General features: G+C 37.6%; 4 protein-coding genes, 1 long non-coding RNA gene and 1 pseudogene across 5 annotated transcripts; 2 read left to right on the forward strand and 4 right to left on the reverse strand.

Annotated features, from left to right (window-relative positions):
- Positions 1-3,327: 3,327 nt before the first annotated feature.
- Positions 3,328-5,197, reverse strand: LOC132152312 (E3 ubiquitin/ISG15 ligase TRIM25). Its single transcript, XM_059561104.1, has 5 exons — positions 4,772-5,197; positions 4,545-4,640; positions 4,311-4,447; positions 4,061-4,254; positions 3,328-3,959 (listed from the first exon to the last, which is right to left on the reverse strand). Exons 1-5 carry the CDS (start codon positions 5,093-5,095, stop codon positions 3,430-3,432), a joined length of 1,281 nt encoding a protein of 426 aa, XP_059417087.1. The 5' UTR covers positions 5,096-5,197; the 3' UTR covers positions 3,328-3,429.
- Positions 5,198-16,792: 11,595 nt separating this feature from the next.
- tefm (transcription elongation factor, mitochondrial) lies at positions 16,793-19,761 on the forward strand. Its single transcript, XM_059560514.1, has 4 exons — positions 16,793-16,920; positions 17,392-17,861; positions 17,951-18,100; positions 18,813-19,761. The coding sequence occupies exons 1-4, from the start codon at positions 16,878-16,880 to the stop codon at positions 19,236-19,238; spliced, it is 1,089 nt and encodes a 362-aa protein (XP_059416497.1). The 5' UTR covers positions 16,793-16,877; the 3' UTR covers positions 19,239-19,761.
- Positions 19,762-20,606: 845 nt separating this feature from the next.
- LOC132152313 (uncharacterized) lies at positions 20,607-26,004 on the reverse strand (annotated as a pseudogene).
- An 11,156-nt stretch (positions 26,005-37,160) lies between these two features.
- Positions 37,161-48,268, reverse strand: LOC132151947 (polycomb protein suz12-B-like). The gene is made up of 16 exons (XM_059560516.1): positions 47,630-48,268; positions 47,221-47,267; positions 47,053-47,117; positions 46,890-46,958; positions 46,174-46,223; positions 45,980-46,065; positions 45,617-45,848; positions 44,643-44,751; positions 44,426-44,531; positions 44,048-44,213; positions 40,142-40,230; positions 39,819-39,962; positions 39,341-39,498; positions 38,554-38,752; positions 38,345-38,424; positions 37,161-37,975 (listed from the first exon to the last, which is right to left on the reverse strand). Exons 1-16 carry the CDS (start codon positions 47,772-47,774, stop codon positions 37,675-37,677), a joined length of 2,046 nt encoding a protein of 681 aa, XP_059416499.1. The 5' UTR covers positions 47,775-48,268; the 3' UTR covers positions 37,161-37,674.
- A 148-nt stretch (positions 48,269-48,416) lies between these two features.
- utp6 (UTP6 small subunit processome component) lies at positions 48,417-54,344 on the forward strand. The gene is made up of 19 exons (XM_059560517.1): positions 48,417-48,960; positions 49,053-49,137; positions 49,263-49,304; positions 49,422-49,514; positions 49,620-49,667; positions 49,768-49,831; positions 49,991-50,109; positions 50,199-50,276; positions 50,367-50,448; positions 50,532-50,613; positions 51,343-51,518; positions 51,621-51,700; positions 51,910-51,987; positions 52,116-52,295; positions 52,986-53,066; positions 53,275-53,384; positions 53,651-53,717; positions 53,821-53,893; positions 53,997-54,344. The coding sequence occupies exons 1-19, from the start codon at positions 48,869-48,871 to the stop codon at positions 54,149-54,151; spliced, it is 1,785 nt and encodes a 594-aa protein (XP_059416500.1). The 5' UTR covers positions 48,417-48,868; the 3' UTR covers positions 54,152-54,344.
- Positions 54,345-54,551: 207 nt separating this feature from the next.
- Positions 54,552-57,230, reverse strand: LOC132151946 (uncharacterized). Its single transcript, XR_009436457.1, has 2 exons — positions 57,091-57,230; positions 54,552-55,646 (listed from the first exon to the last, which is right to left on the reverse strand). It is a non-coding gene; the product is annotated as an uncharacterized LOC132151946 (long non-coding RNA).
- Positions 57,231-72,089: the final 14,859 nt, after the last annotated feature.

Below are 72,089 nucleotides of genomic sequence, written 5' to 3' on the forward strand. Positions count from 1 at the left end.
GTCGGTGTTCTCCAGCTGGTGTACAGCTCGGGGATGTTCACCCCTTAGTTGTGAGGTGACGGAGGTTCCCTCCTTCCTGCAAGAGCTGTTGGATAAGGGCAGAGCCCCATCCACGCTCAAAGTCTATGTGGCGGCCATCGCAGCGTTTTCTGAAATGGCGCTGGGTCAGTCAATAGGAAGGAACGATTTGGTCATCCGCTTCCTTAAAGGAGCTAGGAGGCTGAATCCTCCCAGACCTCCGTCAGTCCCTGTTTGGGACCTCGCGACTTTGGAGGATTTGGAGGCCATGAAGGGTTCCCCCTTTGAGCCTATCCAATCGATTAGCCTCCAGCATCTGTCGTTCAAGACGGTATTCTTGTTGGCTCTCGCTTCAGTGAAGCGTGTGGGTGACCTGCACGCGCTCTTGGTGAGCCAGTCGTGCTTGGAGATTGGGCCTAATGACTCTAGGGTCATACTCAAACCTAGGCACGGTTATGTGCCAAAGTCCCTCAACACGCCGTTTCGGGCCCAGGTTATTGCCCTGTCTGCCCTGTCGGTGTCAGGAGAGGATGGAGACTCGAGTCTTCTTTGCCCTGTTAGGGTTTTAAGAGCTTATGTGTCTCGCTCCGCTGTTTTTCGACAGACTGAGCAGCTGTTTGTCTCGTTCAGTGGACGTTCCAAGGGAATGGCTGTTTCGAGACAGACTCTATCCAGATAGAAAGTTGACGCCATAGCGTTAGCTTACGCTTCCAAGGGCCTTCAGTGCCCACTGGGCGTCAGAGCACACTCCACAAGAGGTGTCGCCTCGTCGTGGGCTTGGTCTACTGGGATCTCCTTGCAGGATATTTGTATGGCGGCAGGTTGGGCCTCGCCGTCTACATTTATCAGGTTTTATAACCTGGAGGTTCCCGCCTTGCAAGCAAGGCTGCTGTCGGTATAGCCGAATCAGGGCCCTGATGGGAATTCTGAGTTCGTGAGCGTTATGCGCTACCGACTGTTATATGGGCAGTATTACGTAAGACCCGCATTGCCACATTGGTCAGGCCTTGCCTCGACTGTGTGATGATTGTATTGCCGCAACTACGGGTGCTGCTAGATATGGGATGGAAGGCTTTCCCCCCCTCTCCTGTCCTGGGCTCTCTGTGAGTCTCTCGGGTGACTGTGCACTGTAAATCCTGGGCGTTGCTTCAGGTTTTGTTGGTGTGTGATCCCTGCGCGCACGGCGTTTTACATGGGGTTCCCGTAGCGTCTTAGCTAAGACGCAGTACGAGAGGACTCTCGTAAGAGAACGTACTCGGTTACTTACGTAACCTCGGTTCTCTCTAGAAGAGAGGACGAGTACTGCGTTCTCTGCCGTGCGTACGATTCACTCTGGTTCGCTTCGGCGATGAAATAAATCAGGTGAGTCAGCCTTTTCGAGCTCCTTTTATAGGGTTGGGCCACACCCGTTTCGGCGGGAAGTGGCGTGATGGGCGCGAAGCGTCCTAATTGGTCTGATATTGCATCAGCCTGCGCTCGATAGGCTGTGCACTTGCTGCAGAGCAGCCAATGAGCGAGCGAGCCATCTCGCCTATGGCTGTGTACTGCTGCAAATGCGCTTTACAAAAATTCAAATTAAGGATAATTTTTTGCTTCAGTATTTCGTGAAAAGAGACTTTTCCCGTAGCGTCTTAGCTAAGACGCAGTACTCGTTCCCTCTACTAGAGAGAACCGAGGTTACGTAAGTAACCGAGTACGTTTTATCTGGCCATAAGAGAACTCACCCCCTGACTAAGCCTGCTTTCTCCCAAGTTTTTTTTTTATCCATTTCTGTCACCAATGGAATTTTGGATTCCCTGCCACTGTTGCCTTTGGCTTGGTTAATTGGGGACACTTAATTTCTGGCAATATTGTCGGCTTGGTTGCACAGAGACTATTAAAAGAGATGAACTGAACTGGAAGATGACGACTGAATCAAAGATAAACTGACGTTAACTGAAAAATTTACTTTGTTATTGTCCTTTTGTATTATTGACTACTTTCCTGTTTGACACTGTAAAGCTGTTTAAAGCGTTATACAAATAAAGGTGACTTGACTTTCATTCAGTTACACAGTGTGACTAAAGCTAAACAGATTCAACCTATGCGAATATAGCTCTTAACAGGCTGTGTGACTATGAGGAATGATTACCTCAAAATGTATGCTGGTATGCAGTTTTCCCTATTGCTCGCCATAGGTTGCCGACCCCTGATGTAAAGATTCAAATTATGTCATTATTTACTAAATTTCATGACATTTCAACACCCTTATTTTTCCTAATGTGGAACACAGAAGAAATAGACAAAAGAAAAGAAAATCATACAGTCTGAAGTGTATGTGGTAAGTTAACCAGTCTAAAAATTAAGTCTTAAATATGTCCACGATGAATTGTGACACTTTTGTTACTGACTAAAAACTGATATTTAAGCTAAACAAACGACAAAGGATCGGTGCATAAAACTGCAAAAAACTTAAATGAACAAAAGACAACAACCACAATATGTGTTCACACAGTTAACTTTAAAATGATTCACTGATATAAAATGACACCGACTTGTTAGAAGAAATAAGTGTGTACTGACAACTGCGAGATGACTTAAGGAGCCTATGAATCGGTTCATTGAACTGAATTGTCCAAATGATTCGTTTTTCAGAAGTGAATCCGAGTTTGCATCACTAAAACAGATCACAAAAAAGGGGTTTAGATGACACAGCCTTTATAATTTATTCAACAAAGAACATGCATATCACAACCCTTACAAAAATAAACCATGGTTTTATCATAGTAAAACTGCTTAATTTTCTTTTGCATGATTTCTGAATGCTTGAGACTATAAAATAAATTAGTCATAATAAAGTTAATGCCATAGGTAAATGTCGAGAGCTACAATTGACATTTGTAAATAATACAATTTATTCATTTAATTTTTTATTTGATTAAAGTTCTATTTTAAATTTATTTTAAAAATATTTTAAAAAAGGAAGGGGGCACAACCATACAATACTGCTTAGGGCACCCATTTGGCCAGCAGTGGCCCTGATTAAGATTACAGTATGTTACAGCAGTCAGCAGATCAATTTACATTAATTTATACATGTAAATTTGAACTTTTATCTAAAGTGCCCAAAATACAATGAAGAAGAAGAAAGCATCATAAAGGAGCCAAAAATATTAGCAGTATCGCAATCTTAAATTGTAGAATTAACCAGGATAGTAAAAAAGGGACATTCTTTAGTCCTAGAATAATATGGATGTGTGGCTAAATGGTTAAATGCCAGAAAGCCAAATTAGACTACACATGTATGTAATTTAAAAAAAGAAAATACAAGATTCCATTATATAGTAATAGTAATAGAATACATATTCTGTAAACAAAATGGAGTGTAAAAAATAGAAAGTGTAAATGCTACAGATCTATGTTATGCTGAACTCAATGTCTAGGAAAGGTTAAGGCATTGTGTGACAGTCCATAAAGCCAGAAGACAGGTATGAAAGGGCCAGAAGAATCCACCTGGAAACTGTGTAATTCAAGCTGACTATTGCACAGACTCTGAAAGGACAACTGTCTTTTTGGCATGTCCAGAATGACTCTGATCCCATTATGGATACTATGCTTAACAGAGGTTTTTAAATTATTGTGCCAAGCATTCAGTTGCCCACTGCTCCACTCCAAACACCAAGATGAAGGTGTTCTTCCCAACCTCTCATTACGCTTCAGACTGGGATATGCCACACCAACAGCCCATCCAGTGCTGAATGTGGTGTCCACGTCCCAGTAAACCCACTGTCCACTGAATTCCTGCTCCGCCATCCACTGACAGGCATCAAAACGCCCGGGTGAGGTTCTTGCTTGGTGCCCCGGGTGTGTTTCTACTCTGCGGCTCTCCGTGTGAAAAACCAGCCGCCTGTTTCCCAGCTGGGGAGAAAAAGTAAGCTCAACGAACTCTGCATGAAGACCAGCTGGGAGAGAAAGAAAGATATTAAAGTTAACATGCATAGCACCAAAGACACATTTTTAGTTCAAGCATGCATAAAAATCAATGTTAACATAAAAACATAACCCTCAGCACTGTCTCTGTTGCGCTGCTGTGCTCCAGCACTGGGAGTGAGGTGAGCATCCTCAAACAGAGATTCTGAATTCTCTGAAGCCTCCTCTACAAACTCCTGTGAACTCTCCTGAGAAAGATCATGTTTTTTAATAATCAGCTCCTTTCCATGAGTAATGAATATATTTGTAAATATATTTCTCAGAATTCTTCATTACTTAAATCCTTGTATCACTAGTGAAAACATGTTGGGGTGATTTGACACTTTGGTTCCCAAACCTGAGAAGGTAAATCCCATGATGTCTGACTCAAACTTCTGCCAGCATAGCAACTTGAAGCATCACTGTCTAAAGACGAACTGGAAACATCCATCGGAACAATTGAGGAATTATAAATGCCATCCTGAGTGTGGTTCAAAATTATCATTATTTCTTATGATACTTTTTTTCCACATAGTGCATGTGCAAATTTAAAAGTATTACCAATTTAAACTTATTACCTCACAAGGCTGATTTGAATTTAGTTCAGCTGAAAGTGTTGCTTCCGTCTTTTTGATCTCAGCTTTTAACCAATCCAGACGTTTCGTTAAACTATCCTAAAGAGAGCAAGCAATCGCAGTAAAAGTTAGAAAGTTAGCAAAAGCTCAAAGCTGGCTTTTCAGCCAACTACCCCCTTGTTCATTATTATACTGTATTATTAAGCTGTTTGATAAGACCATAAACGTGCCACTTTTGTAACAGTTCTCGTTGCGTGTTGCGTTTGATCTGCTTCTGCCAGAATTTGCTCCCATTTCTCGCGACCACCAAGGTCCGGTAATTCCAGTATGTCACACAGAGTGAAATTCATCTCTAGTTTACTACTGCTCACATCTGCACGGCAATGTGGGCAATCTCTTCTTGCGCTGCTCTTTGCCCAACATGCATTAATGCACTTCTGACAATAGTTATGCCCACATACTAGTGTAACCGGCTTTGTGAAAATCTCCATACATATAGAGCATTTAAGGTTATTCGCGACGAACTTCACAATATCCTCATATAGCGACATCATGTCAAGACGGTTTTATCGGAATCGAAACTGAAAGTCCCACAGATCACTTTATTTTCTTGAGCAAAGCGTCCATTCGTAGTCGGAACCAAAGTCACCTACGCTGTGTTTCCTCACGAGTGGGACCTGTTTCTCCGGCAACCAATGGGCGATTACCTACTTCCGCTTTCCGGTATTGTGTTTCCTGTTCAGCGGCTAACCTCTACGTGCTAAGTTGCTAGCGTTCGAACTTGATAACAAACTAAGTTGTTATTGTCATAATATCAGAATAAGTTGTGTTTAAATGTTGTTAACATGGGTTCAGGTTCAACTTGTGCCGTTGTTGGCTGCCATAACAATTCAAGAAAATTGAATATTTTGTCGGAAACGTCTTGCTTCGTCCATCGCCCTATGCTTTGCACTCCATGCCATGGAATGAGGAACGCAAAACAGCGTGGCTTGCAGCTTTGAAACTAAAACACCCTCCAAAGAGAGTGTATGTTTGCTCTTTTCATTTCTTTAAAAAAAGCCAACCGAACTGCATCCTGATCCGGAACGTTTTCTGGGTTACGATCGACCACCTCCGAAGACGAGGAGAAAGCTAGTCCGGCTAAATGTGACGGAAACGGCTAGCAGCAGCAATGAAGACTTCGAAGGCAGTAAGTTAAACTGTAGCTTTACAGTTATTCCATGTTTTATGCAGCAAGTTATATAAATACTGGTTATGTAACGTTGGGCTGAAAACTGAAATGACGTAACGTTAAGCCAAACCTTACTTTTAACTTAACGTTACTAGTATTTCCTTTTCGTGATATGTGAGATCCGGGACGGCTGAAAAAATTCAGATAAACACCATTTTAAAAAGAAAACGTTACAGACGTTAGGGTTCTGCTTAAGTACTTCATACTGTATGCTGATGCAACGTTAGTTTGACATATCAGTGTTGTATGAGCTCAGAGAAATTTGCTGTTTCATTCGTCATGTGTTTTACTCATTATCAGATCATCCCTATACTTCTACTCCACTACATTTAAAAAGGCAAATATTATAGCCTACTTGTAAGCCACTACAATTATTTGAGAGCTTTATTTGCTAGTTACCTTTTCAGTTTTAGATAATTAATACAAAGCATACATTTACTGTTCAATTATGACATGTTGTACTTCTAGTGTTTACTTTACTACTGTGTAACTTTGGCAATACTTTTGTTTTGTTCAGACTGCTCAGCGGGCCAGTCCTCAGCTGCTTCAGACCAGATCAGCAACTCCCATTCACCAGCATTTGCACTCAGTCCATACACAGTGGGAGGACCCTGCCCGACAAGATCATGATTACTGCAAGGCAGCCAGCATAAAAGATGGGCAGGATAAGATGACTCAGTGTGATGACATTGCCTACTTTTTGCTTCAAAGGAATGCGGAAGCTTTGCTCTACACTGGTCTGAATCTAGAAACATTCGACATTCTTGTATCATCACTGGAAGGACATGCCAGCATGGGCGAGGCTAGCCCCTTTTTAGGGGTGCTGAAGCACCCCTAAAAAGGAGCTTAGCACCCCTAAAACTTGGAGTAAGAAATGTTGTTATTCTAAAAAAAAAATTCGTCTTTTACACGGTTAAATAATGTCCAAAACATACTCAGTAGTTTGTGGTTTAAAATGTATGTGTTAAGGAGGAAAATGAAAACATCCCCGCATAGCAAATGGTGTCATCCTCTTCTCTTCTTCTACTTCTCCTCTGTACCTGCACCGCTCAGCACGACCGTCATCCAGCGCGAAACACACACAGAGTGAGAACCCGTGATGTAGTGTTGTGATCGCTTGTGATGCAACTAAGTTGCGAATTCACCGATTCTGAAACCATATCGGTGAGTACCGGAGTCACCATGGTGGTACATCTATAATAAGTGTTTATTTTCGGACTATTTTAGCCTGGCAGGTCGCCGCCGCTGTGGAGTAGCACAGGACCTGGGTGACTCGTCCATAGTCATAAACGGAGAGAAATAACGCCGGTTAATGTTCTTCCGCTAGACGCATGCAGTTCTGTTTATTAACTGCTAGAGCGTGAAACAAAAACAGAAGCGCGACAAATAACATGAGTACCTGTGTAGTGCGTACGTGTGTCTCTGTTGTTAAAGTTTATCGTTAATTTAATACTCATTTTAACAATCGGGAGTCATGTAAACATGACGTCACGTGCGTCTTTTCTGGTCAGTCGTCATGGAAACATGAAGCATTTGGAGTGAAAACATATTTAAAACATACATAAAACGACGTATCACTGAAAACACTCACTGTGGCTTTTTAAATGAATTGTTATCAATTCCTAGATTTATATCTGTTATTTTTCAGTTGTGGCTGACTATCAAACTAGACAATAAAAGAAAGTTTCATGTTTTTCTTTTGCTGTATTTATTCATTCATCACACACAGGATTTAACCTGAACCAGGCTTAACTCCTGAACTCCTAGCATTACTCTCTCTCTCTCTCTCTCTCTCTCTCTCTCTCTCTCTCTCTCTCTCTCTCTCTCTCTCTGTGTGTGTGTGTGTGTCTGTGGCCTGGCAGTGAGCAATGGACATACGACAATTCTTTAAAAGAAAAAAGACAGATTCAGGTGAGAGACTAGGGACAGTCCATAATGACCTCTGTCTTGATTTTTGTTTTGTTTTTTGTTTTCTGCTGAAAAGAGTTAAGCTAAAGTAAAAGATAATGCAAACCCGCTGTTGTTGTATCAAATTACTTATCTAGGCAATGGTCCCCTGCTTTTATTTTGTATTTATTTATTTCAAACTCACAAGCTTCTCTTGTGAAAGGAATTTGTCATTTAAAAAAGTTTCTAAGCCCAATAATAATAATAATAAAGACATTTAAAATGACACGCCTCTGTGTGCCTTTTGATCATATCCTTAGAATCTGTAAATGGTCTCATTTTTGTGACATGACAAACTGACCTCAACTCTCCTGCCTACAATATATTTGTTTATGATTGTCAGTGCCAAGGGAAAGAGAGGGAGATGGTGAAGGAGAAAGGGAAAGGGAGAGCATGCAGGAACAACCAGGTGAAGAAACAACAGCAATACATTGACATATAGTGAATAGTGGCAAGCAAAACAGTAACTACTCGTACTCCTATACAAACTTATTGGCATTAAGTAGCCTATATTACTTTTTTTTTTGTAACATTATTTTACACCACATTTTTTCATAATAAAGGAGGAGGAAAACAACAGGGAGAGTCCATAAGGGATGAGAGGGAATTGACTAGTGAAAGAAATGAAGAGACAGAGGGAGTGCAACATAGAGACCACAAAGCCAAAGCAGCAGAGACAGAAGAGAGCTGTTCAGACTTAGGGGATAAGGACACTGGTCCTAAACAGTTAAAGCTGTCTGAATACCCTCATACTCAGTTTGGCACACAAAAAAGAGCCTTTCAAGAACAGTGGTTCAAAAGTTTCAGATGGCTGGAATACTCAGCTAGACAAAATGCTGCTTTCTGCTTTCCTTGTAGGGTATTTGGCAAAAATGTCAGAAAGGATGCACTTGTTAATGATGGAGTTAATAACTGGCAAAAGGCACTTAGCAAGTTTCAAAAACATGAAACAACACAGTCACATAAGGACAGTGTGGTTTGTTGGAACAGCTACAAAGCAAGCCTGTCAAAAGGGAATGTTGTAGAGCAGATAGAGGCAGCAAGTAACACTGAAATTAGTGAAAGAAGGCAGTACCTAGAGCGTATTATGGCAGTAACCTGCTTCTTGGGGAAGCAAGGCATAGCATTCAGAGGTCATGACGAAATGGATGAGAGTCACAACAAAGGCAATTTCCTAGAGTGCATGTCACTTTTGACCAAATTTGATCCCTTCTTGCAGAGATACACAGCCCCTTCAAACACCACGTACCTCTCATCTGATAGCCAAAATGAGATGATAGAGTGCTGTTCACAAGAACTAACAGAAAATATCATCAGTGAGATAAAGGGAGCAAATATGTATGCCATTATGGCTGATGAGGCCAGGGATGGAAAGACAGAACAGTTGGCACTCTGTGTTAGATACCTGTCTGTTGAGGATGCCGTCAAAGAAAGGTTCCTAGCCCTTACAGAGGTGTCACAGTTTGATGCTACTTCGATAACAGCTGCAATTGAAAATCAGTTGGTAAAGAAGGGAATTGATCAGTTGAAATGTGTGGCACAGACCTACAATGGGGCAGCTGTCATGAGTGGGGATGTTGGGGGTGTACAAGCCCATTTTAAAAAAATGCACCCTGAGGCAATTTATGTGCATTGCTATGCACATGAGTTAAATCTTGTTTTATGTCACACATGTAAAGCTGTCTCTGAAGCCACAGAGTTCTTCAACATGCTAGAAAGTCTCCATTCTTTCTTTAGTGTCTCCCTTGTAAACCACCATAAGTTTGTGGACACTCAAAAGAAGTTAGGGTTGCAGCCAAGAGAACTTGTGCAGTTGTCAACTACACGCTGGGCATGCCAGCTTCATTCAGTGACTGCAGTGATTGATAATTTCCCTGCTATCATTGAGTGCCTCTCCACAATCAAGACACCTACAGCAGTTGGATTGAGGGCAAAACTCAGTAAATTCACCTCAGTGTATTTGCTGATGGTTTTCCACACTCTCCTGTCTGTAACAGCAGGTTTACACAGATACCTACAGAAGGAGACCATTGACATTGCCCAAGCAGTGACATACAAAAATGCAGTGACTGACACCATGAAGCAGAAACGCAGTGATACCACTGCTGCAGATCTGTACTCCAGAACAATAGCTATGTGTGAGGCAAACCAAATAGCAGTAGAATCATCCTCAGGACAGAGGCGTAAGACAAAGAGAATGGATGGATATGTTGTTGAGTCAGCTTGTGGGGCAGGCAGTGAAACCTGTGGCTCTTCAGAGTCTGAAGATCTAAAGAGGAAACTTTTGTTTCCTTGTCTGGACAGAATGATCTGTGAACTTGAGAGGCGTTTTTCTGGTGTGAATGAGGATGTGCTCAATGGAATTCAGGCATGCAGTCCAACCTCACGCCATTTCTTGTCTGAGCCTCATCTGACAGCACTGGCTCTGCATTACCATATTGAACTTAAGTCAGAGGAAGTGATAGTTGCAAAAAACTTTCTGAAGCGCAAGAGTGAGGCTGGTACAGTTCAGGACATGTTAGCAGTGTACAAACTCCTAGATTCGGAAATGTTTCCTTCACTGAAAGCTGTTATGCAGGTTGACTTGACAATACCAGTTAGCAGCTGTACATGTGAACGGTCTTTTAGTGCCTTGCGTCGGCTCCATACATGGCTCAGGAGGACCACAGGCCAAAGCAGACTCCAGCACCTAGCTGTGATGTCTATTGAGAAGGAGTTGCTTGAAAAAATTGAACACCAAAGGGTCATTGACAGGTTTGCCACCCTCAAAGTGCGGCGACATAGATTAACTCTCCCAAAGTAGAGCCAAATGGGGATTCAGGGGAAGTACTTCAAAGATTTCCCTGTCTTTCTTTTTTTATATCTTTACTTTCTAAGTATTTTCAAGACCTCTGTAAATAATCTGGATATTTTGGACATTTTGGTTTTACCTTCTTTTTTTTTTTGCTCTTGATATGAAGCTTGTTTTATTATTATTTATTGATGACATATTGGTTTATGAAAGTTCAGACAGGCGTGCATCCAGATATGTTAGAGATGGCCATTTGTAAATAATTTACAGAAGATGAATTACATTTTGTTGTCCAAGTACCTGTTACTTTGTTCAATGACAATAAAGTTGAATCTAATGTAACCAATCTGATGACTGTTGATACAAAAGGAGGCACATGGAGTTAACGGTCAGGAAAACCAGCTGAGTGAAGAAGGTTTTGTGTTTGTTACAGGGGGCTGTCTGTGTGAACTCTCACAATTAAGCTGTTGTTCTGAAAAGGTCTCAAAAAAAAGAAAAAAAATATCTGGATTTTGAATTTAGTTGAATCAATGTTAAAATGATAAAGTTATTTTTCAATAGACATATTTTTTGTTTTTGTGTGAAAAGAGGGTGGGTGGTGGCAGTGGGGCTCATTGGGTGCTCAGCACCCCTAAAGCTCTGACCCTAGAATCGCCCCTGCATGCCAGTAATTCATTTACAATGCCTGTCCGAGATCAAGTTCTCATGACACTTATGAAATTAAAAACAAACCGTGTAATAGGTGATCTAAGCAGACAGTTTCATGTATCACTGAGTATGGGTAGCAAGATAATTTCATATTGGATCGACAAACTGGAGGAAGTTTTCCGACCTCTAATTCCATGGCTTCCAGGAGAAACTATTCAGGCAACCATGCCTGCAGCATTTTGCACCTGCAATGATGGCATCAACACTGTCTTGGTTATTTATCCACTTACTATTAACATTGCTATTAACAAAGACAGTAAGCATGTTAGCATGAAAAGCAATTTATTAAATTAAAAGTGTAAAAGTACATTTTGACAAGTGCTGTGCATATGTAGTTTTTTATTTTTACCTTCCACAGAATAGCTGCTGCATGGCTACATGACTTCCCTAACCCGGCAATGCAAGAGCACCCGACTGTCTCAATGACTCCACTTTCCCTCAGCATTACCCATGCTGTATGTTTAGCATTATTGACACTCTGACTGGGCACTACTGCTGCTTTCAAAAATATAAAGCCGCTGTGCTTCTTCAACAATACTGTACCTATTTTGTTACTGTGCAAGTAAGTATATGCTTCTGTGCTTTTGTAATTTCGCAATTCTTCGCCATCAACCCCTTCAGAAAACAAAAGGTAATTCACAACGTCGATGTAGCTAACATCGGGCCATTGCTTCATGTCATCTAGCCACTCCGTCATAAGGGATGGATGAGGGACTGTTACGGTACTGTCGTCGCAACTAGTTAAAACATCCGTGGTGTGTATCCATCTCCGTTTTTTGTCCATTTGTGCTTCATCCATGGAGAAACACCGGCTGTTACAGCCATGCGCGTAATTTGCACGGGGGTTACGGGGGTCATGACCCCCCCAAAAATCAGATCCAGCTAATATAACCCCCCCAATATCATCACATCATTCAGATTAAAATAGATATGAAATATTCAGAATGAATACTTTTGTTCATTTTCTTTATTAATTTCATTTGCCAGCAAGAAAGATAGTATCATATTTTAAATAATCTGTAATGTACTCCCCGCCCACCGCACCGATTTGGTATTACCAAGTCTCTGGTATTACCCAACCCGCTTTCTGTACCAAGTTTGTTCACTATTTTGCGCAGTCGATGGGATGAATGGTTGGAGAAAGCTGACGGAAAGATGAAAAGGACACTGAAAGGCAGCCAGACAACGATTTTTCATTGTTTGTCGACACCAGCCAAAAAAAAAGAAAAAAGAAAAAAACGGAGGTACCCTTAAAAAAATCCTGACCAAACGGAGGTACCCTTAAGTTAGCTCAGCGTTTCTCAAAGTGTGGGGAATAGAAACATGACAAACAGGTTTTGTGCCCATCTTTTTAATTCCGTTATTTATTGACCATACACTCAAAACAAAGACACATTTAAATGTAAGCCTTGACGTTACTTAACCTCTTCACACGTAAGTTTAAAAGTATTTCAAGGCTACCGTTATTGATCGTAGTATCGCTTTATGGTTCCCATGGAGACGCGCCATTCATTGTTTGTCACACCGTAGCCACAATAGTGCTGAATGACTGATGATCTGCTTTTATTTCCTTTTTTATTCAAAATTTCACAAATGTGTTAGCTATAGCAGGATATATCTGATATTCCGATTGTCAAATATGTGCAAGTGGATGTGTTTTGTTGTTCAAACACCTTTATAACGATCGCATTACTTGAGCTGTATGCGCAACGTATTTTAGGTATCTATCTTATTAAAATACCTAAAAAAATACGTACATTATTAGGAATTTACCACCTCTGGTTCAATTTGAGATTATTTTTATTTTTGTTTGTTTGTTTGTTTTTTTGTTGTTCTTTTTGCATGGATCTTGCAAAGTGTCAAAATGAATCAAAGCACAACTAGGTTAATGTTAGTCCACACTTGTATTGATGTTATCAGAGGCTAAATGCAAACACAATTATTATTATTTTTTAATCTAATTTTGAGTCTTATTTCATGCAAAGTGATAATATAATTTCACTTTCATTTTCTTTATTTGAAAATTTTTAATGCTGTTATTTGATGTTAAGTTTTTAAAATGTGATGTTAATAAAATACATTTTAACAGTTAAACTTAAAGCCTAGTTTATTAACATTTTGTTGGGGTGATTGGGGACAGGTGGGGCTCGAAACCCTTTCCTACCTCTGAAGTGGGGAATGGCAGAAAAGTTTGAGAAACACTGAGTTAGCTGATGATTTGTTTTGTTGACTGGAGTTGGCTGGCTAGATGTTCGTTTGCCAGTGTCCTATGAGGTAAAGCCAGAGGGTGCCAGGGACTGTGTAGAACCAATGTCACTGAATTGTAACTGCTGTTTGCTCCAATACAGTCACCCGTTTTGGGGGGATTGCATAATTAAATTATGCAAATTAGCATGTTACCTTTTACACAAGAAAATAATACAATAAATAAATAAATATGCCACGAGTTTAACCCCCCCAGTGGTAGACCCAAAGTTACGCCCTTGGTTACAGCAAACAAGCTAGTAAGCTACAAGCTATCGAACGTACACAAGCTTCGAGCCGGAAAAGGACAACCGGCTTCCGGTTCAAATCCGCTATGAATCATGGGTAAATTCGCTAACCAGGAAAAAGGTGTATATATATATATATGTATGTATATATATATATATATATATATATATATATATATATATATATATATATATATATATGTATATATATATATATATATATATATATATATATATATGTATGTATATATATATATATATATATATATATATATATATGTATGTATATATATATATATATATATATATATATATATACATCATCAGGAATGAGAGTTTTTAGACTCAGTGGCTCCATGCCTTGACAAGTGGTCCACATTGGTAGTTCATAAGCAAACATGCCACTGTGAACAGTTGGTTTATGCTACCAGAAATGGACAAGGGGATGACTGTGTCAAACAACTCATGCTCTTTAATGTGACGGATAAGACGTTCAACATGTACCCTGAGCCTAGCCACAGACTGAGTGTGTGTCACTTCATCAGCTGACATTTGTATTCCATTGGTCAGGAAAACAGGCCGGTGGATTTTACATGGCACTAGGCTATCAATTAAGAAGCCCTTATCCACCATGATGGCCATGTCAGGGGTAAGAAGGTTAATGATCCCTGACTGTTTGAACAGCTCCCGGTCACTAATAGACCCTGCATACAGTGCAGAAACAAATGTTATTGCACCATGAGGTGCCATTCCTACTAAAGCTTTGAAGGTGCAGTGAGACTTGTAATTTGAAAAGAACTCACTTTGTTGTAGCAAAGAGGAAGGTGTTTGGCAGCGGATCTCTGTACAACCCAGGATAACCTGTGTGTCTCGAAATTGATGGAATTCTTCTGGCAGATGGGCTCGTACTTTCTCTTTTGGCATCCAAATGCACACTGACCCCAGGACAAAGTACAGGAAGTTGGCCCAGGTAGTTATGATGTGGCTTACAGTGGTCTGATATACTTGAAACCGATGACCAAGGTCCTTTTGCTTGAGGCCCAAAGCAAGATGCATCAAGAACAGGAAGAACTCATCTATTGCAGGAAGTGCCCGAGTGTTTCCAAGCTCCTTGAAGACTTTGGAGTTGGTGACACGAATCATCCTGTGAGTTGCCGGTTCAATCAGTTCCCAGAAGGCCATCAGGTGGTTGTATGTTGCAAATCTGTCAAGAAAGAAACGTGCATTGGTTCTCACATGGCATAAAATACTTATACATAGCTTTGTAGTAAGTTTAAATTTAGGAAAAAGGAATGCTGAACTACAAGTAACTGATACAACAATCTTGCAATATTGAGTCATGACAATTATGGAATTTGGTATGTATGATTAAACTAAGACAACAGCTGGTGTTCATACTTATAATTATGTTAGTCTACGTTGCTGTTATTATTTTGGTCAGTGTAGCCTACTTTTAGGCTGCCTAGGCTAACTTACGTGTAGCTAGCGTATACAACTCCAATCATATTTATCAGAAACGTGGACTAGTGTTTTCAAGGACAATGGCAACGCTATTACAAATGCTTACCACAGGCAATATAATCTTACCTTGTATAAAAGCGTATGTCCTCATCGGAGCTAGCAAATCTCTTGAGACCAAAGCGGTGTATGATCTTTGTTTCCTCCAACTGCTTCCGTACATCTTCTATCTCCCTTTTTAACTCCTCGTTTTCATGTAGAACCATGTCCACAGCTGCAGCTTCGGGAACTGAACAATAATCATTGTCCAGTCCTCTCCACATCAAAGTCCATATCTTCTTGGTCTACGTCCGAGTCAGGATCAGGGGTCAGCGGTCTCCCTTGACGTTCCCAAACACTCAACCTCGGCAGCTGCTCCTGGTAATGGTTCCACTCAAAAAGTGTAGGGAAAACAAGTTTTTTTTCAGATGTTTCAGACAAGCCCCATCCATAAAGTCATCAGGTCTGAAATGAACGCTACACAGTTGGACGTGGTTGTGTACAAGAGGTTAAAACGATATAAATACTGTTAGTTTTCTTACACAAACCGCTCATTTCGTGTCTTAGGTCATCAATGTGTACTTACGATGGGGAATTGTTTAATTTGGACTTCTCTGTGCATGCTTTTTGAGGTGGTGACCATAGACCTCCATTATATGAGTCACAGGCAAGAACGGTTTGACCAAAAATTCAGTCAGTTATATGTACTGACTCTATGGCAGTATTACAAAGTTTTATAACAGATAATGCTATACGTGAAGATTTGGTATTAGAAGTAAAGCATCTTCTTTTAAATATTATAAGCCTTGGACTAGCGGTGCAGTTCTGTTGGATTCCAGGCCATTATGGAATAGATGGCAATGAAATTGCTGAGAAGTTAGCTAAAAAAGCTCTGGAATTAGATCAAGTAGAAATGCACATTCCATTGGGTAAAGGAGATGCTAAAGCTTTAATTGAATCACAGATTATAGATGGCAAGATGAATGGGATTCAGAGAGTAATGCCAGACACTATTATAGGAACCAGAACTGTGAGGGAAAAAAATCACCTCATTGGGTCTTAATAGGCGTGAAGAAGGTATTATAACCAGATTGAGGTTGGGCCACACAGGCCTGAATTCCACTTTATCATTAATAGGTAAAAGTAATGGAATATGCTCTGAATGTAAAGTATTGGAGGATGTAACCCATGTTTTATTTAGATGTAAGAAATTTGATCAACTAAGACAGAAGGGGAAAGACTCAGATGCAGAAAATGACATTCATAATATTTTACAGGAGCAAGGTATGCAGGGACAAAGAAGCAAGTATTTTATTATGTATCTTAATGATACTGGTTTAAGTAGAAGAATTTAGCTGGGTTTAATTATATATGTATTGTAATTTATTTATTTTTTGAGGGGGGTGGGGGGTTGGTTTTGCAATTATAATTTTTTTTGATTTTATGATTTAATGTTTCAGTTACCAACGTCCTTTTACACACTCCTGTGTAGTAGTCCAATAGGTGGCGGTATATATCGTAAATATATGACCCGCCAATAAGCAGAAGAAGAAGTTAGCCCAGTAGAGAGTGTAGTCACTAGTCGGAAACACGTCACAATCCCCGCTGCTAGAGCCGATGCATGGGGCTTAGTCATATGTAAGAAAAACACAGAACTGTGGAGATCAAACATGTGGATCGCAAAACGCCTCTTATCCTCCATATTCCTCAAAGGTAATAAATAACACTTGTAAAGATATTAGGTATGAAATTTAATTAGAACATGCTTTGTCAGTCACAAGGACTAGTATCTTCCAGCATCACAGATCTTTTTCGATCTTGGATTTTCAGGTGCCCTAATTTAAGTAAAATAATGTGCAAAAATATTTGAATATATGTATTTAATGTATGTTTTTTAGAGTTTTTTGTTGAATTAAGTTTTTTGTTGGGACTAAGATCTAATTACTGACACTATCGAATATGAACACACAATCTTGAACCGAATTGAGCTGAATAATGACAGTATTGTCTTTACTTCTGTGGAGTTGAAATTTAAAATTGATTGTCATTTTATGATTGATTAATTTTGCAATAATTAATTAAATAAAATGTGACCTTGTTTGAATATATATATATATATATGTGTGTGTGTGTGTATGCATGTGTGTATGATTATTTTCTGACTAAATCATTGATTGGTTACAGGACATTACAGTCTGTTCGGTCGCACCCCAAGCTCCTTGCCTCAATATGAGCTCAGATTCTTGCACTGCACCTGTTGCAGAAGCAGCAAAATAATGATCTCTGGGCTTGACATCCTGAATGCATCCGTTTCTTCTGAATTAAGCAAAGAAAATGACAAATCCCTGGACTCATGTTATACCACTGAGCAGCGTGCTGTCATCCTCCAGTGCCTCAATACAGCCACAGAGTCAGACCTGGAGCAGGTCAAACTGCTACGAGGACGGAAAGCTGTTAACATTGTCAAATACAGAACTGCACATGGACCATTCAACAGTCTGGAGAGTGTCATGAATGTGCCCTTACTGAAACACAAGAGTGCTGTCATAGTCTTTGACTCCATCCTTAAACCAACTGACAAGAAGGAGAGGAAAAAGGGAAAAGTCCATCTGGCTAAATTCATAAGGCCTGAGGTTGACCGAGCTCTGTTGGAGGTGAGGCAAATCTTTCTAAACCACTGTATCTAAAAGCTTCTGTGAATGAGGCGTTCTTGTGCTAAGTTTTATTTATGAATTTCTTGCAGGATGCAAGCTCTATTGTGTCCATTGTTTGTGGTACTAATAAAATCGCATGGACACACATGGATCGTGCAAGAACTGTATTAGACTGGCAGCAAGCAGAGTGCAAGAGTTTTATGAAAGGAATGTACATGGCATCCGATTATTTGGAAGATGTGAGTTACTTTTGACTTTCTTCATCTTCCTTTTTTTGAGATTCAGCAGTATCAAGGTTTATATTCATATTAAATTTTTTGCATATTCTTTTAAGAAAGCAAACCAGCAACACTTGTGATTTAAAGAACTTTAAGCAATGTAGCTAAAGGAAGTAGCTACAGTTCCCTTCGTTTAGTACTGATGTACATCTGAGGGAAAGAGATGTAGTGCAGTTCTGTGCATTGATTGTTGACTGGATGGAGGCAGACCTGGATGCAAGCTTGACGTCGATAGTAAGAATGGGGAAATTAAAACATAAAATGACTGAGAGAAGTCTGATCGAATATCCAGGTTTGACATTTTGATTAAAAAATTATTAGGTCAAAAAATGTTTAAAAAGGAAACCTGCATAGTCGAATCATTCACAGTAATATAAATAACATGCTTTTAGTAAATATATTTGTTAATTTACATTTAATGTTTGCTCTAAGCATCTTTCCTCCAAAAATTAATATTCTTTAAAATAAATATTTACGCCCACCTCGTGCTGTTCCAGATCTGTATACATTTCTTTATTCTGCAGAACATTTTGAAGAATGTTTTAGCTGTTTAAACTCTCCTGTCATGTGTCGCTGGTTTACCTTCTGTATAGAGAGGAATAACCTATTTGGATGTGAATTATAATTGATTATTATTAATAAATTAATTTATTAATATGTTTGTCAACCCCAGATCTCTACTGTTATTTCAAGCTTCCCTCCTGCTGACTTTTTTTTGGTGGAGAAACCAAGCATCTCTCCCCAGAATACTTCTCTTTATCCAGTCTTGGTCCATCTCCGGACAGTAGAGGCCATGCTATTTGCTTTACTCACTCCAGCAAGGGAAAGAGGAAGCCCCCCCAAAGTCCTTAACATGATGCGCACAGCTGTCGGCCGCCATTTCAACCTAATAGTGGGAGATTGTCGTACAAGTGGAGCTGAGACCGTGAGGAAGATGATGACGGAGTCGGTGATGAAGCAAGACCCACGTGTTCTTTTTCCTCATGACTTGGTATTAAAGCACAGAAACTCCTTTAAGATGAGCAGTAGGAACAGAGGGGAAGAGCTATGTGATGCTCTCCTGCAAGCTGTTGTGTTTTTTGAACTACTGCAGGAGTGAATCGCTACTGAATGACTCTCTCATTTGTTTGACTTTGGAGCTCCTTCTCCCTTCCACGGAGTAAAATTTTATGCAATGCTTTCTCTGAAACAAAGACTACATATTAAAGTTAATTTAAGTTGCTTGAACCTGACACAGGATTTTATTATAATTTTTTTTATTATTATTTAAGTGTTAAACTATAACCTAGTTAGTGTCGAGGAGAAACTTTATATATTTAAAGGTTAAATATTATTAAATTAAATCTACAGTAACACACATGATTATAGCAATGTTAAAAAGGGGGGTGTTTCCTCCCAAAATGAACATTTTGTAATCATTTACTCACCTTCAAATTGTTCTAAACCTGTATGAGTTTCATTCTTTTCTTTTTTTTTTCTACTGTTGAATACAAAGAAGAATGTGGGAAAGCAAACAGTTGCTGGTAGCCATTGACTTGTATATAATTGTAGTATATGTTTTGCTAGTATCATTACAAAATTATCAATTGGGTGAACTATCCCTTTAAGGAGGAAATCCAGTTGGTCAAAAATAATTAAATAACTGGTCCAAGACACTAAAGTAAATTCTGAGAAAGCTCTAGCATTATTTGTTCACAGATGATACTCTGATTGACATCTTGTGTCTAATACAGTGAAGTTCAGACATTTTTAAAAAGGAACTTAAGTGTCCTTTTGGAGCCACCGTATGTGCTGAAATGTATAGCGAGAATGAGAGGCACTGGTGAAAATTCCCACTGCTAATCAGAAAAATATAGATTTTCTTTATTCGCCAAGAATAAATGATCTAGCAGACAAATATATTTCTGTGACCATCTACAAACACAATTCACACTCATGTCACAATACAGTAAACAGTTTAGAAGTCATGGAGGACAGTCACACATCGGGAAATCCAAAGCCATAAATTACAGCAAGCTTCTGAGCAGGTGAAGGCTTGAGAAGTAGTGTGAATGTCTGAAAGTGAGACAAAAAAAAAAGAGCAAGTCTTAATCATAAAAAATAATACATGTTTAAATCACATGACTTAAATTGAACAAATTAAAGATTTACAGTATATAGATTTCTTTTATGAAGCATTAGAAATTTCCTTTCAAAAAACAAAATACCTTACGGAGTGCTGTTCTTTATCTTGCTCAGATCTACAGATTGAGCGCAGAGTAGGCAGGTAGTCCATGGAAAGATTATGTTTACTACTATGAAAATTGACATTTTTGCTGGTGATCAGATTGGATACAATCTCATTGCACGTCTGGACACTACTGTACAAGAAATTAGAATCGGATACCACAAAATAATTATTGTACATAATACGCACAGATGAAGTTAAAGCTTCACGTAAACTTTTAATATATATATACACCTAGGTTCACAGAATTGGCATTGACACATTCTGAGTTTTTTTTTTGTCAGATGGCAGAGACAGGGCACAAATCATTTTTTCCCATCTCTCCTAAGACAACTCCTTCCTTAGTTTTGCAGCTTCTGTCCAGATTCTAGAGATGGGAACAATGGCCAATATCTGTGATGAATTCTCAAAAGACCCTGATATGCTCCTCTCTTGGCAAGTTCAATAAGCCATCCTTTAGTGTGGCGCCCATTCAACCAAGAGGTTCTGAATTACAAAGTCCAGTTCCTCTGAGAGGTGGTCTTTGTAAATAAGCATCCAGAAAAGAGATGTTTTCAAAAAACTGCAATGCACACCATGTGCTGAAAGACCAGCATGAGTGATTCACCTTTTCCATGGACATCTGTTTCAGAAGCCAAATGTTTTGTTTGCTTTGAAGGCACTGAGGACTTACAAGATAGGTTTAAAGAGAAAAGCTTTAGATGTGGGTAAGAAAAAGTTTTTCATTTCTGCCAGTCTGGTCTAACTTTGTGTACATTTGTGGAAGTCTATTACATCAAGCCTTTGACTGGTTTTCTCTTTCTCTGACTCTCCTTTCTTTGGATTTATTGGCTGATTGCAGATGAGAAATGTGGAGAAAAGAGACTTCTGCTGTTTGAGTACAGCAGACTTGCTCCCATTTTCTCTTCCAGGATCTCCAGACACCTGCTGTTTTCCAGCTCCGTCCAGCATCTACACTATGTATTTTAAAACAGAATACAAACATTAACTTCTGCATATGAATCAGTGCAAGTGGCTTACTAGCTCTGGGAGACAATCATCATAAAGTAATTTCTCAATTTACTTGCCCTCATTTCCTATATATATATATATATATATATATATATATATATATATATATATATAATTAGCAAAATAATAATAATAATAATTTCCAGATTCTTTAAGGATACTTGGAATGGATACAGTTGTAATCAAATATTCTATATTGGTAATCTAGATTGGTAATAAAACAGCAGCAACACCTTTTGCATGATCATGCAAAATAAAAAAAAATGGGAAATTCTTGGGAATTTGTTGTTCTTTGCTCCCTTCACCACTACAGACCCGGAGCTGAAGCTGATAGCTGAAGCTTTGATATCCCCCTTATTCTGACACAGCAAAAAGCCCACTTCCTCTGGATCAGTCCTCATGTTTTCCACCACACACAAACACTGCAGATAGCTCCTGATGGTTTTCGAAGTTTAACATCATACATATTATTAATTCCAATAATTATGCAATTATCTGAAATAACAACAATGCCATAATAGCTATTTCAAACAACTGCACAACAACTTTGGTATAAAAAGGTAAACAAGTAGTTTCCAATATCTGCTTTCCAAAACATTGGTTTTTCTCACCAGTGAAGGAGTTTGGAAATGGAAGAAACTGTGAAGAAGCAATATAACAACAAACAAATAAATGCTTTAGTGGATTTTATTCAATAAAGTGTTGCTCACCACATTGGTTGTCAGAAATATGGTTCTTTTGGTTGTGCTCAAAGTCTTAATAGCTGCAAGGAATCCAACAACTTCAGGGAAAATGTAAATGGGGGTTATAAAGGGGTTAAATCAGCAAAATCTGTTATTTATAAAATCAACAATTTACTAATAAACAATTAAATCTGATGCGGTCATAATCATTTAACACAGCAGAGATACAAATCATGAAGTGTTATGTTATCTGTTTCGGCATCACCATAATCACTCTGTTCGGCTCGGTCCAACTGAATAAGGACCTTTAGAAGGACGACGTGTCCTTCTAAAGGGAGGACACTTCTATAACCCCCATTCACATTTTCCCTGAAGTTGTTGGATTCCTTGCAGCTATTAAGACTTTGAGCACAACCAAAAGAGCCATATTTCTGATCACAGACAATGTGATCAAGAGTCGACGTGACTCTTGATCACATTGTCTGTTGTCCTTAAAACCAGACACTGATCTCTGATTCAAACTGTATAAACTAAAGAAGTTCACTCACAAGGAGGATCAGATTTGAGGGTTTTAATCAGTGGCGGACTGGGACAGTAAATCAGGCCGGGAATTTGACTCCACCCCAGGCCACCTCTGTTGCTGCAGTCACCACCACCCAATTCATGTGTCCACCAGACTGCTAAACTCTTTGGCTCTTTCAGTTGTTTGAATTGGGTTATACTCAAAAAAATAAATCAAAATCCTTAGACTGTGGACTGCCAAAATAATCAAATGAAGTATCAAGGTATTCACTGTCTCTATCATCTTTTCCTTAATCCCCCTCTCTCTCACTCTGCACATTCAGTTTCTCTGCAATATGAAATAAGCACTTTCAATAATCTATATTAATTATGCAACCATCAATTGTATGTCCCAGGGATCACAGTCCTACTACTGATGATCTTATAAATCATAAAAGCACCCATTTTTTTTCTAGGAGTATAGCCAGCATGTTTAGTTTTGCTTATAGCTTAAACTTTACCTGAAGGTTCCTGTTCTGACGCAAAAGCTGAACTGTCCACCCCTCTTGTTCAACAGCAAGAGTACTAGCAGCACTATTGCTACTGTTGCTTCCTTCGTCACCTTCAAAATAACTGGCGAACATGGCTGGGATTTTTCAGCAACTTGCTGCGTCTGTGGCCTCCTTCTTCTTCTTCTTCTTCCTTGGGTTTTTAAGGCAGTTGGTATCCAATATGTTACATTACTGCCATCTGTTGTCTATTATCATGTCACTTTTTTATTATATTCTTTTTTCCAGTCCAGTCCTCTTTAAAAAATAAAACAAATATTTCTTTCCTTGCTCACTCTTTCCACATCCTAATATACTTTTTAAATTGTACTGTCCTATACCAATTTCTTGTAAGCTATATTTCAACTCTTGTCTTTCTTTTATAAATTTCCTGCATGACATAAAAATGTGACTAATTGTTTCTTCCTCTTGGCATTCATCGCATTGGCCTGTGGGATGTTTTCCTAACATATGAAGAGTTCCACTTAACTTACAATGCCCAATCCTAAGTCTTGTTATTACCACTTGTTCTGTCCTTCTACTTGACATCTCTCTTATACTGCCTACTTTATTTTGAATCATGTATAGTTGTCTTCCTTTACTTTCATGATCCCATTGATGTTGCCATATTTCCATTATCTTTTTCCACACTAGACTCTTCCCTTCTGATTTTGACAATTTAATTTCCATGTCAACATGTTCTTTTTTTGTTGCCTTTTTTGCCAATTTATCAACTTTCTCATTTCCCTGTATGCCCACATGTGCTGGTATCCACATATATGTTATATTTTTCCCTTGTCTACATACCCTTGAATTTAAACACAAGATTTCATATAATATTTCTTGATGACTACTAGCTTTTCCAGTCTTCATACTCATAAGAGCTGATACTGAGTCACTGCATACTAGAATGTTAATATCCCTGCATTGTTCAATCCATTCTAATGCAACAAGTATAGCACATAATTCAACTGCATAAACATTTATGCTGTCAGATGTTCTTTTGCTAATTCCTATCTCATATTTAGGGATGTATACCGCAGACCCTGTCGCATCTGTTTGTAGGTCCTTTGACCCATCTGTATAAATCTCCGTATTGTCCTTATACTTGTTCTTATATTTAAAATATTCATTGATTATATCTATATTTCTGTTACAACCTTTAATTACTAAAAGCTCTAGATCAACCTTCGGAATTTCCAATGTCCAAAATGGCTTAACAGGCCATAACACAGTATTAGCAAATCTTTTATTATACACTTCCATTTCTTTTGCAATTAAATCAGCTGTCCAGCCAAAACTTTCTTTCTTTCTTCTCTCCTTTTCCCAACACTTTTGTAATACCTTTTTTGTTGGATGACTATCCTCATGCCCTCGAAGATTTATCCAATAGTTTGCAGTCAGTTGTTTCCGTCGAAGCCACAATGGCATTTCACCTCCCTCCACCTGAAGTGCACATACTGGAGAAGTTTTAATTGCCCCTAAACATATTCTTAAGGCATACGCTTGCACAATATCCAATTCAGCTAATGTTGTCTTTGCTGCTGACCCATACGCAATACTCCCATAGTCTAATTTAGATCTTATTAAAGCAATGTATATATATTTTAAAGCTGAAACACTTGCACCCCACTCCAACCCAGCAAGACATCTCATCACATTTAGCACTTTCTTACATTTATTAACTGTATACTTTATATGTTCTCTCCATGTTAGTTTTGTGTCAAAGTATATTCCCAAGAAACGAAAACATTCTACTTTCTCTAACATACTTCCATACATTTCCAGTTTAATTTCCTTATTCTTCTTTTTATTTGTAAAAACCATTACTTTTGATTTTTCCACTGAAAACTTAAATCCCCATTTTAATCCCCAATTTTCAACTTGATCAATTCCTTCCTGCATCTTCTTTAAAATATACTCAACATTTCTACCTTTCTTCCATATAGCACCATCATCTGCGAATAAAGACCTCCCTATATCCCCTGGAAGATTTAAATAAATATCATTAATCATAATGGAGAATAAAGTTGGACTAACCACACTTCCCTGTGGTGTTCCATTTTCTACAACATATTGCTTTGATAAATCTACCCCAATTTTCACCTGTATATTCCTTCTATTTAAGAAATCCATAATCCAATTAAACATTTTCCCTCCAACTCCCATTAAATGTAATTTGATTAAAAGACCCTCTTTCCACAGCATATCGTATGCTTTCTCCACATCAAAGAATACTGCTACTACAGTTTCTTTATTCACTTGTGCCTTCCTTATTTCCTCCTCCAAAATGATCACAGGATCCATTGTATTTCTTCCTTTTCTAAAACCACTTTGACATCTAGCCATTTTATTTCTACTCTCTAAAAGATATATTAGTCTTTCATTTATCATACGTTCCATTATCTTACATATATGCGACGTTAATGCAATTGGTCTGTAACTACCAGGATTACTTGGATCCTTTCCAGGCTTCCTTATTGGAATAATTATTGCCTCTTTCCAGCTTTGTGGAAGTCTCCCTTCCTCCCACACCTTGTTGTATAAATTTAATAATTTCCCCAAACCCTCTATACTTAAATGTTTTAACATACTGTAGCACACTTCATCTTTCCCTGGAGCCGTTTTCCCTGACCTATCCAGCGCTCTCTGCAACTCTCCCATGCTAAAAGGAGCATCTTGCTCCTCATCCCCATTATCTTTCCTGCATATCACATCCTTATACTGCGCTTTTGTTCTTTCTATTGCTACTCTTCCTTCCTCTGACAAGTTATTAGAACTGTTTATACTAACAAAACGTTTTGCCATCATCTCTACCTTTTCTTTATTTGTTATCGCCTTCTCATTTCCTTCAGTCAGAACTGGATAATTCCATTCTCTTTTATCCCCCCCCATCTTTTTAATCATTCCCCATATTTCACCTATTTGAGTTGTATTTCCTATTGTGTCACAATAAGATTTCCAGAATGTTCTTTTTGTCTGTCTGATTATCCTCCTAACTATTGCCTGTGCTTGTTTATACTGAATCAAATGATCATAATTATGTGTTCTTTTAACTAATCTAAATGCTTTGTTTCTATTTTTCACTGCTTCTTTACATTTTCCATCCCACCATGGCACTACTTTCTTTTTACATCTTCCTTTACTCTTGGGAATGGATTCTGCTGCTGCTGATATTATACCTTGCTTAATTTGATTATCTAATATTTCAACACTAACTTCATCTTTAGTTTGCCTAAACAACCTATCACTTTCCTCCTGGAATTTTCCCCAATCAGCTTTCTCAAAAATCCATTTTCCACTTGCTTCCCCAATACTACATACTACCTCTATATTTATTTTACACCACACCGGATAATGATCACTGCCTATTGTGCCATCCTTATGCACTGTCCAATCACATCTTGCTGCAATTTTATTTGAAACTAATGTGAGATCTAATACTGATTCTTTTCCAGTGTTAACATCAATTCTTGTACCTACACCATTATTTAAGCACACTAAATTCTTCTCATCTATCATTTCTTCTATTATTTGACCATTGTAATCACTTTTTTTACTCCCCCACAAAGTATTATGTCCATTAAAATCCCCACACCATATAATATTATTACAATTTTGTCCCTCTATCTTTTCTAGCTTAGTTTTCTCTAGTCTTTTACAAGGATTATAATAATTACAAATCACCAACTCTCTCTTTCCTGCCCATACTTTCACTACTACATATTCTTGTTCATTTCCCACTCCTAAGATTTTATACGGTATTCCTTGCTTTATAAATGTAACACACCCTCCTCCTCCCCCCTCCCTTCTATCATACCTTACCGCCACATAATCATATAAAACAAAATCCAATTGAGGTCTTAACCAAGTTTCTTGAATGCACACTATCTCTGGTTTTTCTACCCTACTACCAACAAATTGCTTAAAATCCTGCCCATTAGCTAAGAGACTTCTCGCATTCCATTGTAAAATCAGCATTATTAGGATTAAAAACCTAATCATGATGCCTCCTGACTTGCTTGCATCCTGAGTTCCTCATTTATTTCCTCCCACTTCAGCCCTATCATGTCCAAATGGTGTTCTGCCGCTTTCACAATTACTTGAATTCTTTCTGTTTTTGACTTAATCTCATGTGTTGCATTAATTACTCCTGCAATGAATGTGACCAGTTTCTTTTTTTCTATCCATGCTTTCCTCATCCCTTGCTGATCATCCATTTCCTCTTGTCCTTTATTCACTCTTCCCTCTATATTCTGATTCCTCTGTCCATTCATCTTAACTGCTTCAGCATATGACACCTTCTCTTTTAGTCTTATCTTCTGTACCTCCACCTCTTTTTTAAGTGCTTCACATCCCCAGTATGCTACACTATGATTTCCTCCGCAGTTACAACACTTAGGTTTTGTTCCCTCACCACACATCCCATATTCATGTTCACCTCCACATCTAGCACACCTTCTTTTCCCCTTACACATTTTAGCAGTGTGCCCAAACTCCTGACAGTTGTAGCATCTCATTGGTTTCTGTACATACTCTCTCACACTATATCTTACATATCCAAAGTATACCTCTTTAGGCAACTCTTTCTCCTCAAATTCAATCAGTATTGACTCAGTGTCCTTTTTCTCTATTCCTTTGGTCAATCTTTTGACACTTTTCACTGTGAATTTATTCACTCTCATGTTTTCCAGTATTTCTTTATTATTGATATTAATGGGAATCCCATAAATCACTCCTTTACCTCCGTTATCTCTCTTTTCTCCAACTTTTACAACCCTCTGAACCTTAACTTTACCAATATATGTCATCCTTTTAGCTTTGTCTAACTGGGTCCCATTTTCACATCCAATTAGCAAATTCCCATCTCCTAAAATCCTTGCATATTTCACTTCCCCAATCTGATTCTTGATGATTTTTGTTAATTTAATCGGGTCAATTTTCTTAACTCCGCCTTCTTCTTCAAATCTGACAACAACATTCAATATTCCTTCCTTTACTGTTTTTTCCCCTTTTCCACTTTCATCACTTTCTGATTCTCCAATGCTAGATGCATGATTTTTCTTTCTTTTCCGACTCTCTCCCTTCTTTCCCTTACCAGCACTTTCCCATTCATTTAGCTTCCTCTCATCTTCCTCACTACAAGCCATGTTATTACTCTCACTGTCAGAGTCATTTCCTACCATCTCCTACGGATTGCAAGAAACTCCGTGAGACCACCGTTCCGGACCTATACAGGCCGTCGGTCGATAATCCCACTGCAAATTCCTCACACAACCCTTTTCCCTTCTTTTTATTTATTTATTTAAACTGTATTTATATTACCTTTACTTCTCAGTCCTAGTCTTTCCTCCTAGTTATTTGTCACAATGTTTGCCTCCGTGTCAGTCCACGTCAGTGCGTCTGTGGCCAGGGCTTTTTCTCCTTTTTATATGTTCCCTCTCTGCTCCTCCTTTGCGTTTACACTCCATTTTTTGCGCGATTTTCTAAGATAAAGCCTGCCTCTGGATATAGCCAATTAGGCAGTGCTTCGCTGATGTTTAGTCATGTAGTGGTGTCATTTTCACTCCGCGATCGCCTGATTCGTAGATTCATAAGACCGTCAATTAATTTGCAGTTGCATACCAGCCTATTGCACTTCAGCCTGATCGACTGCACAGCGGAAATGTCCCGGTGCTCCTGATAGCCAGTCCGCCCCTGGTTTTAATTCTCTGAATGTCCACCTGATGAGATTGAAATGCTTCTGTCAGCTAGGAGAGAATGAGATGACCACAGCGCAGGACTGAGCTATTCACTTCGAACACCTCTGTGACCACGAAACAGAGGAAGATGCAATTAATGCTGGTTTAAGAGTCTGTCAGGATATTGCTTATTGTAATAAATGTAATAGAACATATTGCACTGAGACCTTAAATCCCAGCTCTTGAGCACAGGCATACACAGCAGCCGTTTTGCCCACTCCAGATGGACCAATCATGAGCACCACTGTATTACACAGCTCCTGCTCATGGTCTATAGACACAGTATCACCTTCAAAATCACCATAGTCCCACAAAAGAAATGTATTCACACATTGGTCAGTTTCAGAAAATAAAGGAAAAAATACAGATTGATGTTGTATTTCGTTATTGCAATAACTGCATGTGTTTGAAGTTTGCAATTTCATTATCATTACTGTTTTCCTTCTTCATCCTCCTTTCTTCTTGTCGTCTTCCATCTCTTTCTCCTATATAGTGTCTGCTATTATTTTCCATTCTTTTAACCAGCTGCCATTAAAAATAGCAGACTATTTTATTTTAAGTGGCGAGACATTTTCTCTAGAACAGAGGTTCTCTACCTTTTTGACTCCAATGCCCCATTGTCTACAACAATATATTTATTTTTTTAATTATGAAATTAACAGTGTTCATATAAAATAAGTAACTAATCACCTTTATTTATAAAGCACTTTATACAATACAGATTTTGTCAAAGCAGAAATGTAAGCATTGTATATGTACATGTAAATGTAAATTTAAGAATTTTGGATGTTCTTCATGGATTACATTCTTTTCAACCAATGAATTTGCATGATTCTTTAAGGTATTTACTTTATAATGATTAAGGACAACTAGTGGGCCCCAGCCTCCTGTTTTAGAGAATGTTAGAATACCTAAAATAAACAAATTTTTGGGGTTAACTATCCCCTTTAATATCAGGCTAAAACAACCATGTGACATTAATGCAGTGACACATTTTACCTGTGCAATTGCTCTACTGATGCAGAGTAGCCAGTCGGCTTATAAGTCTGTTTCTGTACTTCGCATGAAAGGGGACCAAGCCATCTGAAAAATTTTCAAAATCCAACTTATTGGCAGAAACACAGGCTTTTGTTCATCCTGTGACATTTGTATGTCCTGTCACATGTCTGCACCTCTGACTCTTGTCTTCTCTTTCTCTGAGCAGAAGCTGAAAGATGCTCGGAATCATCCGTTTCATCTGCTTCTGAAAATGAATGGCAGACTAGAAGTCCATCATGGGGAAAAACAAATACTTTCACCAAACCTACTATAAAAAAGACACATGCCGCATCCTGAAAGGTTTACAGTAAATCAGTAATATGTTCTGATGATTAGTCTTAGTTTAACTACTATATTTTAAACCAGCATTACAGCATTAAACAGATTTGTGTTTTATTTCCACCATGAGAAACCAGCATGCATGATGGATGGATGGGTGGGTAAGCTATGTAATTCTTTAACACCACTACTAGAAAGGTACAGTGAGTACAAAAGTCTACACACACACCCTATTTAAACCCTCCACAGCTTTTTGAGATGTACAAAAATAAAAAATATTTTTTTATATATTTTATATTTTTATATTTAATGTCATATTAAAACCAGCCAAATTCATATAACCAACATATAGAAAATGTTAAGGTAAAAAAAACCTACGTATATGCACACTCTTCTGTTTGGAAATCAACCAATTACATTCAGACTCATACTGAAAAGTAATTGTAATTCTCTGCTTATTATTTAAAATGGACATAGGATTAAATTTTCACTTATATGTAGATAGTTAGCAATTTGAATAAGACCATGAGCCAATATACTTAACTGTCACTCACGTTTTTGAACATTAACCAAACTTAATTTTTTATAATTCATGAATGAAAACATTTTGTAACATGATATTGATGTACCATTTACATGGTAATGCAATGTCTGATTTTAAAATGAGTTTTAAAGGATGAATTTTGAGATTTTAAGTTTTCAGTTGATATATAATTTCTGATAATCTCTAAAATGTGTTAGAGAAAAAGGCAATGAAGAAGTCTTTTTTTTAAAACAAAGGTCAGAACTCCTGTTATAATATAGATTTTTGAGGGTTCACTCTTGTCATAAATTAATCTATTACTTTTCCTACATAATTTTTAACAAAAGACATTGGTAAAATATAAATTTGGGAGTCTTAGACATTTCCAACGATACATAGATTGTCAAGATTAGATTAGATTTAATTGTAATATTGTGAAGTAAATGTAGGCATCCGGTATATGGGACGGGGTGACAGTTAAAGGGATATACTGGGATATATTCATGTGTCATTGGTTGACAAGCCCCACAAAGAGAGTGCTAAAGTGAGCAGTAGATCATTATCATTTAAAGAGTCATGCACTGAAACTGGTCGCTGTGAAGAGAAATGTTTTAGACTACGTAAAACCATTAAGGAATTTTAACCAAAGTACGTTACAGACATTTATTAAAGACCCTAAGAAAAAACTAGAGAGTTGAGGTCAGGTGAGTTTGATCAGGGGAGGAGCCAAACTCTGCAGGAAAATGGATCTCAAGGGCCACAGTTAAGAAACCCTGCCCCAAAGAATCATTATGGAAAATGGGCATCCGATGTCCCTTTTTAGGAATGCTGATTAACCCTAACAATCAGCTGTTTCTTCTTTGTCACATTTTATTGCTTAAGCCATGCCCTGCAAAGAGCTTACAAAAGATGTGCAGGATCTCATTTTGATTTATTAATCAGGAGAAGGGTACAAAAGTATTTCCAAAACATTAGTTGTGCCATGGAATACCATGAAGACCATCATCAAAGAACAGGGCACCTATTTATGTAATAAAAAATATAATAAAACTTAGGCTGCCAAGAGGCTTACAGTAACATTAAAGGTAAAGGAGAAGCAGGGATATCTGGCAGGCACTGATCACTTGCTGCATGTGAAAACAACAACCTGTATTCTTCATATGACTCGGCTATGTTGCTCACAAAACAAATCCATGTGAGAAAATGTTGAATGGTCTGAACCATGAAAATGTATGAAAGGCATGCTAGACACAAAAACAAGACTACTTACCACCATATCCACAATGAAGCAGGATATTGCAAGCATCATGCCATAGAGCTTCGTCTCTTCAGCTGGGACTGGGGCAGTAGTCAAGATAGAAGGAATCATGGATAGTGTAAAATACCAGACATTTTGAGAAGGCTTCTTATAAAATTGAATGATTAAGGTGAATTTAACTTTCAGCACAATAATAACAATGAAACATAAATCTAAGTCTGATATACTGTACTGTATATGCCTGCAATATAAGATCCTCCTGCAATATAATCAATCTGGAGTTCTTTTTCCAATTTTTATTTTATTTTTTTTACATTTAAAAAAACTACAAATTGAGAATCGATTTTTTTTTAACCCACCGCGAGTAGCCTACAACATAAAGATCTACATCTGTTGCCTCGTTTTTTAAATATTGAGAGGTAGTTGAGAACAGCTGTTTGTTCTTAAAAACGTCCTACCCAAAGTAGAAATCCTCCTCAGGTGCAGTTCTCTACCTCAGGAGAAGAGTGAAGAACCTGTGGACGGGAAGTTGCAAACTGAGTATCTGAATCTCTTCCAGCAACTCACTGTTAATTTCATTGCCAAATTAATTTCTCCATCTAGGAAGAAAAAAAAATAGACAAAAGTCTGAGCAACCTAATTATTCTACTGAATTCCACAAAATAATCAGCAAATTAATCATATTTAATTTAAATATCATCATATATAATATATGTTGTTTTTCAAATACTGTTGATTTTATTATTATTATTATTATTATTATTATTATTATACAAATGTCAATAAGGTGAACCTTACCACTTAACCCAGTGGTTCTCAAACTTTTGGACTCAAAGGCACAGTTGTCCAACACACTATTCATTTAAATATATTAAATTAACAATTAATTTTGGCATTTTACATGTTATCTCTGTATTCCTGAACTGTATACATAACAAAATCAATAGGTATTAAGAGAAACAAAATATATGTATTGAGTTGATTTCCATTTCATTGCATGTTTATTTTTAGCATTTTAATTTAGACTACTTTAATTAATAAATAAATTTAATTTATTAATTACATATTATGTCATCCTGCAGCTCCCTTGGAAGTTTGAGGCCCCCAGTGGACCCTAGACCCGTTTGAGAACTGCTGACCTAACACAAATGCCATCCATCTGGATAACTGGGTAACATTTACAACTGGGACATTTACTAAAAGTCATTTACTTAAAAGCAATTGCAAAATTAGCAAAAAACCCACCATTTGTCTGAGGGGTTTGACATTTGTTGGTTATCTACAGATGTGCTGAGAAGCCTGAGACGTGATGAGAGTCAAGGGTCGGCCAGTACCATGTTTTGTGCTCTCTGGGATTTGTCCAATGTTAACCTCCGGCTGATCCATCAGTAGGTCCCTGTCACTGGGGTTTTTTCATAAACAGCTGGACAACACCTCTTTATCTGCTCTGAAAGGATCATTGTCTCGCTTCGAGCTGTTGTCACTTGAGCCTAGTTTTATCCCTGTAGTAATGGGGATGAACTTCAAATTCATATTGCTGATCATACTCTTTAATGTCAGTTTACTGCATTTCAAATACCCCATAATAGATACCTAGTTTTGCATTTGAGAAAATTTTTGTCCTTTCGAGAATGGTGTCCTTCATTTCTTAAGCTTTCTGTGGGAAGATCTGGTGATGTAGGAAGAGGATGAGATGAATTGTCTTTTTCGTCAGTAGGTATTGCAGCAACTGTAAATAGTTTTCCTTTTAGGAAAAGTTATTCAGAATATCATAAAACATTTTTACTGGACTTCATGGTCTCGGTCACGTGGTGGGTGGGATTGTTACCGCGGCCAGTTAAATTCTCCAATCTTTTTTGTGTTCTCACTTGTTTTAGCCTGTTGTCTTGGTTTTGGGTCTGCTGTCCGGTGATCCAATGATTTATGCTATCCTGTCAGATTTTGCTACCTCCCCACCCCAACCCTAAACCTACCTTTACAGTAAGATAAATACAGTGTTGGTAGCATTATTTTTCAGAACACCGGCTCTAGTAGGTTCTCCGCAAAGGCCCTTCTGTCAGAGAGACTTCCGGAAGTCACTTCTTGATTCTAGTACGCTGAGGTAGAACGAATGGTGTCTCCATTTTGCCATAGATATATTCCATTCCTAAACTTAACACTGCAGCAAATAACAGTCAGCAGTGATATTGATAGGAAGCCAGCGCAGTGTTGACAGAACCGGGCTAATATGGTCATACATCCTGGTTCTAGTAAGAACTCTTGCTGCTGCATTTTGGACTAGCTGTAGTTTGTTTACTAAGCGTGCAGAACAACCATCCAATAAAGCATTACAATAATCTAACGTTGAGGTCATAAATGCATGGATTAACATTTCTGCATTTGACATTGAGAGCATAAATTTAGATATATTTTTGAGATGGAAAAATGCAGTTTTACAAATGCTAGAAACGTGGCTTTCTAAGGAAAGATTGCGATCAAATAGCACACCTAGGTTCCTAACTGATGACGAAGAATTGACAGAGCAGCCATCAAGTCTTAGACAGTGTTCTAGGTTATTACATGCAGAGTTTTTAGGTCCTATAATTAACACTGGTTTTTTTTCTGAATTTAGCAGTAGGAAATTACTCGTCATCCAGTTTTTTATAATGACTATGGATTCCATTAGTTTTTCAAATTGGTGTTTCACCGGGCTGCAAAGAAATATAGAGCTGAGTATCATCAGCATAACAGTGAAAGCTAACACCATGTTTCCTGATTAAATCTCCCAAGGGTAACATGTAAAGCGTGAAAAGTAGCGGCCCTAGTACTGAGCCTTGAGGTACTCCATACTGCACTTGTGATCAATATGATACCTCTTCATTCACTGCTACGAATTGATGGCGGTCATAAAAGTACGACTTAAACCACGCTAATGCACTTCCATTAATGCCAACAAAGTGTTCAAGTCTATGCAAAAGAATGTTATGGTCAATAGTGTCAAACGCAGCACTCTAAGATCCAATAGCATTAATAGAGAGATACACCCACGATCAGATGATAAGAGCAGGTCATTTGTAACTCTAAGGAGAGCAGTCTCAGTACTATGATACAGTCTAAATCCTGACTGGAAATCCTCACAGTTCCCTTTTTTCTCTAAGAAGGAATATAATTATAAGGGAAAAGGGAGATTCAAGATCGGTCTATAATTAACTAGTTATTACAATAATCTAACCTTGAGGTCATAAATGCATGGATTAACATTTCTGCATTTGACATTGAGAGTGTAGGTTGTAATTTAGATATATTTTTGAGATGTAAAAATGCAGGTTACACTGCATGGTTACAATTTTATCTCTAATAGTATCGATCTTAGAAGTAAAGTAGTTCATAAAGTCATTACTGCTGTGATGTTGGGAAATGACAACACTTGTTGATGCTTTATTTTCATTCATTTAGCCACTGTATTGAATAAATACGTGGGTTTATGTTTTTTTTCTTCTAAAAGAACGAAAAGAAATGAGATCTAGCAGTTTTTAATGCTTTTCCTGTAGGATAGGTTACTTTCCCACCAAGCAATACGAAATACCTCTAGTTTTGTTATTCTCCAGTTGCGCTCCATTTTCCGGGCTCCTCTCTTTAGGGTGCGAGTATGCTCATTATACTACGGTGTCAGACTGTTTTCCTTAATCTTACTTAAATGTAAAGGAGCAACTGCATTTAAAATGCTAGAAAAGAGAGAGAGTCCATAGTTTCCGTTTTATCAAGTTGATCTGAGGTTTTTGATATGCTAAGGAATTGGGATACATCAGGAAGATTGCTTACAAAGCAGTCTTTTGTGGTAGAAGTGATGGTTCTACCAAACTTGTAACAAGAAGTAGAATTTACAGTTTTAGGTATATGAAGTTTGCACAAAACTAAATAATGATCTGAGATGTCGCTTGGCTGCATAATTTCACATTTCAAATGTGAAAAGGGTCCATAAGATTTTTTCTTACAAATGATGTTCACTCCGTCTATTGGATATTATTGTTGAGGGAGTCTGGCTTCTTGCCCATAGAAATCCACTGCAAGTTCAATACACAGACAAAGAAAAATAACCTAGCATTTACTATTAAATAAATTGTTTCTCTAGCATTGTAAACACTTGTTTCCTGAAAATACATTATTCAAAATGTGGTGGAAAAATTCATTGAACATTGCTTCTGTATGCATGTTTTCTTAGAATTGCTGTGTGGTTCAGAAGGGCGACACCTGGGGGGAAACAGATGTCTGAGAATGACCTGAGAGGGTCGTGGGCCATATAGTGGGGGGACAATGCTTGAGGATGACCTGAGGGGGTCACCTAAGTCCTAAATGTGTGAGAAACAGCCCATAGAGTGTTCCTTGTTATGTGTGGAAAGTTACAACTGCTAAGACTTTGTAACCTTGACGCAGCAAAAGGATATAAGGTGGAGGACTGCCCTCTTCCTGGGTCGGTTTCACTCAGCAGGAACTCAGTGTTGCTGTATGACTGTCTGACCTTCTTTGCAAAGAATAAAAGCTTTCTTTTTAATTATACTTGAGAATGAATCTGTCTCTTATGCTGATGAGAGTTGATTTAAATTTTGCCACGACAAGAATGACTTATGAAACACTACATCTTCGATAATAAATGTACAAATAGCAGTTTTGAGCACAATTAATTAAAATGCATTTAAACCAAACATTTACACATCTTTAATTTCTAAATAGTTTTGTGTACACCAAACTTGTGCAGATGAAACAAATCGAAGGAAAAAAGGATGCTGTCTCTGATATACTTTGGCATATACAACATCTTAACCTTGTAATAATAACAAACTATTTTATAACAACATATCCAATAATATTAACATCAGTTTGACATCACCTACACTGGATTTAAAACTGCTCTGAATACTCATTTTAAATGGCATAATGAGGTTGATTTACATACCAAGACTTATGAAACAAGGACTTCTAGTGGCTCAGTTCTCCTTTCATGTGTGTGCATTTATATTGCTAATTAACAATATAACTGGTATTTAAAAAAATATACAGTGAAGAAGCCATTCTAAGATTGAAGGATCTTCACACTCCATGTGAAACAAGGAGATGATAACAGACTTCAACCTATATACTGATTTGTCCAATCTAAAACAGATTTAAAAAAAAAAGAGTATCTCTATGTAATAATAAAAAAAAAGTACATTTGTTTAGCTTTCAAATCCAACTTGAGAAACCTGAATGTCACAAATTAGTGTCCGTGTCACCATTTCTGATTCTACAGCCACTGAATAAGTAGTACCACAAGTGCTACCATGTGCTAAATAATCACTGAATGCAGTGATTAAACAAAATATATACAAAAAATGTCAACTAACAGTACTCCTACAGTAACTCACTTCTTCGCATAATGGGTTTTCAGAAGAAAAACTAAAGATTATACTAGACATGACTGCAGAAATTATATTGGTTTGAAAGTATGTGTTCAAAACACTGGAAAACACGTTGAAAATTTGCATCAATTCAGTCAACAGTACTTGAGTCAGTCTGTCATACCAGCAGCTCAAAGGGGGCCCTTATTAATATATGAACATATAATGGCAGATCAGAAATAGAACAAATCCTCTAAGCCACAGATATTGTTGATTGAGACTGATGATTCCATGGGATAAGTATGGAGAATTTGAGTTCAAATTAGACTATGTTCATTATGTTCATAATTTGTCTTGTAAAACCGACTGTTGTCAGTCTGACACTCCACTTTTGGAGCGTTTGCCATGTAATGAAACACCCAAGGACACAGCATGCCCGTTGCAAGTGGCATCTGATGATTTCTGCCCCTCCTCTAGTTCAGGAAGTGACTCTTCCATCTCCTTCATATGGGCCATGGCCCGGTCAATGGTTGCTTTGGTGACTAGGTTGAAGTCATGCAGATTGACCAGGTGAAGCAGAAAGTTCCGACACAAATTTCTGCGAATGATGTATGGCCCATAGTTCTCCACAAACAGCATGCTCGCCTGACTCATCTGATTATCAGAAATGAATCTGGAGAAAGGACAGATAGCAAGATAATGACACCACCAATATTCCACCAATGTTGGATGTTTTTGTAAGTCTGCAGCTGTGGCCAAACGTTTTGAGAATGACACAAATATTAATAAAGTCTGCTATGGTATAATGAAGGGGGGGGGGGGGGGGGGGGAGGTTCATGAGTTTATTTTCATGGCAAATTGCAATTCATCTGATCACTCTTTATAACATTCTGGACTATATGCAAATTGCCTTTATATAAAGCAGACTTTGTGAAAATTAATATTTGTGTCATTCTCAAAACTTCTGGCCACGGTTCTATGATAATATTCTAATAATACAATTAACATAAGCAAAAGACAAATAATATGAATGCATTTTTACCCATTCTTCATAACGTGAAGATTCCACAGCTTCATTACTTCTTTTTCTCCTTCATTCACATCTGTGAATTCTTCAATTTGCTTCAGTCAAAACAAAATGTACTAATCATGACGCATGAACTGAATAGTTTCAGTCAGACTCATAATACATAAAAGAGTGTAAACTGTTTGATTCAAATGCAAATATCAATTACTATCTTGTTGACTAACCGTGGTGGTTTTTTCTCTGAGCCACTCTGGATCCTTCTCATCCTCACTGTCAACTTCCATCTCCTGTGGACGGAGGGGCATGCAGCTGTCGCTGTGGAAATACAGACGATTATGTCCGCTAACATAAGTCCGCTGCTGCTCTGGCTCACCGTCCTCGGACTCCAAAAACTCAGACAGGCTTGGCTTGGTTCGTTTTGGCCTAAGTGAAAGTGAGAGATTATTAAACATCCATGGTTAACATTTCTGGCATCACAACCATATATAAAACAGGAGTACTCTGCATTTATCTGTATTATACTTTTAGAACTTGCACCACATACATGATTTAGTCAGCAAAAAGAACACTTGTGACTGATGCAAAATCATATTGATTATGCTTAATATGCCAACAATAAGTTAGGTCATGTAAATGCCTAAGCAGTTTTTTTTTATCAAGTAAAACTCATAATGGTTTAAGTAAAACCCAATTCGAAGACTTCAGCACATAACCCTGATTTTGTTCTTCATAAAAATCTTTACAGGCATTCTGGCAGCTTATTCGATATGCACATCCTGTATTTATTTTGATATCAAAACCCTGGGGTTTGAATTCAAAATAAATAGAAATCATGACCATACTTTTTTGCATGGATAAATCATTTATAATAAAAGCTGCAACATTACATTATTAATTGAGAAATGTGCATTTTGGGTTTACACATAAAACTAAAAACAATCAAAATGTCCTTCTAGTCAATAATAATAGCATTTTTCCTAAAACACAGACACATTGAGACCCGTTTCATACCGACAAACAAGTATGTGAGTGACAGCTGTCCTCTTAACAGGGCCATTGCGGCTAAAGGCAAAGCCAGGCTGGCTGTGGGTATCTTGTGGATTGCCAACATATGAGCCATCATAGCACTCATTTATGGACACATCTATCCGAGCACCTTTAGGATGAGGCTGGAATACATAGAATTCAAGAACAACAGTTATAGCAGAAATAACTCACCTGTTTACAGCTTTTTACACTTATTACAGTTTTTCTCATTCATGCGTGTATCAATAGCTTATAATACTGCATACAGATATATGGATATATTTACATACCAAGATAAAAATCTCCATGTATAAACACTTTATATCGTTACCACAATATATATCACCCTACCACACAGCCCCATGTATAACTATATAAAGAATTTTTTACCTAATACATTGATTCTATTCATCTGTTGAAATTAAACAGGCAGATATTTATGAATGTGTCCTACTGTGCTCACCACATAGTTAAATATGAATCTGCTGTGGGACAGTTTGAGGTGTTTCAGCAGGCTGTAGAGTTTACGGCAGTTGAGCGTGCACCAGGGACAGTGCAGGTCATCTCTGGCCTCTGTCTGCTGACGAGTGTTATTGTTGTACAGAAACTGTGGAAAACAGAAATACCAGCATGTTGCATAAAGTTCTGGAAATTTGTTTTTACACTGCAGATTGTTTTCCAGTAAATCTAATGAGTAAATTGTGTTTTCTATGATGTAGTATACAAGTGACTTTAAATAGTGCAATATAAATAAATGTACTATAATAAAGAGTACATAATTCCTACCTGATAAAAGATGCGTAGCTTTTGTAAGGGTTCACAGGGCGACTGCTCTCCCCTGGTCTGTATGCTGGTGCTCACTAAATCCTTCACCACTAAAAGAATAAAATGATTAACAGCCTTAAACAGACATTACAGAATCAGAAACTTCATAAAATCTAAACAGACCAAGCAGGCCATGATTGCTAACAAATTTATACAGATGCTAGTTTGCTTCCTGGACAAGACCACAGGAAACAGATGATTCTTCTGCACATTCTGACTTTGCTGCAGCCTGGAATTGAACTACTGGTTTCGTCTGGTCAGAGGAGAACTGGCCCCCCAACTGAGCCTGGTTTCTCTCAAGATTTTTTTTCTCCATTCTGTCACCGATGGAGTTTCGGTTCCTTACCGCTGTCGCCTCTGGCTTGCTTAGTTGGGATCACTTCATCTACAGCGATATCGTTGACTTGAAAGTCATGCCACTTGGCAAATCCAAGATGGCGCCGCACATGGCTGCTTCAGTGCTTGGCTCTCCAGTGTTTGTACTGTTTTTGTTCGTTTTTCCTGTTTTTTGTTTAACAAACACGATCAGTTTCACCAGGGATGAACTGCTGAACATTCGGCAGAACACACCACATGATATTTTTCCGGATTTCTATTATACAGACGTTTTACTGAACATTGTTATCGGAGGAGCAGCGGCGCTGATCAAGCGCTTCAGGACGCGCAGACGGGGAAAGCGAGCGGGAGCGCTCGTCAGACTCAGGAAGCGCGGATTTCGAACGCCGTTGCCTAGCATCCATCTCGCAAATCTCCGCTCTCTACCCAACAAAACGGACGAACTCCTTTTGCTCTCTCGGACAAATAAGGATTTCTCTCACTCTGCTGCTCTGTGTTTCACGGAAACCTGGCTGAATGACGCCATACCGGACAGCGCACTCCATCTGCCGGACTTTCAGCTGTTTAGAGCGGATCGCGACGCAGAATCAACGGGGAAATCGCGCGGCGGCGGGACATGCTTTTACATCAATGAACGGTGGTGTACAGATGTAACTGTGTTAAAGAAGATGTGCTGTCCTGATCTAGAAACGCAGTTTATCAACTGCAAGCCGTTCTATTCGCCGCGGGAGTTTCACTCGCTCATTCTGGTCAGTGTTTACATTCCACCTCAAGCACATGTGAGCTCAGCTTTACAGAAACTCGCTGATCAGATCACAGACACAGAACAACAACACCCGGACTCTGTTTTAATCATTCTTGGGGACTTTAATAAAGCCAATCTCTCCCGTGAACTGCCAAAATACAGACAGCATGTTACCTGTCCCACCAGAGACAGTAATATACTGGATCACTGTTACACCACAATAAAGGATGCATATCACTCTGTTCCACGAGCAGCTTTGGGACGTTCTGATCACTGTCTGGTTCATCTTATACCGACCTACAAGCAGAAACTTAAATCTGCTAAACCTGTAGTAAAGACTGTGATGAGATGGACCAGCGAAACAGAGCAGGATTTACAATCTTGTTTTGACATCACAGACTGGAGCGTTTTTGAAGCTGCTACCACCGATCTGGACGAACTCACAGAGACTGTAACATCCTATATTAGTTTCTGTGAGGATATATGCATTCCTACCAGGACTTATTTAACATTCAACAATGATAAGCCATGGTTTACAGTAAAACTCAAACACCTTCGTCAGGCCAAAGAGGATGCCTACAGAAATGGGGACAGGGTCTTGTACAATCAGGCCAGGAACACACTGAACAAAGAGATTAGAGCGGCTAAAAAGACCTATGCTAAAAAGTTGGAAGACCAGTTTACTTCCAACGACTCTACTTCAGTTTGGAGAGGACTGAGAGCCATCACAAACTACAAGACACCATCCCCTTGCACTGAGGCTAATCAACGACTTGCTAACGACCTGAATGAGTTTTATTGTAGATTTGAAACCCCCAACACCCACTCTGACCATCTCCCTGCACAACCATTAACACCTCCTGCAATCCCCCTCTCCATACCTCCTGCTCTTCAAATCTGTGAAGATGATGTGCGCCAGGTCTTCAAGAAAAACAAAAGAAGAAAAGCACCAGGCCCAGATGGCGTTACACCAGCCTGTCTGAAAATCTGTGCTGACCAGCTGGCCCCCATCTTTTCACAGATCTTCAACAGATCTCTGGAGTTGTGTGAAGTGCCTTCCTGCTTCAAACGCTCCACCATAATCCCCATTCCAAAGAAACCCAAGATAACAGGACTTAACGACTACAGACCTGTGGCTCTAACGTCTGTCGTCATGAAGTCGTTTGAAAAACTGGTTCTGGCTTATCTGAAGGACATCACTGGACCCTTACTGGACCCCCTGCAGTTTGCGTACCGAGCAAACAGGTCCGTGGATGATGCAATCAACATGGCATTGCACTTCATCCTGCAACATCTGGACAAAACAGGGACTTATGTGAGGATCCTGTTTGTGGACTTTAGTTCGGCTTTCAACACCATCATCCCAACAACCCTCCAGACCAAACTGACCCAGCTCTCTGTTCCTAGCTCTATCTGTCAGTGGATCACCAGCTTTCTGACAGATAGGCAACAGTTAGTGAGACTGGGGAAATTCATGTCAAACAGCTGCTCCACCAACACTGGTGCCCCTCAGGGATGTGTTCTCTCCCCTCTGCTCTTCTCCCTGTACACCAACGACTGCACCTCTAAAGACCCCTCTGTCAAGCTCCTGAAGTTTGCAGACGACACTACAGTCATCGGCCTCATCCAGGACGGTGACGAGTCTGCTTACAGACAGGAGGTTGAGCAGCTGGCTGTCTGGTGCAGTCTTAACAACCTGGAGCTGAACACGCTCAAAACAGTGGAGATGACTGTGGACTTTAGGAGAAACCCCCCTGCACTTTCCCCACTCACCATCATGAACAGCACTGTGGCTGCAGTGGAGTCATTCAGATTCCTGGGAACCACCATCTCTCAGGACCTGAAGTGGGACAATCACATTGGCTCCATTGTGAAAAAAGCCCAACAAAGGTTGTACTTCCTTCGCCAGCTGAGGAAGTTTAACCTGCCACAGGAGCTGCTGAAACAGTTCTACTCAGCCGTCATTGAGTCAGTCCTGTGTACTTCAATTACTGTCTGGTTTGGTTCAGCTACAAAATCAGATATCAGAAGACTACAGAGAACTGTTCGGACTGCTGAAAGGATTATTGGTGCTCCCCTGCCCACCCTCCAAGAACTGTACACATCCAGAGTGAGGAAAAGGACTCAGAAAATCACTCTGGATCCCTCACATCCAAGTCACCCCATCTTTGAACTTTTGCCATCTGGCCGGCGCCTCAGAGCCGCAAATACAAGAACAGCAAGGCACAAGAATAGTTTCTTCCCCCAGGCAATCTACCTCATGAACAGTTAAATGTTTCCCACTTAAACTTATGCTTATGCAAAAATGTGCAATATCCTTATATTTATTTGTTACCCCTCCATCCTAGAACATTCCTGCATCTCACTCGATCCTATCCCATTATCATTTATAGCACAATTGTTTATACACTTATTTATTTGCCAATTTGTAATTCTCCCGTAATTTTTTTTATTTTTTTTTTTTTTTTTTCTGTGTGTTGTTGTGTGTCTGTTTACTGGAAGCTTATGTCACTAAAACAAATTCCTTGTATGCACAAGCATACTTGGCAATAAAGCTCTTTCTGATTCTGATTCTGATTCTGATTGATTGCAAATAAATGCACAGACACTATTTAACTGAACAGAGATGACATCACTGAATTCAATGATGAACTGCCTTTAACTACCATTTTGCATTATTGACACACTGTTTTCCTAATGAATGTTGTTCAGTTGCTTTGACGCAATGTATTTTGTTTAAAGCGCTATATAAATAAAGGTGATTTGACTTGACTTGACTTCCTTACCAACAGGTGCATTTTGGAGAGTGCTGGTTCTGTTCTCTGTGGTGCTGGTGTCAGAACTGCGAGTGGAGAGAGGTTTTGCCACAGGGGCCGTTGAAGAGTCACCTGTCCAGCGAAGAGTGAACTGCAAAGTGGGACCCTGAGAAAAGGTCTCAAAAGGGGGCAACCTCTTCAAAATACAAGAATCAAAAGTTGAGATCTACATTGCCACTGAATGAAATCATACATCTACTACAATTTGGAAAATAAAGTCATATTTTTAAAAGCTAGCTTTTTTTAAATAAAAAAATATGACTACATTTGACTGCCAAACAACACCCCACTGGTTTTGTTTAGTGCTCAACAGGAAAGTTAGCAGGTTATTTCCGCCACATAACCAACCTTTCCATCCAGTATAGTCTCCCATGTGGCCCTCTTCTTGTTGACTGGACAGTCTTCAATCTGTTGCATGGAAACCTCATACTCTCCATCCAGCAGCTGCAGCCGTCTGAAGGACAATCATTATACAGCTATACTGTGCCCTTTTTCCATCACATAAGGAATTTTTCTGGGACCTCTAAGTAAAATGAAGCCTTCTGAAAGCATTGCTATTACTAACCTGTTTTTATCGAAAACAGTCATCTGAGCAACAAATGTTTCTGGGGTCTCTCTGTTAGCTCTGTGGGATAAGTTTCTCTTCTTTCTGGATGGTAGTTCCTCTTTTACATCTATAAATAAAAGCATTAGGACTGTTCTGCTCCATTTTAGCATTTGTCTAGCATTTGTGAGGCTGAGGCTACAACAACTGCAGAAGGCAGTGCTCAATTAACTGTATTGACTATATTTGAAAATGTAGGGTGCTGACTTTAATTGCTCTTCACATCATCATGGACAGACGACAGAAAAGGTTCGATTTCAGTCAGTCACACCATCAGAATTTCTGAAAAAACATGATACTTCTTAAATCGTCATCTATCTCCTTGATATATGGATATTAAGGGTTAGTTCACCCAAAACTTGAAATGCTGTCTTAGCTTTAACACCCACTTTGTTCCAACCTGTATGATTTTCCTTATTCTGTGAAACACAATATTTTAAAGAATTATTATTTTTTTTTTTTAAGAACAAGTTACATTAAGGGTCTTTTACGCCTTTATTGGGACAGGACAGTAGAGATGACAGGAAAGCATTGGGTGGAGAGAGGGGACCAGGATCGGCAAAGGACCTCAAGACGGGAATCGTACTCAGGTCGCCGTGAGCACAGTTGCATTGTATGTCAACGCACTAGCCACGGGGCTATCAGCATCGACTAAAGAACAGTTTTGTGCTCAAAGTAAGTTAGTAGGGTTCAAAGAACACTGGACCCCATTGACTTTCATTGTAGGGACCAAAAGAAAATTGTACAGGTTTGGAAGAGCATGACAATGAGTAGATAATGACACCATTTTCATTTCTGGGTGAACTTTCTTTAACCTAACACACTAAAGCCATAAAACAAATGAGGATGAAGTCTGCAGAGCCTTTACACAGCATTTAACACTTGATGTTGATGTTAACAGATGTCACACACTGTGTACATACGCTGCCACTCACCAAAATTCTCATCTGCCTCATAGTTGATGAAGCCATTGGGGTCTCTTTTCCCTGTGTGAGACACTCTGAAGAGAAGAGAATAGGATTTGACCATGTGACTGTTACTGGGCTCAAACTCATTGCTGGACACCAGCAGGGAAGGGAAGGCTCCAGACTTGGTCTGGCTGAGATTCGGGTTCAAAGGCACCTGCTTTTTCCCCGTAGGCACTTGCTTTATAGGGCAGCTGACATCCTAAGGGAGCAAAATGACCATTATAACAAAAAAAAGAGAGATCGTTAAAGCAGCATATATAAACATTTCCTTACATTTACATTAACCCAAAATAACACATTCTTATGAAATAAAATGAAAGAGGAGCTCACCTTACGCTTTTTATGACAGACTTTGACGAGTAGCACCTCAAGTGAAACTGAGTTTTGATAATTTTCTGAGTTTTGACATGGTGTATCTGTTTAAAGAACAAAATTATATCAGAACTCTAAAATAATGGTAAGATATTAATATGATCATTCAGACGTTCATTGGTGCTGTACACTTTAGGCAAATTTAGACTCACCATTTTTGTGAAAAAATCCAGTGAATGTCAGTTGCATATGTGAAGTTAAACTGAAATCACAAATGAAACATTACTAAAAACCACTATTTGGAACCAAATTATCCTATCACATTTTTGTATAACGCAACTGAAAACTACTCAGTTACTCACTTTAAAACACAGTCAGTCTTAAAACAGTGGGCCAAAACCTTCTCTATCTCGCAATTTAATAGACTACACAAAGTTTGCCAGATTTTTGCTCAACTTTGCTGACTAGAAGTGTCAACCCCAGTTGCCAAAAATCAGAACCACTCTGCAAATTTTGGGCAATTGGAGTTGACAAAATGCACAGGAAGTTGCATAATATGTGATGGGCACAGACTTATTTAGCTTTAGACTATGATTTCAGATGGAGGATATCAAATGTTGATATTTAGAGACGATTTTATGAAAAATATTATTTTTATTTGTCATGTGTCTCCTAGCAACAAGGCACACATTCTGCGTCAGTTTGTTGTGTCGGGAACAACTTAAAAGTCAGGTAGTGTATGATTCTCAGTAGTTTAGTGTATAATGCCCAGTTTTTCCTCTGTAACCATTTACAAAGTAGGCAAGTATATGCTGCCTATTGCTTGAAAATCTATTCAGATAAATAAAAGTTGTGTAGTGTATTACAACCTTTAGGATCATATCTGTGTAAGAACAAAGCGTGCAAAACATCTGTTGAATACCATTACCTCTGAGACTCAGGCTCTCCTTTCATTCCCTCCACATTGGACAGCAAATCATCCACTTTAAATGTTTTCCTGAAGAAAAACGCCAGTCTATTTAATGAACACATTGTAAGCAAAGCAAAGCAGATTTTCAGATAACTATTATTAGAACATAGAGACGACCTACCTTGTGGCATTTGTTCGTGAGTTTCTATGAGACATAAAGTTGAGGGTCCTATGAAGTAATATCGGCTGTGAAAGAGCAAGAAAAAAGTAAAAAACAAGTACAACCAGACCAATGGTTAATATAAATTTGATGTTATGCCTTTTGATTAATGTATAATGGTATACTTACAGCTATTAGGTTCCTTGTTCGTAGGAATCTGTATATTTGAGTAGGCTCTGAAGACAAAATGCATAAGAATTAACTAAAACATACTATTTTAAAGCTTCAAAGTCAAAGCAACTTCTGTGTGTGGCTTTTAAACCCTTCATGAACAATAAACTAAAGGGTTTTGAGTAATTGACTGCAAAATTAGTTATAACTTAGAGATACTGATGAAAAACAGCATTATTTTAAAAACAGCTATAAGGCATTACAAAGCTACTAAATCCAAGGATCCACATATCTAACAGCAGTAATAGCAGAACAGAAAACTTTGTCATGATAAAGATTTGTGACAGATGTAAGTGTGTTGTTAAAATACTCTCCTAATGGAGATCAGTTTTACTTGTTGTGCTAAATGAGACAGACACTGACTCACTTTCAAAGGCCTGCAGGAAGAGCTCATGGTCGGCCTGCAGCTGCTCCATCTTGGGCTTCTTTATGGAGCTCACGCCAGAGGATGGGTATACAGCACCATTGGCTTTACAGTTCATCACCTGGGCCGAGTATTTCTGAGGAGCCATTATGATCTAACAACTAACCGAAACTTCACACCTAAACAACACCAGGCAAAATGAATATTTGCACATTAATGACAGCTGACCTCGCTCCTTTAACCAGCTCCTTACCATCACCTAAACATCAGATATCGGTGGTCACCGGTCTCTGTGACTAGTACATGTATTAATATGACTCATATGAATAACACATATGAGTTGTAAATATGTTATAAATGTAAGTTACGTCCTCAGTCTGCTCACTGACCCTCAAAAGATGAAAATAAACACGTTAGTTTGCGGTTCTTCACGACGAAAACAGAGTTAAACGGCACCTGGTTCTCCATCCGTACAGGCAGCCGTTCACGTACTGGTTTAGATGAACGTTGTTGTGTTTTTTTTATATATATCTGTTATCTGCGTCCGAAAATACGTTTATTTTGTATGGGGAAAAAAATCAACCAAGTGATGTATATCGATACTACTTGTATCGCCCGAGCACTCGAGAGAAGTGCCGTGAGAACCCGCCCATGACAATGTTGTGCAGCCAATCGGAGACGTCGTCTGGTGACATCGAGGTTTTCTATTTGCATGACTTGCCTTGATAGACGCGAGATTAAGATTGGTAGAGGAGACAAATTGCCGCCAAGAATGTTTTGATTCTGGCAGAGAACGCGGGGAAGAAAAGCACATAACTCGGGCTGTTTACTTATCTATTGCAAATGATAATTTCTAATAAAAATAGCAATGAAAGAATGTACTGAAATGATATTTGTGTTCAACATTTCAATCGAATTATACAATGAAAACTGTTGAAAACCGTTGGCTCTCAGCCACTCCACAAAGCTTTTTCGATATTCAGGAAAACATACATAATTTAAACATTCTAAATTATGACGTTCTCCTAAAATTAAGAGCTTTAAAAATAAAAACCGAGGATCCATCAATCGAGTGCAGAATTCCCGTCGGAGGTTTTTCTGATGAGCAACCGGATGTAGACCACATGACAACTTTCCGTCCCCACGTGTGTAGGGATGTGAAGACAGTCAGGTTTCGTTCTTCCACTAAAACTGCGAAAATCTTACACCTTTATCTGAAGATTTACCTTACACTCTTTAGAAATGGCTGACATTGTGCAACAACGATTAGAGGAGAGAATACCAGCGCTTGAACAGTTGGAAAGAGTCGGTTTGTTCACCAATAAAGAAGTCAAGTGAGTATTACTGCACACACAAACACAACAGATAAAAACAAGCGGTTCTGCTCTGAAACGGACAGATTCCTCAAACAAGGCTTTTGTTTCAGGTCTATGTTAAAAAGATCTACTGCTCTGGAGTACAAGCTGCACCGAACAGTTCAGAGTAAAGACGATTTTATTACATACATACAGGTCTGTATTGACAGAAGGCTGTTTAATATATTTTGTTTTCAAATTACCTTTCTAACCCGTTACAAGATCCTAATAGATTAATATGAGACGTGTAATTGGGTGTTTTTGTTTCTGTTCTTCATCAGTATGAAATAAACGTCCTAGAGCTTATCAAGAAAAGGAGAGCAGTGAGTAGAGCTTTTGTTTATTTCTTTTTAAAGTATATTTTTAGTCATGGGTAATCCTGACATTGTGGAATGGTAAAAGTGAATATATGCCTTTGAACTGTACTGTTATGTTTACAGAGAGTTGGTTACCATTTTAAACGGGAGGAAATTGAGTATCCCATCATTCATCGCATAAACCATGTTTTCAGAAGGTCTACAACAAAGTGGCAGGTTGGACAATATGCAAAAAACAAAACAAAAACAATAACCTTGCTTTAGATGTTGTAATTTGTTGTTAATTTTTTTTCTTGCTTCAAATCAATGCACTTTCTGTAGGAGGACGTGCAGCTCTGGCTTTCACATGTTGCCTTTAATAAAAAATGGGTATGTGATTTTGTTAATAAACATGAATTAAAAAAATTGCCTGTGCTGTTTTTTTATGGTTGTTAATTATTAAATTCTGTTCTCATCATCTTTTTATTAGGGCACAAAGACTCAGCTCAGCAAGGTGTTGTCATCAATGTTAGCTATCCATCCTGACAAACCAGGTAAGCTTTTATTTCAAAAAGAAAATAAATTTAGTTTTAGTTGGTTTGCCTAAAATCTTTATTGTTCTATAAAGTATTCATATTCATTTGGTTTAGATATGTAAGAAATTTCAAAGCCGATGGCCTGCCACAAATAAAATAATATTATAATACTTGCAGCTTTGTGGATAATGGCTGCTAAGTGTGAGATGGAGGACAGAAACTCTTCAGAGAGCGCCCGACATCTCTTCCTCCGCGCCTTGCGCTTTCATCCTGAGAATAAAAAAGTCTATCAGGAGGTGAGGAGACACTTGCATCTCTTTGAACTGGCTTGTAACAACTAATAAAATATTTGATTATAAAAGGTCCATAATTTGTCTGTGCATAGTATTTCCGGATGGAGCTCATGCATGCTGAGAAACTGAGGAAACAGCAGCAGGAGTTGGAACAAGCTAAAATAGATGTGGTAGGTTTATAGGTGTATATCTGAGCCCTTTCTTGGGTAAATAAAATGCTAATTAAAAAGCAAGTAACAAAACATGTTTTCTCAATTTAGGGGGAATATAATTTTTCTCCGGAAATCTTGAGTGGGAAACTTGCTGAGGTGGTGTACAGGGATGCTGCACAAAAAATTAAAGGTCAGATAAATTTCCACATAACTGTTTAACGCAACAGGTTGTATTAGCTGACTGCTGTAAATTTATCTGTCTTGTCTTATCAGGGGCTGAATTCATCTTGTCGCTGCTACAGATTGCTGCTATCTTTGACTTCACAAAGGAGCTACAGGAAACCATCCTCCAAGAGTACATAGTCTTTTCCCCTTTTACCTACCATTTCTGGGATCAGACGATTTACGCAGGCAGACACGTGTCTTGCTGTTTTTTTTTTTTTTTTTTTTTTTTTAAGTTGATCACCTTAAAGGGATAGTTCACCCAAAAATGAAAATTATGTCCTTTATTATTCACCCTCATGTTGTTTCAAACCCATAAGACCTTCGTTCATCTTCAGAACACAAATTAAGATATTTTTTTTATGAAATCAGAGAGCTTTCTGACCCTGCATAGATGGCAACGGAACTACACACGTTCAAGGCCCAGAAAGATAGTAAGGACATCGTTAAATAGTCCATGTGACATCAGTGGTTCAACAGTAATTTTATAAAGCTACTAGAAAACTTTTTGTGTGCGATGGAAACAGAAATAACAACTTTATTCAACGATGATTCCATTCCATGGCTTCCACCATTCACGAGAGTACCACTACATGCGTGTGGTGCTGCTGACATTGAACACGCATGTGCTGCGTGAGAGTTGTGGTACTCTCGTGAATGGCAGTGAGTATTTAATGACAGAACTTTCATTTCTGGGTGAACTATCCATTTAGTTAGAGGTTGACTGATTTATAATTTTTGCTGAATAAAAATGCTGTCGGAGTTATTGTAAATGAACAGATTAACGCTGAAACTAGTATTGGGGAAAATCCATTTACAGGAAGTCCTGAAAAGGTGATGTTTAAATACTGTTTGTGTTCAGACTGCAGAGTCAGTATGTCGATGACTGCATGATGTGGGATTTCATGGCTAAGCGTGAGCTGGATGCTGCTGGGGCTCCAGAGCTCCAGTCTGCGAAAGGAAGAGCTTCTGATACAGACCGTAGAGAAGAACGCTGCTGTGTTGTTTATGAAGAGGCTTTTAAGAGCCTTAATACAGGTATCAAGATGTAACACTAGAATTCAGTGGTGGAATATGAGTGGATTCTCATGGTTTTAGCAGTGTGTTATTTGCTTACTTATGTGTAATTTATTTTTGTAGAGGCCATGTGGACATGTTATGTCACATTCTGTCTTGAGAGATATAAGCGGAAGACAAATGTCAGTGAACTCAAGGAAAAGGTAATAAAACTGATTTTTTTTTTCTTCTTCTTTTGGTTGGGGGGGGGGGGGGTGTTTCAGTGTTCCAGTGTTCATGATAATCTTGATCAGATTAACATGGACTTGCTGTATTTGGGAAGTTTGATTTATTATATTAAACCATATTTATATTTCTGATTATTATTATTTTATTTATTTTTTGGACATATTGTGCCTGTTCACTTTTTCAGAGGAAGGAACGATTACTCCGAGTCTTACAGAGTGCTCATGATGCCAAGCTTTTGCAAGAGTCATTCTACAAGAACTGGGTAATGTTCACTCTTAGCATTGGAATCTAATCACAAAACCTCCTGCTTAAACACCTTGTGCAGAACTTGATGCTGCTGCAGGTATAATGTAGGCCACTTTCTATTTCCTCAACAACAAAAAAAAACAGGTACAGGTCCTGCTGTCGTCAGGGGATACAGTGTCTGCTGCCCAGATCGCCATTACAGCCACCCAGTGCTTCAGCCAATCAGTTGAGATGTGGAGCTTCAGCCTCCAGACATTGGTCCAGCTGGAGAGCACAGAGGCGGGACATCTATTCCAGGAAGCCCTGAAACATGTGAATCCCAAGGTAGCGGTTGTGCCACAGCTACATCTAAGTGGGACATCTAACAGCAGATTTTTCCCTAATTAGTCCACTTGAACAAATTAACTTCTTCTGAATGCTTTTCCTTAAAAAAAACAATTCAATAACAATTGAATAACATTAATTGGCTTTTATCCAAAGTAAAACTTAACATTGCTTTTAAGACACAGTTTATCAGTAAATGCATTCCCTGGGAATTAAACTCCAGACCTTGGTGTTGCCAACATAATGCTCTACTGTTAAGCGATAAGTGTCATCCTCTGCTTGTCTAACTCCGCTCTGTCCTCAGCACTCTTTCATAAACCAGCTAGTGAGAAATGTAGTTGTAGTTACATAACCCTGCATAGAGGCTGTTTTCCAACCACATGGGAACATAATGCTATAGAGTGATATCAGCATGCACAGTTATCCTGTTTCATTTCTCAGTCTTTCTTTATATCTGTGTGTTTTTTGTTTGATTGTTTGTTTTTTTTCCCCAAACAATATGTCAGTTTCTTGCGAAATTAGAAATATTAAGGTAGAAAAATGAGGGAACCCATTACTAATGAAATGTAATACGATGAGGTCCAAAATTCTTGTAGCAGTAGTGCAAATGCTCTTATTTTCATGAATTGTATTATCAGAAGCCTAAACCCAATGATATATTTAATAATCGGTCTATAATATGTTCTACAGGAAAGTCTTCCATTATGGCAGCTGCATGCTGATTGGTGCATGACCTCACAGAGACCAGAGGACACGGAGACCTTTTTTCAGGTGGGACATTACTTAAAAATATGTTTGCACTAAAACCCATCCAGGACCAGTTGATGGTGGATAAACAGGCAATTAGATCATTTCTGATATGTTTTTATAGTCCTGGTTCCTTAATGTTTAACTTGATTACATAAGTCTTAATTCTAATGTAGTCCACAGTGTTAATGTATATAATGTAATTAAATTGCTCCTGATCCTGTACTTGCAGAAAGGTCTTCGGTCCCTAGTACCTGCAGTGTCATCTGCCATGAAGGAAAAATACCTTGAATGGTCATATAAAACTGGTGGTTACAAAAGCGCTAGAAAAACGTTCACAAGGTACACATCAAACACAGCTGTGCTCTATGGTTCTCTTTCTTTCTGTATATACAGTGGGTCCTAAAAGGCTGAAGCCACTAATAAAAATATTTATTTTGCATTGTTCTAGTTTAAAAGAGTTGTTTTAATTCCAAATCCGGAAATGTTATTTTCAGTTTTAATTTTAAATATTAGATTTTCAATGTGGTTTTAGACTTTTGGAACACTACTATATATAGAAATTGGGCATAAGCGATTTTAAAACAACCTCTTCTCTTGGATTTCAGCTTGCATGAACACAGACCCTTCACAAAGGCATTCTTCATGATGATGATAGAGATTGAGAAAGAGCAGGTAAAGGTGATGTAGCACCTGTCAGCTTTCTAAAATCTCTAGTAACCAGCAGACATGTATATAAACACATACAATGTATTACTGATTTGTATTATTCTCCCAGGAGACACCAAAGATGAGTAACCTGAGAGACTACTATGAGCGAGCGCTTCGTGAGTTTGGATCCTCAGATGAAAGTGAGTGTGATTCATTGCTTTAAGCCTTTGTAGTGGCAACTCTCTTTCATACTTTGAGTCATATATTTTACTAGTCGTCAACCAAAATAATTTGATGTTTTAGATCTCTGGATGGACTACATCAAGGAAGAGTTGGGAAGACACGGAAACCCAGAGAACTGTGGGAAGCTCCACTGGAGGGCTGTTAAGACCCTGGAGGGTGAAAGTGTTGAACGTTTTACCACGAAGTACACACTTCTGCAGACTGGGCACATGTAAAAACAGCATAAATCTTCAGTGTGTTTTCTGTATTGTTCATATTTGGACCACAAACTGGCTTCAGTGATTTCTCTTTGAAAATCCCAATTCCCATGTTGCAGTCTGTAAAGGGAAAAATGAAGTTCAAACATGTTGATGCATAGACATTTGTGCTTTTCTGTTGTTACAGTAATAAACATTTTATAACATAAAATTGTCTTAATGTTAAAGAAATGCTTTACACTGTGTTTTAACAGATCCTGACTTGCACCAGCACACTAAACAAATGAACAAACAAAAAAAGTTAAATACAAACATGTAACCGAAGAGAAATGCTGGAGTAGGTTGCATCAATTTCAAATACTGTGACTTCTTTTGCATTATAAAGTTAGACATTAATTTTGTTATCACAGAACAGGTGTAATTTTCATTAGCAGTTTTTATTTGTTTTAGTTTTTTTGCACTAGGAAAAAGTTTCTAAGGAAACATGGTAAAAGTAAAAATATGAAACACAACGGTGCGTTAACTGATGTCACAGCTTTAACATGAAATAAAAGTTGTCATTTATACATAGTAATAGATAATACACTGATAACGTTGTGTTAACTACATCAGATATCTTTGGTGATTAAGGACACTTCAAGTTCTCTCTCAAGTTGTAAAAAGAATTTAATCGCAGTCTCTCATTAACAATGGAGTTAAGAAATAAGCTGTATGAGATGTCATAGGCTAACAATAAATAAATGACATTATGCTTAGTCATTGGCAAGTTGAATGCTTTGTTAAAAGTAACCAAGACACACAAACTGACTCCCTTGACAATAACCGCAAACCGGTTGAAAAGCCTGCTGATCCAGTGGTTGTTTTGTGTTTGTTCGGCTGTAACCAAGCTTGTGTAAAGAACTGTGGGCAGGTAGCATCTCTGAATCCTTTCATCTGTGGTAGCCAACAACAACCTCAAAATCCATTACAGGACATGGTGGAATACTATTTTTAATTAAGAGACACACCTATTTTGGTTTACCAGATTACACTGAATCACAACAGATCATACCGTAGGGAAATTTCAACAGAATTTGAAATTAATAAAGTTTAGTCGGTAATAAATTAGGTGAAATTCAGACATGCTAAAATCCCTTTAAAATTATCTGAACATTGCTTGACGTCAACATGGTCCCAGAATTTCAATTTCCTCTGCCATCACTGATGTAGTCTTGCACACAAACAATGGCTGAAATTTTGTGTCAGTGCTTCCTTAGCAGAATGTAGGTGAAGAGGGCCACAAGTCCAGCAGAGAGCAGGCCAATGACACACTGGTGGATGGTTATAGCACTCTCCAGTGAGTGAATGCGTTCTTCCATGGCACTGGTGTGGATGTAATCATAGATTGAGGCCCCGATGCCCCACACCACCCAGACTGCATCCACCAAAGCCTTCATTGTGGGAGACACCATTCAGTGTGTGGCTGCTCCACAGTGTGGGATCCGCACAGCAGCCCTCACTCACCCCACTCCCACTAAGGGACAGAGAAGAGAATTGGTACAGCATGCCGAAAGCCTGAGGAGCACATAGTATATTGACAAAAGACAGCAAAAGCTTAACCAGCATAACCTTTTTTTATTATTATATATTAATTATTTTAGAAAAACACCTGGGGGCATGGTCAAATTAAAATACACTCTCAAAATAAAGTAGCAACACTGTCTGGGTACAATGTACATAGTTTATACATTTAATGTTCTATGCACCCTCTATTGTAATATTTCTTATTATAATATCTTGTCTGGTTCTACAACAAATTCTACTGCATGTAAAAGGGATAGTTCTCCAAAACTGTAATTTCATTATAATCATTTAGTCACCGTCAAGTTGATCTAGACTATTTTCCTAATTCTGCAGAACATAGAAGACATAAATGTGTCAGTATTTATGTATGCATTAATTATGTATGCATTAGTTAAGTTATTATTATTATGTCCGTACATTGGAAGTCTCTTTTTGGTCACCAACATTCTTCAAAAAATATCTTATTTTCTGTTCCACAAAAGAAAGCAAGAAAGCAAGTCATACAGGTGTGGAACAATGACAAAAAAATATTTTTTGGTGAACTATACCTTTAATTCCAAGTGAAAAGCATTTCACTACCATCACACTGAGCGTGTGACTAAATAAAGTTCTGCTTGAACAGATGTGTGGTTGTACAATTATGCATCATAAAAGAACAACACTGAACGGATTCCTCACACTAAACTAAGGGCACTTTATGCCTGTCTACACTTTGACGATGACAGCTGACGACAAGGTCCTGTTTGACTCTTATTTTTATAAGAATTTGTAAAATTATGCAATATGTAATTCCTATTATTGGAACACATGACAACACACAGAACAATAGTGCAGGCATCTTCACGATCCCACTAATAACTTTTAATATTCAAAATGGAAAATAATCAAAACAATGTAGGCGTTTGTATGAAGAATTATTTACAGGACGTTCTGGGGCTTCCATACAACTGAAAGAGATGCTGTTTTATATTATAACGTATTTGCTTGTAATATTGACGTTTCTTTTGTTACTGCTTTTACCAGTCAGTTTGCCCACCTGACAGAACGACCCCAGATACGACTCACAGCCCTAATGTTTACATGTTGTGAAAACAATTGAAAAGCCCGTACCACTGCCTACTCGATCACGAGGAACTGTACAACAACTTTGCACTGATTTACAGGCCTTCAGTGCTCAGCTCACTAGGCCCATCGTATATCTCCCTATGGGTATAAGCATCATCCGTGCTGAATAAAATGCACTATGTGTGAATTAGTATCAGACAGTTTTGAAAGAAGCAAGATCACAGCATTTAGGGAATCATGAGAGAGAGAGAGTCGTCAGAGATGAAAACAATCGTCAGCTGGCATCACTGCTCAAACAAACAGCATGATGAACAATGATGAACACTCACCAATGGATCGTCGATGTTAGCTGAACAACGAATGCAATGTGGATGATCATTCGTACAGCTGAATATTTTGTTAAAATATACCGGGCCGTATGACAGAAATCCTCTACCCCCCGCCGCGAGCCTGAAGCGGCTACCGTGATGACGACATTGTAAAGGGCGTGTCTTCCACTGACAAGCAATTTCAGTTTATTATTTCAGCTTGTGTACAAAACGAAAAATCTGTTTAAATATAATGTGGGGGGAAAAAATCAACAACATAAACAACGAAAAAAAATCTTTACAAACACAATACTGGTTATTAATCTGGCTTTTAAAATATTTTTGTTTATATGTTTTCATGTCCTGTTTATTTTTTGTTCTATATAGGTACGTAATACCTATACAACTACAGTCGTGGAAAAAGTAGAACGATACCGATATTTACGAATGGTATATTAATGTCACCACAGGGTGCCGCTCCACGCTGCACTGCAATGAGAGCCTTTAGAATGGGAATCCCAAATAATTTAAGAAAAAATCATACATTTACAGTCTGTTGCTTAATGAGAGGATACTTTCAGATTTCAACAGAGGGCTATAAAAACCAGAAATAAATTCAAAATGTCATTTAATTTTTGTAATTGTGTTACACAGACATTAAACGATACTTAACAGACTTTAGAGGCGACATAAATCGAATAATAATGGATTATTTTAATTATATATATAGTAAAGCACTAAACAAAACGTGTTAATACATTTAAATCTATCTAAAAATAAAACTTTCTAATTAATAAAGAAATTAATTATTATTATTATTATTATTGTTGTTGTTGTTTATAAAATGCCACTAAATTAGTAAGTGCTTTGATACAACATAAAGAACATGGTTTATTATGGCAGGCAGATCCAGTGCATTTATCATCGGTTCTACAGGAGGATCTTGAAATAGCCTGGCTATGCAGTCATATCAAAGATCCAATTTTGGGAGGTCCCGAGCGCGGATACACACGTCCTACTACGATGAAGTATTGTCTTATGTATATATTAATTAGGTCGAGTGACGTCTACCCGGTAGGTCAACCATCAGGCGGTTTAACTAAAGATTAAAAATTAATTAGGGTACGAGAATGGACACTCCTGGAGGGTTACTAAGCAACGTCAGCCTGGCTTAATTCATATTCATAAACTGAGCCTTCACCATAGTAAGGTTTCTGATTCTAGTCCCAGACGCAATTCATTTCGCATGTGATCGAAGGAACCAGTCGGTGGCGCTTCAGCGCAACATGTACAAATATGACATGTCTACAGCAGCCAAATGGATAATTCATTAATAACGAGCACATGGGGTCGCTCTGGCTAAAACAGCATAACGTTACATGGAGAATTTCAAAAGGCTTGCGCATTAATGAGGCTCCGCCGCGTAATATTGACTTTTATCCCTTCGTCCACTTTTGCGCAAAAGGAGAGTATTGTAAGCGGTCCCTGTGGATATACTGTGTCTTCATGAGGAGTTGAGCGCAGATAAAGGGGCGGGTGATGATCATGTGTGAAGAGTGGCAGCAACTTCTCATTACACGGCAACATTTTCCGTTCTTCTTCAGTCGATGCCCATTCTTTCTAAAGAAGCTCCAAGGAGGAAGGTTGCTGGACATGGTGAAAATGACAGGTAAAAAGTGAGACCCTGACGGATAGGCTCGCGCGCTCTTCACCGGACGCGTCGTGTCGTTATTAGCCTACTCGTGACATACGCGCTGGGATGATCGCGTTTCCGAGATTTGCCGATGGTCTATTGCAAATGACACAGATTAACACAGACTAACACACTTTTAACAGAAGATCACGCAACCTGAAGCAGAATTGAGCAACAATTGAGAGTGTGTCAGAGGCTGGGTCTTTGCGGGCAAGGTGAGTTATCCTTGTATTCAACTGGCCTACAAAGTCCCAGTTTTCGGCCCATGTGACCATCTCTGTCAGTTGAACGTGCTGAATTGAATGAGTGTGTATGTGTTATCTGTGTGTGTAGTGGAGTTTAATCTCCAGTAGCCTATCGATAATGATGAAGAACTGCAACAGAACAATAAAATAGAATAGCCTACTTAAAGATTATGTGATAATTGGATCATTACTCATCGTTTAAATTAGTTCTTAACACTTTTTTAAACTTTCTTAAACCTTTCATTTTTATTTATGATTTAAATGTAGAATTATTTACGCACTTAAAATATTTGATATACGAAAAAAATTGATAAATTTATACGTAAATATAGCAAAACACACACACACACACACACACACACACACACACTCACACACACACACACACACACAGAGATAGAGCGAGAGAGAGAGAGTAGAAATCCTTTGTCATCATTAGTTTTACAGTAGGCCTATCTTTATCAAACAAAAGTTCGATGTGTAGTTGAAAGAAATAAAGAAAAATGAAAATGATTGGTACAAAAGATTATTACTGGTTTAGGCTTGTATCAGCCGATTTGTGAACTTTTATTATGTATTATGAATGTTCAAATGAAATATATAATACACTTTTGTTAAAAATGTAGTTATGAGTATTTTTCAGTATAAAACCTAGATACATGTCATATTATTATTATTATATTTTTTTTAGAATGCAGTACTATTTGTCAGTATTGAGGTAGTATGTTACATTTATTTTTGTTTATAATCAAAATGTAGAAAATATAAAAATACAAACAAATAGTTTTACTTATATAAAACATTACTCAAAATAATGGCACATTTTTGTAACACAAAGACTTATTGTCATGAAGTAATTACATTTAGTTAAAAAAAAAACTATAAAAAAAAGTCAGGTTATCGAGTGTCGGATTTTTAGTTCAAAGACAACAAAAAGATATTAAAAAGCAAAAAGATAAACTTAATTTTTCTCAGTTTCTGTGAAAATAAAAGTATACCGGTTCTCAATATAGATTTTATTGTTTAGGGAGTGGCAGAGGCAGGTTACAGGCAGCTTTGTTAGTGTGAATTCTGGGATAGCTACAATAATAATACTATAATATTTTATTTGCATAATTTGATTATAACAAACAGGGCATGCAAAGTTTTGTACTGGGAAAAATTTGCCTGAATGATAAAGAGGTGTTTGTAATTTGAATGTTGCTGTAAACCTGCTGAAAACCGCTTTGTGTTCAGTTAAAAATGTAGTTTATCGTTTGAAATCATTTAGTCATTTAATGCATTCTAATAATAAGAGTCTGACCTTTTGCACTTGTTCTGGGAGAGGAGGGATTTTATAATCCAGACTGACTTTTAGACTTTAGTTAAAACCATGGGATAAACCTTAAAAAATTCTCAAAAAGCAAGCAGAAAAAGAAACTGAATATGTCAGCAAGAAAAGTGAGGGACTTTTAGGGGCAGCTGTGTTATACTGACCCAGTCATAATGCCCCTAAAAATCCTTATTGCTCTTGCAATGCTCAGCGATTAACTGCTCTTAAATCAGTCCTAACATAACCGCTTCCACAGGATCTGTAATATAGTGATTATAGCCAAAATGTGCTTTCCTTATGGACATCATCCTTTAGAGAAGAGTGTTTATAGAATCTGAGGTTTGTTATTACAATTAGTTACGTTTCAGGTACTAAAAATGTTTCCCATAAAATCCAGATCCAAATGCTTGTGATCTGTTGTGCATTCAAATCATTAGCTCTTAGGTCAAATATCTGTTTCTCTAATTCATGGTGCATTTTGACATCTTGGCATAGGGCCATCCGTTGTCTCCAAGGCAAGCAGTGAGGGGAATTTTTGATGTGAATGGGGAAATACCAGCAGCTTTGCTCAGAATATTTGTTCATTTCTAACCGATTGTTCGCCTGCTGTTAGTTTCATACAGATAGAGAAAGAGAATGAGAATGACAGGTAGAAAGTGGCGGCAGCGTAAACGAAATAGAAATAGTTAAATAAGTAAAGGGTGGGAAAGAAAGAAAAGAGACAAGGCGGTATGGCTGGAGCAAGAGAAACAAAGCTAGCTGATGACTCAGGCTCATACGCTTCATATGTAGGGAGGGAGGGAGGGAGGGAGAAATGACTCATCAGAGCATGTGGAATCTCATATGGCTATCACAGGATCGAGGTTCTCGCTTCCTTCTCTCTGCTGCCTGCATGTTCATGACTCTGTCTGAAGTAAGTGAAGACTGCCTACTCTATCTGTCTCCAGCAACAACCTGTGTCCACAGGGACAGCAAATTGCATTGTACAATGATCCTCGAGAGCTGCTGGCCTTTCAGAGTAACTGGCAAGAAAACACACAACTTTTGAACATCTTCGAATAACCATACTGGATGGGCTGAAGTAGAACTGCATATGTTTTTATATACTATCTATGAACTGTAGAGCAATGCTCCCCTAAATACAGTGGTTTCAAAAATTATTTGGCCATAGAATGTATAAATGAATGTATGACAAAAGTACCTTTTCTCTGAACTATTTTCACAGTTTTTGGATTGACAATTAAGGAACTGCTGATAGAGTGATTGGCCGCATCCAAGATCGTAAGCAGTTGACTTGTCACCTCTGCCTCATCAGGCCTTATCATAGTACCAGAACTAATTGTGGAACCACCCACATGTTGACGATTTCAGTACCGGACTGCCTTTTTTTTCGAGAACCAAATTAGCTCCTACTCTGGAGCAGGGTCTAACCAGCACAAATGGTACTACCCGTGACGTATAAGTAGACATTGATTGGCCAGACGTGTTCGAAAACAGCCTCACTCGCCATGATTTTAAACGCTGTGTAAACATACTGTAAACATCGTGTCAACTTATTTCGCAAGTATGATGAACAGCGATAGATGGACGGATGCTGAAGTGCAGGCACTTGTAGCAAATGTAGCACTGCCAGTTGTCGTTGGAGATTCTTAGTCCTCCTTTCTGTTCTTTCAATTGCTTTACGTATACGTCGACATTCCATGTCTATTATTGTGAAACCCCACGAAACACAACCGAGACACAGCTCCTATCACAGCATCCTCCCTCCTCCTGTTGTTAACGATGTTCTTCTTTATTTCCGTTGAACGCCGCGCACAAATTACGTCACTGTCAACCAGCTTACGTCACCTACTAGTACACACTGTCGATGCGAATGCAACCCTTTAAATGGTACTGGGAAATAGTTTGTGCAAAATCGTCCCAGTACTTTAGTAATGTACATTTAGTTCTGGAACTAAAGCAGTGCGAAAGGCCCTTATAGTGACTTTGTAGGCAGTGTTTGTGTGCAAAGGTACCCAATGAAACTGATTTTGGGCCGTCTTCTGATACAGCATAATGGTCCAATGATCTACAACAAAACAGGGTGATAACTAAGCTAGTACCTCGATAACTACAATACTGATTTCTTGCTAGAAATGAAATAAACATTTGTTCAGAAACATACAATAACTGCAACTTTCAAACAGCATTTTATGTTTTTAGTTCAACTGTCAGTAATGCGCCCATGGGTAGTGGGATATCATAGGCAGTGAAGGGTGTGACACGATCATAGGATTGGGACAAGCCTTGAATATGCTGCCTGCAATTCAAGGCAACAATTTTCAACTTTTCGTTGCAACCATTGTTTGTGGATAAATGAAATGGGGTTCACACAAGTGCACAGCATAACCACATTGTAAACATGTTCCAAAAAGTTTTTTACCTAGAGCAATATATGTGTGTGTGTATGTATATATATATATATATATATATATATATATATATATATATATATATACATATAGTATATGTTTTCAACATTATATCTATTGTTTTATCATTTGGGAAAACCTTCTGAAATGTTTTGCAGAAAAGTCTGCTAAGTCTGTATTTTGTAATTCCACTTGGGTTGATATTGCAATTATAAAATGCAAGGACATTTATACATGCTTAGGGGCTACTGTGTGTATGTATATACTACCACTCTCATGCTCACCAAGTATGACCGAAAATACTGTGGAATATTATTACAATTTAAAACTTGTGTTGTATAATATAATGTAATTTATCCATATGATAGAAAAGCTGAATTATTTTTAGAAACCATTTCTCCAGTATTCAGTGTCACATGGTCCTTCAGAAACCATCCTAATGTGCTGATTTGGTGCGCTAGAAACATTAATATCAATTTTGAAATCCGTTATACACTCACAATTAAAAGATTCGGGATAGTAAGAACAATAAAATAAATTAAACTGATCTAAAAAGACAGTAAAGACATTTATTATGGAGGGGAAAAAAATTTATGTTTCAAATAAATGCCGTTCTTTTATCGCCATTTCCATATAAATATTAAGCAGTATTATATGAAATAGTAAGAATCATTATTAATAATTGAGCACCAATAATAACATATTTGCACCAAATAATGTAAAACACCAATAATGTAGCACCAAATCAACATACTTCTAAAGGATCATGTGACACTATAGACTAAAGTAATAGATGCAAAATAAATAGATTTGCCATCACAGGAATAAAATATAATTAAAATTAGTTATTTTAAATTGTAATAATATTTGATCACAAAAATGCAGTCTTGTTGAGCATAAGAGACTGAACTTAAGTTTCTGTTCTCACATTTGTAAAGGTAACACCACAAATTCAGTATACAGGTGAATCTCAGGGAGGTTGATGAGTCACCACTGGAACAGGACACACCCTATTAAAAAGTGTCAACTTCAAACATCTCCTTGGGTTCCACAGTCATGTGGGTGTGGGATTAAAAAAAAACTGGTCCACATACAACAACCGAGAGGCAATGTGCAAGCAAAATGTAGAAAGACAGTAGCAACCTCCACCACCCCGAACACTCCTTGGTCACCTCCGGGCTAAACTTAACCGACCTGATTTCTGCAGCCACCTTCCAGTATAAAAGTTGGAAAACTCATAGTTGAACAACCAGCAAATAAGAGGCCAGTGCTAGCTGTGTCCTTGTAAAGGATGGGAAGGTATTATTTAAAATATTATGAGCATTCTCTTTGTCTTTAAACATGATGTAGAGGCAATGGTATTTATGAAACAGTAAATTCTATTTAAACAGCATGAAACAATTTAAGACATTAAGTACTAATATGGATGTGTACTACCATTATAATAGGTCTTGTGCATTACTGTTTCTCTGGAGGAGGAAAGGTTAAATAAACATCTCACTGAAATCCCAGTCTTGGCTCTTGCAGATACAACTTACAGATACAATTTTTTTTTTGATTGCTATTATCCATTATATGTTGTTAAAGGCTTAACCAACTAAGTCAGATTCTGTTTTATTCTGTTTTATTGTTTGATGAAAGACTGTTAGTAGAGTTTTGGCTGTTTATGCACAGTGATTTGTGATTAATTGCCACGACTTTCTGCATGATGAAATCAGGCTTAACCTGTATCCTGAAAAGCTTATTCCACAGGAGAGCAATTCACTTATGTTTAATTTTGCTGATATTTGGATGAATTACTTGATAGAGGCAGGGGTTTCATCGGGAAGCTTGCAGTACCCCGGAGAGGCAGCTGGAATTAATGTTCCTAATGGACAGCTGGATCCAGACAATTCATCCATTTTTGTTTTTTACAATTAATATTATAACTATGCAACAAATGTAATGTACTAATATAACATAATGTGTACAGTATAACAAAATATTCTTATTCAGAAGAAAAAAAAGGTGCCTCAGATTGCATTGCTGGAAATAAAAGGTTAAATAAAAAACATTACCAGGCAACCCATAGAGGAAATAAACAAACTGAAGGACTTCTCAAACTGTGTTATTAAATATATTGATTCTACATCTGGATTTTGTGATGTATTTTTAATAAGTAAAAAAATTGTTTCATAGTTGTTGCACATTGTTAATTGAAAATTGATACTATATGACTATTGCCACCATTTATTTCCTCATCAAAGATTTTTTTGTGATCAATTATATTATAGCATGTACTTAATTATTTATTTACTTGGAAATGTTTCCCATGTGTTCACAATGTGTTCTATGTTCAGAGGTGTAAAGAGTACCTGAAATTCATACTTGAGGAAAAGTACAGCTAAAATGACTCCACTACATGTTACAAGTCACCAATTAAAAAACAACTCCAGTGAAAGTACAGTTTAACAATACTTATGTATTTAAATTTTTTTTTTTTTTTTTTTTGCTCAATTTATTTATTGGACTTTTACAACAATAACATGCTAAGAAAACAGGATATGAGTGAAAGTAAAATTAAAAAGTCGAAACCTCTTTCCAATGGATGAACATTCACGTAAAGTCGCCTAGTTGACAAGTTTGGGTGAGTATGGGCAAAACACAAAAGATACTGTACTTTCAGTGCCTTGTAGCTGGTGATATCACTTCTTTTGTAGCAGAAATAAACTGCTGCAGAAAAAGCTAAGTGCCATGCAAATTGTCATGTGTAATTGCAACACTCATTACAAATGTAGTGGAGTAAAGATGCTTAGTACATTTACTCAAATACTTTACAGCTGAAAGAGAAAAGCAACATTGACTAAGATAAATTAACATAACTTCATTAAAATATGAATAAATTACTTTTAATTCTTAAAAGTACTATGGATTTAATTAGATTGAGACACTTATACTTAAAAAAAAGTAGTCAATTTAAGAAAAACTATTCCACTACCTAATTTCCAAACATTTACTAAAGAAAGGCTCTAAAATGTAAAAAAAAAAAATAATAATATTTCACAATTAGGCATATTGCATACCAAAGAATCTTGCCTATCTGCATAGGTATTTATATAAAAATCATAACATCGCATAAGCAGATAATTTAAAATTTAATATCAAACAAAAGCACTCATGGAAGAGCTAATTCAATTTCTGGAGGGACCTGTCTGACATTGTATTATCTGTGTTCTGTAACCGTTATTTTTTGATATGCTTTCTGTGTTCAGAACAGATGGGGCCCCCATCTAAGGTGTGAGTGTTCTGTGCCAGAATCACCAACTTGAGAAGCAAAGAGTGAGTTTACCATGGCAGGCTTATGCAGTGAACCTATACAAAACAGTCAACAGTACTGAATTATGGCCATCGCTGAAGATCTGCGTGAGGCGAAACTCCACTAAACTGTACTGCAATTTCTTGGGGAAACATCTTACTGATGTAAATGAACTAGCCAAATGTCAATTTGCAATACAAACTGCTATTCAAGCCTGTACACATTAATAAGCAAAACAGAAGACTTGAAGAATTTAGCTATTTGAATAAGCAGGTCTTTTAGTAGGCTTGTTAGAATTTGTTTTAAATTCACAGTTGAGACCTAAAGGTTTTGTTGAAATTTATGTGGGTTACGATTGATTGTTCTTGTGAGGTTAGTGGAAGTTTTCCTAAAAGCTAAGAATGCTTGACCCACAACCCTTTACCCCACTCATTTAGACCGGTCACATTTATACACACGCAGGCACACATTCATTTAAAGGAATTTTATATTGAAAAAAAAATACATAATACATAATAATGTAATGCCTCTTCCACTTTCTCCTGCAGCACACCCATATGTGCAGCAAAGACTATGACATCCAAATGACTTTCTTCAAACCAAAAAAAAAGCAACAACAAATTAGAGCCTGGTTGGAAAAGTAGTCTATAAGAATTTGTAATGTATTCTTTGTTTCCTGTGACGTAAGCTGTTAAAAGGAAATTATTTTTACATCTTTAACATTTTCCTGTGTGATGGCAGCTGCATATGAATTCTCATTTGTTTACTCAGTTGTTAGCATTGCGCTTAACATTCTCACACACTCTGTGTGTGTGTGTCTTCTACACACATTTTCTGTCCTAAAGAGGGCATGCACATGACATGAAGCCTGAGGCTAAATCTCTCATAAGATGGTAAAACTAAGATGAACGGTCTGTTCATTCAGTGTAACCATATTCAAGTGGCTTTGGTCTTTTATATAATAATGAAATACTCTTATTACACTGTATGTTAATAAAGCTTAAAAGTTAATAAAAGTGAAGTTAATAAAAACAGTATCAATTTCAGATTAATCTATGTTGTTCCAGGGTAAAGATCTATGAATGACTGTTCTATGACTACATTCTGTGAAACCATGTAAAATTGAACTGAAGATGTAATGGCATCACCTGACATCACAAGATCCTTTAATTCTCAGAAATTGCTTCTTATACTAGACAAACGGCCAAACTAAAAAATTTATAATCAAGCGTTGCTGTTGAGAATGCAGAGATAAGATAAAATAAAATGGTGTTTGCTGCCTTGTGTACAGTTTGAAATACTTGGGCGGCTAATGCTTTCTTTGATTGGTATAGTAGCATAAATCACACCTTTAAATATATTGTACATAGGCTACATTTTGAATCATAAAATGTATTAGAATTTGCTTGATTTTGTCATTGAAGTTTTCCTGTAATTGTTTACTAACTGTAAAAAATTACTGAACCATTTTATAAAAACAATACAAATTTACTTCTTCATGTAAGAAAATAATGGTTGCATAGAATTCACATTAAATCATTGGCCATCATAAAGGGAAGTTAAATGTCCCAAAATCATAAATCAGCAATACTGAACATTGTGCTTGGCCCAGCTGTAGTTCTCTTCTTAGTGTGTGTAAGCATTGGTGTAGAACAAATAAAATGAACTCAGATCAAATAAATTTCAACTCTACTACAGATATTCTGAAAACTATTACTATTACTATTATTTGTTTTTAAAAATAAAATAGAAGAATATAAAAATTAAAAGTTTTTAAAAATGCAGGAACTTTTGTGTGAGAGGTAGGTTTAGGGTAAGTGGATTGAAAATACAGTTTGTACGATGTAAAAATTATGCCTATGGAGAGTCCCCATTAAACATGGAAAACCATGTGTGTTTGTGTGTGTGTGTGTGAATATAATTCTAATACAATAATAATACAATAATCTATGCATGTGTGTATATGTATGGTAACAGCAGTATATATATTCTTGAGAAAACAAGCCTTCAATAGCTTTGTGTAATAACTTAGGGCAGGGCATTAAAATGTGTAAAGTTAAGAATCCTAAGACAGATACTGTATTATTGTATAGCAACATTTGACCATTCAAAAAAAAAAAAAAAAAAAAGCTTGATGTACTATATTACAAGTCTTCTGAAGGCATATAATAGTTTTGTGTAAGGAATAGAGTAAAACATCTTGATTCGCTGAAAATATTTCCCTGGACTAATGCTCTCAAAATTCAGTTATATTAACTGCAAATATGCCATGTGAAGATGCAATGCACCAAGTTTGATGTCAGTGATTCAGAATGCCACTGGCTGTTTTATTTCACGATTGATCGAGTCTCAGCATGTTTGAATATTCAGAAGTGTGAATGAGATTTCAAAGCTATGGGAAAATAATCGCTAAGCTTGCTGAGTGGTGCCTGTTTTTCAATTTTCAATGTTACTTATTTCTTTACTTCCAGATAACAAGGAACCCAATGTTTCTCTGGAATGTAGAAAGATATTTTGACTTGGAATGTAATTGAGTAAAGCTAAAAGGTTCCAATCCTCATTCTCATCACCTTAGTTTCCATCCTCATATTCGGTCTATAACTGCAAACAGCAATAAAGCTGAGCAGGATTTAAATGTTAATTCGACCACAAAGGAAGTTCTGACATGGGACATACAAATTCATCTTTACAACCCCTGTGTTTAATCACACACTGCAGACTGTGCTTGATCAGTAGTGATAGTGCTGAGTTTTCAGAGCTTAAAGAATGGATTTAACATATTTTTAGAAGGTGGAGGGCCACCCATGCTCAGTCTGCTTCAGTAACGCAGGGGAAATGTAAAAGACTGCTGGATCCTCTCTGTCAAGGCTGGCAGTAGCAGACGCACATTATTGTGTGTGTGTGTGTGTGTTTGACACTGAGTATAGTGAGACAATAAAAACAGCACCAATTGTGCTTGCTGTTTATTTGAGAGAACAGATAGAATAACTTCAAGCAAAAACATACAAATATGTACATTTAAGTTTCTAAAAATATAGTGATCACATCTACTACTAATATTCAAACTTTGGTCAAACTAATATAAAATAATTACATGACATAATTATTAATACAATGCAATATATAAACATTTACTAAGACAAGCCCCCAGTGAAGAGTAAATCAATGAAAATACATTATCTATCTATCTATCTATCTATCTATCTATCTATCTATCTATCTATCTATCTATCTATCTATCTATCTATCTATCTATCTATCTATAATTATATATATATATATATATATATATATATATATATATATATATATATATATATATATATATATATATATATATACAGTACAGACCAAAAGTTTGGAAAAATTACTATTTTTAATGTTTTTGAAAGAAGTTTCTTCTGCTCATCAAGCCTGCATTTATTTGATCAAAAATATATATATTTGACTTTAGGAAATGAATTGTTTCTGTGATAGGAAAATGTATTTAATCATGGATAGGAAAATATTTTTATAATGGAATTAATGTACAAATATATATTTGAATGTTATTTTATGTATATGTAATTGTACTAATTAAAGAGTTAAACTGACAGGCCTAATGCAAATATTAATACAATATGCACATTAAAGGCACATTCTGTCAAACAATGGTTCATTGTTCTGCTTTAGCCAATTTTTTCTCTTCTTATTTGACATTCAAAAAAACATATTTCAGGACTACGGAAATGCTGCCAGAGAGCATGCACACACACAAGCATTTTGAGAGTGATCTCTGGCTTACAGCATGAATGAATCACAACACTTCCCTATTATTTTGTCTGTGGCTGAGACTGGATCAGACTGTTTTTAGCTGTGTAATTGTATACTTAAGCTTTTTTTGTAAGGGAAATAAATGATAAATGTTTTACTTTATATAAAGAATGAAAATGTTTATTCTAATAAATTAGAAGGGAGGGAGCTTGCCGCAGCAGGCTACATTCTGCTGTCAGCCCACTCATGACCTTCTTCAGGTTAATGTCTGTGGATTCCTCAGTTTCACTTAGATACTGTATAACAGTTCACACTCATCAGATGTGCATTCTCAGCACTTCTGTGTGGAGGACAGAGTCCTTGCTGTTTTCATAATCAAGAAAATGAATGAAGATCATTCAGATTTATCATAGCTTAAACATGCAACCAAATCCAACCATCTTTAATGTTTAAAACAAAAAAGCCATATTGCATTTATTTTTCCAAACAAGCGACAATACAACATAATAAATACTTTTTCACAAACTTCGTATGTTAAATGGGGTGCTAGTTTAATGTTATTGTCAAAGGAATAATGACTAGTTCTCAGTTCTTGGTTAAATACTCTTCTTTTTTTTAAATTATCATCATTATTATTATCATTATAATACAATTTAGACTATAAAAATAAATAAATAAATAAATTAATTAATGTTGTGCTTGTCATCAAACTTAGCCTTTGCCATCGACTTATTGAGTTTGACACACAAATTATAAATTTCTTGCACAACAAAATATTAAGCAATTTAATTTAGAAAAGATAAACAATTAAATCATAGAAGATGTGTCTTTAAGTCACTGCATGCATAATTTCCATAATTTGTAATAAATTAATTGATCCTGGCCAAAAGAAAATGTGCATCATTTTCCACCATTAAACTTTATTTTATCAAATTTCAGATGTTTGGCATGGACACACAATTAAAATGTTATATGAAAATTATTTTCTGACTTTAATGAGCTTTTTATGAAACAAGTTTGTACAAGCACAAAATCAAGGCTGTAGGTGTTTGAAGGAGCATTTGTATGGGGCAACTAAGCATTAGCGCTACCAAGAATATCATATGAGATTCCCTTTCATCAGATGATCAGACTTGGAAACACATGTCATGAACTACGTTGCAAAACAACTCTTGTTTCATAAGATCATGAAATTGCCACTATTGCTGTGCTGTTTTGCAACATTCCTCCCTGTAGACTCTAGTCTGGGTCTTGAGGATCATTGAGCTCCACTCTACCAGTTAGATACACACTTTTTCCACAGACTGGGAGCATGGAGCAGCCGTTTTTGCCAGTCTCTAATAATAGCTAGCTAGTTCACAACAGTCAGATGGTTTTGAAATACATGACAAATGCCTGGGGGCCAACACATTAACACTCATCAGACAATCAACATCCAGGAGAAAAGGATGAGGAAGACTACTAGAAGAGAGAGACAGAGAGACAGTCAAAGAAGAAAGAAAAGAGCAGGGGTTGTGTGTGCGGTCATGTATTATTAGTGAAAGGGAAAGAGTGCTTGACAGAGAAGTGCTTGTCTATTCAAACATCGGAAAACACCTGTGCCTTACTCTTAGGTGAGACAAAGAGCACTTAAGATCTAATAATATAACAAACTCTGATGAGGAGTGACATATGGATAAGAGAAGTTACAGACTAACATAGCCTGCTGACTCTACAAGTGACTAAGTCAAAGAATATTTCTGCCATGTTGAATGCATACTTGGGTAACCTACTGAACCAAAATAACTGGGCCAGGTTTAACAGTGTGCAGGCTCCTAATGATTTAACCACATCAGCTACTCCATGAGTCATCAAATAACAAAAGCTCTTATTCAAATTAATAACTGATCTAGGATCAGTTCTTTCAACAGTGACACAGAGCAGATCAATTTATCGCTCACAAGAAATCATGCTTACCAGCATTGAACCAAATCTGAGTCAATGCTGGGACCTCCACCATATCAAAGAGATCTCAGTGGGTCAACAAAACACTTGTCAGGAATACAGTCATGGCCAAAGGTTTTGGCAGTGACATAAATGTTGTGTTTTGCAAAGTTTGCTGCTTAAGCTGTTGTGGCGTTTATTCACATTGTTTCTAGATTAATGTGTTGAGTGATCAGATGCATTTTAAATAATTGCTCAAATCTTCATTGGCCCAAAAATAAACTTTTAGCAAAAAAACAAATTTCACTGTTTTTGATCCTGACCCAAAATGACCAGCTGACAGAAATTCTCTAATCATATCAGCAGTAGATGTGAAAGTGTGAATGAG

The sequence above is a fragment of the Carassius carassius genome, chromosome 10 (assembly GCF_963082965.1).
Source record: "Carassius carassius chromosome 10, fCarCar2.1, whole genome shotgun sequence".
NCBI classification, from domain to species: Eukaryota; Metazoa; Chordata; class Actinopteri; order Cypriniformes; family Cyprinidae; genus Carassius; species Carassius carassius.

Coding starts and splice junctions, on each gene's coding strand:
- LOC132152312 (XM_059561104.1), bottom strand. CDS start 5,095: ATGATGTCGCTATATGAGGATATTGTGAAGTTCGTCGCGAATAACCTT. Junction 4,641..4,771: donor CGAGAACTGTTACAAAAGTG/GCACGTTTATGG, acceptor TGCTCTCTTTAG/GATAGTTTAACGAAACGTCT. Junction 4,448..4,544: donor ATTCAAATCAGCCTTGTGAG/GTAATAAGTTTA, acceptor AACCACACTCAG/GATGGCATTTATAATTCCTC.
- tefm (XM_059560514.1), top strand. CDS start 16,878: ATGTGGATCGCAAAACGCCTCTTATCCTCCATATTCCTCAAAG. Junction 16,921..17,391: donor ATCCTCCATATTCCTCAAAG/GTAATAAATAAC, acceptor GATTGGTTACAG/GACATTACAGTCTGTTCGGT. Junction 18,101..18,812: donor CATCCGATTATTTGGAAGAT/GTGAGTTACTTT, acceptor TGTCAACCCCAG/ATCTCTACTGTTATTTCAAG.
- LOC132151947 (XM_059560516.1), bottom strand. CDS start 47,774: ATGGCTCCTCAGAAATACTCGGCCCAGGTGATGAACTGTAAAGCCAAT. Junction 46,224..46,889: donor GGAGAGCCTGAGTCTCAGAG/GTAATGGTATTC, acceptor TTGTGATTTCAG/TTTAACTTCACATATGCAAC. Junction 44,532..44,642: donor ACTGTTTTCGATAAAAACAG/GTTAGTAATAGC, acceptor ATTGTCCTTCAG/ACGGCTGCAGCTGCTGGATG.
- utp6 (XM_059560517.1), top strand. CDS start 48,869: ATGGCTGACATTGTGCAACAACGATTAGAGGAGAGAATACCAGCGCTT. Junction 51,988..52,115: donor AGTCATTCTACAAGAACTGG/GTAATGTTCACT, acceptor AAAAAAAAACAG/GTACAGGTCCTGCTGTCGTC. Junction 53,385..53,650: donor GCTAGAAAAACGTTCACAAG/GTACACATCAAA, acceptor CTTGGATTTCAG/CTTGCATGAACACAGACCCT.